Source organism: Arachis hypogaea, chromosome 7 (genome assembly GCF_003086295.3).
Source record: "Arachis hypogaea cultivar Tifrunner chromosome 7, arahy.Tifrunner.gnm2.J5K5, whole genome shotgun sequence".
Classification (NCBI taxonomy): domain Eukaryota; kingdom Viridiplantae; phylum Streptophyta; class Magnoliopsida; order Fabales; family Fabaceae; genus Arachis; species Arachis hypogaea.
Genome location: NC_092042.1, coordinates 65,567,734 through 65,639,822, shown reverse-complemented (window position 1 = coordinate 65,639,822; position 72,089 = coordinate 65,567,734). Strand labels below are relative to the sequence as shown.

Below are 72,089 nucleotides of genomic sequence, written 5' to 3'. Positions count from 1 at the left end.
ACAGCTTGCCATGGAAAGGAGTAAGAAGGATTGGATGAATGTAATAAAAAAAAGTAGAGATACGAGAGGAGCACAACATCTCCATACGCCTATCTGAAATTCCCACTATTGATTTACATAAGTATTTCTATCCCTTTTTATTTTCTATTTATTATTAATTTTCGAAACCCATAACCATTTAATCTGCCTAACTGAGATTTACAAGGTGACCATAGCTTGCTTCATACCAACAATCTCTGTGGGATCGACCCTTACTCACGTAAGGTATTACTTGGATGACCCAGTACACTTGCTGGTTAAGTTGAATGGAGTTGTGATCATAAATTCCAATAGAGCCAATTTTTAAATCTCATGCAAATACAAAGAGTATCACAATTTCGTCCACCACCCTGCTTCTTGCATCAGCCCAGAAAGCATGTTTAATGCAGTGATCGCCTTCAAGGTTGAGCTCAAAGAAGAAATTTTGGTTCTTTTCTTTCATTCTTACTAGGTACTTCCCAAATTCTTTAGCATCGTCTTCTTCAGAAATATTCTGTACTTCCCTTGTGATGTAATTTCTAACGTCTTTTTCTATAAAACCTAGTTCACGATGGCTGCCAGCTGCTGCCACAAATGATTGGTAAGTTTTGCTCGGTCTAATTCTGACTTCCTCGTGGGTTTCGATGGTGCGACGCATGAACATGCTAAGCTTCCTATGTTGTTTGAGCATCTCAGCCTTGTCTGGACAATAAGGATGTGAGTGATTCAAAACAACTTTAGAAATTGTCCAAAGTCCAACATCCTTCATGATGTATACGTAAATTCTGGTCAGACAATTTAACCCAGCTGAAGGGTTTGTCTTCAAAGTTGGAGATATCTTGGATTTCCACCTCCCCTCTCTGGTGCATACAATTAGTTGATTCTTAATCTTGTCTCTGTCATGAGTTGTGTTCCTTATTTTTGTAGAAAACTGGCAAGTTTTGAATAATGTTTATAGAATTTTCCAGCTTTTCTAGTGTCTTGAAAATCATTCCCACCTTTGGGACAAAGTTTTTATCCACAACACAGTTGGTCTGCACGGTAAACCAAAATATTAATTATGGTGAACTAAAATTTTAATTACGGTGAAACAATTATATAGTGCTTACTGAACCAAAAAGTTACTCACAGTTACTCACACTCACAGTTACTCATAGTTATATATTATCAATTCAATTCAATTCAGGTATGGATCACCTCAGTCCATTCAATTCACTTCAAATAAAATTAGCAATTTCGTTCCATTGAATTAGATTCAAAATTCAATAATCCAAGCCTTATCAAATTAATACGTTTTGGAAGAATTATCCAAATCACACTCATTCAACTGTTTTGAAATTGATTCATTCATTGTTTCAATTCAGAAGTGCATATCAAAAAAGAAAACGAAGAAGAAGATGAACGACGAAGCTAATTCCGTTGAAGTCAATCCAGAACCATATAATGCAGAGAAGAAAAACGCGAATAAAGGAGAACAACGAATTTAATTAGGTTGAAGAAGAAGAAGAAGAAGAAGAAGAAGAAGAAGAAGAAGAAGAAGAAGAAGAAGAAGAAGAAGAAGAAGAAGAAGAAGAACAACAACAACAACAACAACAACAACAAAAACGCAAAAAAGGTTTACATTATATGGAAAGGTTTACGTTGAGAAAGGTTGATCACGCAAAATAAGAATTACGTTATATACGTTTATGAGATTATAAGGCGCGTGTAAAACAAACGAGTGTGTGGGGCGTGGAGTGGAAGGTACTTGGATACCATCCATGTAATTTTTACATGGATGTAGAGCTTTTTCGTTATTATAGTGTTGTAGTGATGTCATCTTAGCTTTCTTATTATATATAAAAATAGAAAAGCTCTACATCCATGTAAAAAATACATAGATTTTATCCAAGTAACTTTCTCCACACGCATGTTCCCTCACCCCACAGTCGTTTGTTATACACGCGCCTCATATAACGTATATAACGTAAACCTTTTCTTCGTGATAAACTTTTCTGAACGTAAACCTTTCTCAACGTAAACCTTGTTCTTTTCTCGAATTTTTGTTCTTCTTCTCAACCTAATAAAATTCCTTGTTCTCTGCATTATAGATCTGGATTGACTTTGACGTAATTAATTTCGTCGTTCTTCTTCTTCTTCTTTGTTTTTTTTCTTCAATATGGAGTTTTAAATTGAAACAATAAATGAATCAACTTCAGATCAATTGAATGAGTGCGATTTGAATTATTCTTCAGAAACGCACCAATTTGATGAGGTTTGGATTATTGAATTTTGAATCGAATTCAATGGAATGCAATTTCTAGTTTTATTTGAATTGAATTGAATGGACGGAGGTGATCTGAATCTGAATTGAATTGAATTGATACTATCTAAATTGTAGACAGAGTTGTTTCAAATTCGGTTTTGTATAATGGATTATCTTTCGTTTACTGTTAGTAACCTTTCGGTTTGGTGAGTATTATAGAATTATTTTACCGTTAATGACATTTTTGGTTCACCGTGCAGACCAGCTGTGTTGTGGATGAAAGATTTGTCCCAAAGGCGGGGATGATTTTTGAGACGCTAGAAGAAGCTACAAAGTTCTATAAACATTATTCTAAACTTGCCAATTTTTCTACTAAAATAAGGAACACGACTCGGGATGGAGACAAAATTAAGAATCAACTAATTGTATGTACCATAGAGGGGAATTGGAAATCCAAAATATCTCCAACTCTGAAGACAAACCCCTCAGCTGGGTTAAATTGTCCAGCCAGGATTTATGTACACATAATGAAGGACGTTGGTGTTTGGACAATTTCCGAAGTTGTTCTGAATCACTCAAATCCTTACTGTCCAGAACGGGCAGAGATGCTCAAACAACACAGGGAGCTTAGCATGTTTGTGTGTCAAACCATTGAAATCCATGAGAAAGCTCGAATTAGACCCATCAAAACTTACCAATCATTTGTGGCAGCAGCTGGCAGCCATCGTGAACTAGGTTTTATAGAAAAAGACGTGAGGAATTACATCACAAGGGAAGTACAGAATATTTTCGAAGAAGACGATGTCAAAGAATTTGGGAAGTACCTACTAAGAATGAAAGAGAAGAACCAAAATTTCTTCTTCAAGCTCAACCTTGAAGGCGATCACTACATTAAACATGCATTCTGGGATGATGCAAGAAGCAGGGCTGCATTTGAGTATTTCGGAGACGCGGTTTCATTTGACACCACCTTTAATACAAACAGGTATTTTGTTCAATTACATATATTTTCATTTTCTTTAAATGTATATCTTTCGGTTCACTGCGGTCTAGGTGCACTTATTTATGCAGGTACAATTTGGTGTTAGGTTCTTTTGTTGGCGTGAATCACCACGGCCAGTCGACACTTCTTGGATGTGCGCTGATGAAAAATGAGGACATTCAATCATTCAAATGGCTATTTGATTGTTGGCTACGTTGCATGGGAGGGAAGGCACCAAAAGGCATTCTTATCGATCAATGCGAATCGATTCAAAGGGCAATTGAGCTATGCATGCCAACAATAATTCACCGCTGGTGTATCTGGCACATCATGAAGAAGATCCCAAACAAACTAAACGACTACAAGGGACACATTGATATTGAACAAGAGATGAGCCATGTTGTTTGGAACTCGTACACAAAAGACGCATTTGACAAAAACTGGAACGATTCCTCACAAAGTATGGCCTCGGCGGCAACAAGTGGCTTTCAGGTAATTGAGGTTTCAATTCAAATTATTTTCATGCACAAATCTTTTTTTTCCAAAGCATGCACTGTTTTCGGTTCACCACACCTTATGGGTTCGATTTGTTTTGCAGAGCTATACAAGGATCGACATATATTGATTCTAATTTACTTGGATCACCACTTCTGGACCGGGATGAGAAGCACACAAAGGAGCGAGAGCATCCATTCATTTTTCAACAAGTTCATCACACGGAATAGCTCCTTGAGACAATTCGTGAAGCAATACGACAATTGCCTAGCAAGCAGAGAGCAAGCATAGAGAGAATTTGATGCTGCAGATTTTCACACCGTAATATTGTGAGAAACAAAATCAGCAATAGAGGCACAGTTTTAGCATGTATATACCCATGAGAAGTTCAGGGAAATTCAAGCTCAATTCAGAGGTAAAGTAAACTGTATCACAAGATCAATGCATTCCACCCTAGATTTCACAACATATGAAGTCATAGAGCAGGTTTCCAACTCCACATTTAACAAGTTTGACGTCACCTACGATGCAGTATCACGAGATGTAAAGTGCCATTGCTTGCTGTTTAATTCTAGGGGCATATTGTGCCGCCATTCCCTAAGCGTCCTAAGATGTGGGAAGGCCAGTCTGTTGGGGGCGCTGGCACAGGTTGTGCGAGTAAACAGGCATTATGAATTTTAGCACCTGTGCGTACGCACAACCCTATGCGTACGCACACGTCTTAAAACTCTCTAGAGCGTGAACGCGCACATGGCTGTGCGTACGCACATGCCCTGTTTCTAAAATTTTACTTTGTTTTTCACTATTCTACCTTCCCAATAAAGTTGTAAGCTTCTATAATACTATTTTATGACTTTTATGCCTAGTTTTGGATATTTAAAACATGGGAAAGAATTTAAGGGTTTTAAATGATATTATTTGGAAAAATTAGAAAATGGAGGCCTAGGTTTCTGGTGTACTGAGGTTGGTTTGATGGTAAGTGATGAATGGTTGGTGTATGAGATGGAAATTGATGAACTGTTGAGTTCGGAATTAAAATGTAAATTGACAGTGGTTGAGATGAGTCGAGGACTCAAATGTGTGATGAGGAATCACTGATGTATTGAAACTATTGTCTGAAAAACCACTGTACTACTATTTTATGATTATGAGACGCTATGTGCCCGACAGGGTCAACGGTTGGATCCCGCCTGTCGAGGTAGCAGCAGCGGCGTAAGGGTGGTGGTTCGTCCCGCTTGTGTTGAGATGTGAGGTACGTGGCAAGAGTATCCCACTCACATCCCTTCGGATCAATAGAGCATGCAGGCGCAAAATCCTGGACAGTGATCCGAGCACTATATCTCCATGGAGGTGTGTCGGGTTGGCAGTTGAACCGACAATGTGATATCACAGCCAGTAGGACAGGCATTCATCATGTGCATTTTCTATCTGTTTGTATGCTTTGCCGACTTGATATTGTTTGCCTATTTGTATAACATGTCTAATTGCTACATGAGTTACTTGCTTTATATGCTTCTACTTGTGATTTACTTGCATTGTACATACTTGTGATTTCTACTGGGATTGAGGAGGTTTGGAAGGCGGTGGCGATGGGATTGCATAGGGGATAGGTTGGTGAAGGCTGTGGGACAGCGGTGTCTGGTTAGAATAGAAATCCCCTAAGATAGAGTACCTTGTTTATTTATGATAAAGTTTATTACATATATGGTTTATTGTTTTAGTATGCTTTAAGATGAGATCTTGTGATGGATATGGAGCTTAGGATTGCCTTTGGCGTCCCGAGGTCTTATATCCTACATCACTGGGTACTGTTACTATACTGAGAACCTCCGATTCTCATACCATATTTCTGTTGTGTTTTTCAGATGCAGGTTGCAACCCACCTCGGTGAGTTGTCTTGTTGGTGACAGGAGCGGAGCTTTCGGATACTTCTTTTTGAGTCTTTTGATTCATTTTGTATATGTCTCTCACTTTTGTATTTTTTTTGCCTAGCGGCTTGTATTTGAGAGAACAAAACTTGTATAAGGTATTTTTACTGTCAGGTTCCTGTTTGTCTGTATATATGACTAGCCGGCTTAAACTCCGTGAGCTGTGGCTAGTTTCTTATGATATTATATACTTATCTTTTGTTATACTATATCTACTTCTTGTGCCTTAAGTTAGTTGCTTCGTTGGTTTGTTTTGCGCTTTTTAAATCCTATGTTTTGAAACTATATTCTTCATCGGGCTTTTAGAGTATACTATTCTTTCTATATATATTATATGTATGAGCTTAGAACTGTTGTGCTGGTTAATCGTTACTTTATGACGCGGGATAAAGCTTAGGCTAATTAGGATGTTACATTTAGTGGTATCAGAGCAGTTTGTCCTCGTGAGCTTGAGGGATGGACCGATTGTGCTTCATTGCATACTCTGTGTGTCTTTTTCTTTTATGCTGTTAGGTTATCTGCTTGATATTGCATAACATGCTTGTTTGTGAGTGCTTGTTTGGGATAATTGAAGTACTAGGCTTTTGATATTGAGACTGATCACCTTGATATTCATTGTTTGGTGTAGACAGGAACCCTACATGGCCACTCGCGGACGAGGTCGAGCACGTTCAGAAGAAAGTAGGAATGAGCAACCAGCTGACAATCATGCCGAATTTATGGCGGCTATGGCTAATTTGGCAAACACTATGGAGGCTAATGCTGCTGCGACTCTGCAAGCTGTGCAGAGGGTAGGCCAATCGGCTGGGAATAGCAATGGAAACGGAAACGGAAATGGCAAAAAGAATGCTCACGATAATGCTGAGGGAAATGGCAATAATATGGGAGGTGTTCCGATGACCTTGGTGACTTTCCTCAAGGTTCATCCGCCAATTTTTTGAGGGTCAACTAACCCTACAGAAGCAGACAATTGGTTCCAGGCTATGGAACGTGCTTTACAGGCACAACATGTTCCAAATAATCAGTATGTTGAGTTTATCGCGTATCAGCTTGCGAGAGAGGCTCAGCATTAGTGGCAGGCAGAGTGCCGCTTGTTACAGCTTCAGAATGCCGACGTTCCGTGGGATGTCTTCTAGACGGCCTTTTACAAGAATTATTTTCCTGAGTCTGCAAGAGAAGCAAAGGAGATGGAACTGATGCAGCTAAAGCAAGGTTCCCTATCGGTGGCAGACTACACTAGCAAGTTTGAGGAGCTTTGTAGGTTTTCTAGGGTATGTCAGGGTGCCTCAGAAACCTATGAGAGCTGGAAGTGTATTAAGTACAAGAGCGGGTTAAAGGACAACATTATGACTGCTGTGGCTCCTATGGAGGTCCGTACTTTTTCTGATTTTGTGAACAAGGCGAGGGTGGTTGAGGAGTATGCCAAGACAGTGGCTGCGTCTAAGGACACTCATGGAGGAATAGTAGCAAAGGAGGTGGCAAGTATTTCCATCCGAGGTGTCAAAGCTTCAAAGGAAGATATGTGCCTCAAGGGCAAGGAGGCTTCAGGATGAACCTTCAGGATCAGTTTCAGCGTGGCAAAGGAAGAGGAAATCAGAGTAAGAATTCTCCAGATTTGACTTGTGTGTGTTGTGGACGTTTTCACCCATATGACTCTTACAAGATTGGTTTAGGTGGATGCTTCAACTGTGGCTTGCCTGGTTGGTACACAAAATCGTGATACACAACTTCGTGCAGCTGACCAGCAAGTGCACTGGGTCATCCAAGTAATACCTTACGTGAGTAAGGGTCGATCCCACGGAGATTGTCGGCTTGAAGCAAGCTATGGTCATCTTGTAAATCTCAGTCAGGCAGATTCAAATGGTTATGGGGTTTTGATAATTAAAAGAACGAAATAGAATATAAAATAGGATAGAAATACTTATGCAATTCATTGGTGGGAATTTCATATAAGCGTATGAAGATGCTTTGTTCTCTCTGAGCCTCTGCTTTCCTATTGCCTTCATCCAATCATTCATACTCCTTTCCATGGCAAGCTGTATGTAGGTGGATCACATTTGTCAGTGGCTATCATCCATCCTCTCAGTGAAAAAGGTCTTCTATGGTTTCTCGCATGGCTAATCAGCTGTCGGTTCTCGATCATGTCGGAGTAAGATCCATTGATCCTTTAGCGCACTGTCACTGTGCCCCACAGTCGCAACTTTGAAGCTCGTCACAGTCATCCCATTCCAGATCCTACTCGGAATACCACAGACAAGGTTTAGACTTTTCGGATCTCAAGAATGATACCCATTTGATTCTATCTTATACCACGAAAACTCTAATTGCACAGAATGGAAGCTCTGTTGTCAGGAGAGGCAACCATGCATCGTGAACCAGGAGGCCAAGAGATACACACTCAAGCTCTCACAGATAGAACAGAGGTAGTTATCAGGCACACGTTCATAGGGGAGGATGATGATGAGTGTCACGGATCATCACATCCATCAGGTTGAAGTACGAGTAAATATCTTAGAACAAGAATAAGCTTGAATTGAATAGAAGACAGTAGTAATTGCATTAATTCATGAGGAATAGCAGAGCTCCACACTTTAATCTGTGATGTGTAGAAACTCCACCGTTGAAAATATATAAGAACAAGGTCTAAGCATGGCCGAATGGCCATGCCTCCCAAATAGCATGAAACAAATGAAAAAGGGTTCAAAGACCTTATCCCAAGATCAAAGATGATCAAAAGATCACAGATGATCAAAAAGATGAAAATACAATAGTAAAAGTTCCTATTTATAGAAAACTAGTAACCTAGGGTTTACATAAATAAGTAAATGATGTAGAAATCCACTTTCGGGGTCCACTTGGTGTGTGCTTGGGCTGAGCATTAAAGCTTTCATGTGCATAGGCTTTTCTTGGAGTTAAACGCTAGCTTTGGTGCCAGTTTGGGCGTTTAACTCCAATTCTGGTGCCAGTTTAGGCGTTTTACGCCAGAATTTTTATGCTGACTTGGACTGTTAGTTTGGGCCATCAAATCTTGGACAAAGTATGGACTATTATACATTGCTAAAAAGCCCAAGATGTCTACTTTCCAACTCATTTGAGAGCGAGACAATTGAGTTTCTGTAGCTCCAGAAAATCCATTTCAAGTGCAGAGAGGTCAGAATCCAACAGCATCTATAGTCCCTTTTCAGCCTCAGAATCAGATTTTTGCTCAAGTCCCTCAATTTCAGCCAGAAAATACCTGAAATCACAGAAAAACACACAAACTCATAGTAAAGTCCAGAAATATGATTTTTGCATAAAAACTAATAATTATATACTAAAAGCTAATTAAATCATATTAAAAACTACCTAAAAACAATGCCAAAAAGCGTATAGATTATCCGCTCATCACAACACCAAACTTAAATTGTTGCTTGTCCCTATAAAAAGAAGAGAATGTACAATGAATCTCACAATATTAATGAAACTTAGTCCTAAGTAGATGAGCGGGGCTTGTAGCTTTTTGCTTCTAAACAGTTTTGGCATCTCACTTTATCTTTTGAAATTCAGAATGATTGGCATCTATAGGAACTCAGAATTTTAAATATTATTATTGATTCTCCTAGTTTAGTATGTTGATTCTTGAACACAGCTACTTTATGAGTCTTGGCCGTGACCCTAAGCACTTTATTTTCCAGTATTACCACCGGATACATAAATGCTACAGACACATAACTAGGTGAACCTATTCAGATTGTAACTCAGCTTTGCTAAAGTCCCCAGTCAGAGGTGTCCATAGTTCTTAAGCACACTCTTTCTGCTTTGGATCACGACTTTAACCACTCAGTCTCAAATTTTTCACTTGGACCTTCATGACACAAGCACATGGTTAGGGCAGCTTGATTTAGCCGCTTAGGCCAGGATTTTATTCCTTTGGGCCCTCCAATCCATTAATGCTCAAAGCCTTGGATCCTCTTTACCCTTGCCTTTTGGTTTAAAGGGCTATTGGCTTTTTCTGCTTGCTTTTTCTTTTTCTTTATTATTTTTTTTCGCAAGCCTTGTTATTCACTGCTTTTTCTTGCTTCAAGAATCAATTTCATGATTTTTCAGATTATCAATAACATTTCTCTTTGTTCATCATTCTTTCAAGAGCCAACAATTTTAACATTCATAAACTTCACTATAAAAAATATGCACTGTTCAAGCATTCATTCAGAAAACAAAAAGTATTGCTACCACATCAAAATAATTAGACTAATTTCAAGATAAAATTTGAAATCCATGTACTTCTTGTTCTTTTGTAATTAGGAACATTTTTCATTTAATAAAGGTGAAAGATTTATGGGACATTCATAGCTTCAAGGCATAAACACTAGACACTAATGATCATGTAATAAAGACACAAACATGGATAACACATAAAGCATATAAATCGAAAAACAGAAAGATAAGAACAAGGAAATCAAAGAACGGGTCCACCTTAGTGATGGCGGCTAGTTCTTCCTCTTGAAGATCTAATGGAACGCTTGAGCTCCTCTATGTCTCTTCCTTGCCTTTGTTGCTCTTACCTCATGGCTATTTGATCCTCTCTAATTTCATGGAGAATAATGGAGTGCTCTGGGTGCTCCATCCTTAGTTGCTCCATGTTGGAACTCAAATCTCCCAAAGAGGTGTTGAGTTGCTCCCAATAGTTGTGTAGAGGAAAATACATCCCTTGAGGCATCTCAGAGATTTCTTGATGAGGGACTTCCTCATGCTCTTGTTGAGGTCCATGAGTGGGCTCTCTTGTTTGCTCCATCCTCTTTCTAGTGATGGACTTTTGAGATGAATCTATCCATCTCCCATTACTCGGAGGTGGAAGCAATTGCATTTCCTTTCCTCTTTCTAGAGGTTTCTCCGGCCTTAGGTGCCATTAATGGTTATTAAAAACAAAAAGCAAAGCTTTTTCCAACACCAAACTTAAAAGGTTTGCTCGTCCTCGAGCAAAAGAAGAAAGAAAAGAGTAGGAGAAGAAGAAATGGAGGAGATGGAGGTGTGTGGTGAATTCGGCCAAGGGGGGTTAAGGTGTGTGTGATGTGTGAAGGTGGTAGGGATGGGTATTTATAGGGTAAGGGAGAGAGGGTGTCTGTGTGGAAGGGGGTGGGTTTGGGAGGGAATTGGTATGGATTTGAGTGGGTGGGGGTAGGTGGTTTGTATGATGGAAAATAGTGGATGGATGTGAATGGTAAAGAGGTTATGGGGAAGAGGGTAGGATGAGAAGGTGTGAAGAGGAGAAAGAGTGAGTTGGGGTAAGTGGGGATCCTGTGGGGTCCACAGATCCTGAGGTGTCAAGGATTTCTCATCCCTACACCATTCTAGCGTGTAAGCACCCTCTGAGTGCTGATCCTGGCGTTAAACACCAGGTTGCTGCCCATTTCTGGCATTTAACGCCAGCTTTTCTTCCCTTTTTGGCGTTGAACACCAACTTGGTGCCCTTTTCTGGCATTAAATGCCAGTCTGGTGCCCTTTTCTGGCATTAAACGCCCAGAATGGTGCCAAACTGGGCGTTTAACGCCCATTCTGCTACCCTTACTGGCGTTTAAACGCCAGTAAGCTCCTTCTCTAGGGTGTGCTGTTTTTAATGCTGTTTTTGAGTTTGCTTTGATTTTTGCAGTTGTTTTTGTGACTCCACATGATCATCAACCTAAAGAAAACATAAAATAACAATGGAAAATGAAAATAAAAATTGGGTTGCCTCCCAATAAGCGCTTCTTTGATGTCAATAGCTTCACGGTGAGCTCTCATAGAGCTTTGCAGATATTCAGAGCATGGTTGGGGCCTCCCAACACCAAACTTAGAGTTTGAATGTGGAGGCTCTGTTTGACTCTGTATTGAGAGAAGCTTTTCATACTTCTTCTCCATGTGTACAGAAAGAGATCCTTGAGCCTTAAACACAAGGTAGTCCTCATTCACTTGAAGGACCAACTCTCCTCTGTCAACATCAATCACAGCTTTTGCTGTGGCTAGGAAAGGTCTGCCAAGGATGATGGATTCATCATCATCCTTTCCAATGTCTAGGATTATGAAGTCAGTAGGGAGTAAGGGCCTTCAACCTTTACCAAGACATACTCTACAAGTCCATAAGCCTATTTCTTTGATTTGTCTGCCATCTCTAGTGTGATTCTTGCAGCTTGTATCTCAAAGAGTCCCAGTTTCTCCATTACAGAGAGTGGCATAAGGTTCATGCCAGACCCCAGGTCACACAGAGCCTTCTCAAAGGTCGTGGTGCCTATGGTGCAAGGTATTAAGAACCTTCTGGGATCCGATTTCTTTTGAGGTATCTTCACCTGAGCCAAGGCATTTAGTTCATCAATGAGCAATGGAAGTTCATTCTCTGAAGTCTCATTACCAAATAACTTGGCATTCAGCTTCATGATTGCTCCAAGGTACTTAGCAACTTGCTCTTCAGTAATATCTTCATCCTCTTCAGAGGAAGAATACTCATCAGAGCTCATGAATGGCAGAACTAGGTTCAATGGAATCTCTATGGCCTCTGTATGAGCCTCTGATTCCTTTGGTTCCTCATGAGGGAACTCCTTAGTGGTCAGTGGACGTCCCATGAGGTTTTCCTCACTGGGAATCACTGCCTTTCCCTCCTCTACATGTTCAGCCATGTTTGTCATGGTTATGGCATTGCACTCTCTCTTTGGATTTTCTTTTGTATTGCTTGGGAGAGTACTAGGAGGAGTTTCAGTGACTCTTTTACTCAGCTGCCCCACTTGTGCCTCCAAATTTCTTATGGAGGACCGTGCCTCAGTCATGAAACTAAGGGTGGTCTTAGATAAATCAGAGACTATGTTTGCTAAGCTGGAGAGGCTCTGCTCAGAATTCTCTGTCTGTTGCTGAGAAGATGATGAAAAAGGTTTGCTATTGCCAAACCTGTTTCTCACCATTATTGTTGTTGAAGCCTTATTGAGGCCTCTGTTGATTCTTCCATGAGAAATTTGGGTGATTCCTCCATGAAGAACTGTAGGTATTTCCATAGGGTTCTCCCATGTAATTCACCTCTTCCATTGCAGGATTCTTAGGGACATAAGCTTCTCCTTCAAAGGAGGCTTCTTTAGCACTGGCAGATGCAGCTTGTAATCCAGTCAGATTCTGAGAAATCATATTGACTTTTTGAGTCAATATTTTGTTCTGAACCAATATGGCATTCAGAATATCAATCACAAGAACTCCTTTCTTCTTAGTTGTCCCATTGTTTAGAGGATTTCTTTCAGAAGTGTACATGAACTGGATATTTGTAACCATTTCAATGAGTTTCTGGGCTTCTGCAGGCATTTTCTTTAGATGAATAGATTCGCCTACAGAGTGGTCCAATGACATCTTGGATAACTCAGACAAACCATCATAGAAGATACCTATGATGCTCAATTCTGAAAGCATGTCAGAATGACACCTTTTGATTAATTGCTTGTATCTTTCCCAAGCTTCATAGAGGGATTCACCTTCTTTCTATTTGAAGTTTTGAACTTACATTCTAAGCTTACTCATCTTTTGAGGTGGAAAGAATTTAGCTAAGAAGGCATTGACCAGCTTTTTCCAAGAGTTTAGGCTGTCTCTAGGTTGTGAATTCAACCATATACTAGCTCTGTCTCTTACAACAAAAGGGAAAAGCATAAGTTTGTAGACCTTGGGGTCAACTCTATTGGTCTTAACAGTGTCACAAATTTGTAAAAATTCAGCCAAGAACTGATGAGGATCTTCCAATGGAAGTCCATGAAACTTGCAATTCTATTGCATCAGAGAAACTAATTGAGGCTTAAGCTCAAAGTTGTTTGCTCCGATGGCAGGAATAGAGATGCTTTTCCCATAGAAGTCGGGAGTTGGTACAGTAAAGTCACCAAGCACCTTCCTTGCATTGTTGGAATTGTTGTTATTTTCGGCTGCCATGTCTTCTTCTTTTTCAAAGATTTTTGTCAGGTCCTCTCCAAAGAGTTGTGCTTTAGCTTCTCTTAGCTTTCTCTTTAGAGTCCTTTCAGGTTCAGGATCAGCTTCAACAAGAATGCCTTTATCTTTGTTCCTACTCATATGAAAGAGAAGAAAACAAAGAAAGTACGGAATCCTCTATGTCACAGTATAGAGATTCCTTGATGTGTCAGAGGAATAGGAGGATGAGGTAGATAAAGAAGAATTCAAACATATAAAGAGGGAAGAGGGTTCGAATTATTAAGAGAGGAGGAGTGTTAGTGATTAAATAGAAAGAGATGAGAGAGGGAATTTTCGAAAATTTTAAATAAAATTAGAGTTTAAAACAATTAGTTAATTAAAAAGATTTTTTGAAAAAGTGGTTAGTGATTTTTTAAAATTGGGAGAGAAAAAGTGATTAGGTGATTTTGAAAAAGATAAGAAATAGTGATTAGTTGAAAAAGATTTGAAAATTTTTTTTTAAAAGATAAAAAGTTAGAAAAAAAATTGAAATCAAATTAAAAGAGATATGATTGAAAAAGATTTGATTTTAAAAAAAGATGTGATGGAAAAGATATGGTTGAAAAAGATTTTTTTTTAAATTGATGACTTGACTAACAAGAAATTAAAAGATATGATTCTAAAATTCAAATATTGAACCTTTCTTAACAAGAAAGTAACAAACTTGAAATTTTTGAATCACAACATTAATTGTTAGCAAGGATTTTCGAAAATATTAAAAGAAAAAGGAAAAAGATTTGATTTTGAAAAAGATATGATAGATAAGAGAGGATATGAAAAAGATAAGATTTTGAAAAATTAGTTTTAAAACTTGAAAGATTGAAAAAGATTTGAATTGAAAACAAAACTACCTCCTTGGATGCCATTCTGGGCGTTTAACGCACACTTGTCTACCTAATTGGGCGTTAAACGCCCAGCCAGGTACCCTGACTGGCGTTTAAACGCCAGAATTCCTTCTTTAATGGGCGTTTTGAACGTCCAACTTTCTCTGTGATTCCTCTGCTATATGTTCTGAATCTTCAATTCTCTGTATTATTGACTTGAAAAGACATAATTTTGAAATTTTTTTTGAATTTTTAATGATGAGAGAAAAAAACAACAAAATGAAACTAATCATGAAAAACTAAGATCAAATAGACAATGCATGCAAGAACACCTTGAATGTCAAAATGAACATCAAGAACATATTTTTGAATATTTTGAAGAAAAGAAAGACATGCAAGATACCAAACTTAGAAATTTTCATACTACAGACACTAACAAATTGAGAATGCACATGAAAAATAACAAAAGACACAAAATAAAAGAATTTAAAGATCAGACAAAGAAAATCATCAAGAACAACTTGAAGATCATGAAGAACACCATGCATGAGTTTTCGAAAATTTGCAAGAAAAATAAAAACATGCAATTGACACCAAACTTAAAATCTAACACTAGACTCAAACAAGAAACACAAAATTTTTTTGATTTTATGATTTTAAAGTTTTTTTGTATTTTTTTCGAAAATTATTTTGAAAACAAAAAAATAAGAAACTCAAAATTTTTAATAAGAATTCCAGGAATCATGCAATGTTAGTCTAAAGCTTAAGTCTAAAAGGATTAGACATGGTCAACCAAGCTTCAGCAGGACATTACATACAACAGCCAACTTGATGGGAATCAACTAGCTCCTGTGATGATAAAAGCATAATCTGAAACTCTAGAATTCGTTCTTAAAAATTCTGAAGAACAAAAAAAATACCTAATCTAAGCAACAAGATGAACCATCAGTTGTCCAAATTCGAACAATCTCCGGCAACGGCGCCAAAAACTTGGTACACGAAATCGTGATACAAAACTTCGTGCAGCTAACCAGCAAGTGCACTGGGTCGTCCAAGTAATACCTTACGTGAGTAAGGGTTGATCCCACGGAGATTGTCGTCTTGATAATTAAAAGAACAAAATAGAACATAAAATAGGATAGAAATACTTATGCAATTCATTGGTAAGAATTTCAGATAAGCGTATGAAGATGCTTTGTTCCCTCTGAGCCTCTGCTTTCCTATTGCCTTCATCTAATCATTCATACTCCTTTCCATGGCAAGCTGTATGTAGGTGGATCACCGTTGTCAGTGGCTACCATCCATCCTCTCAGTGAAAATGGTCCTCTATGGTTTCCCGCATGGCTAATCAGCTGTCGGTTCTCAATCGTGTCGGAGTAAGATCCATTGATCCTTTTGTGCACTGTCACTGCGCCCCACAGTTGCGAGTTTGAAGCTCGTCATAGTCATCCCATCTTAGATCCTACTCGGAATACCGCAGACAAGGTTTAGACTTTCCAGATCTCAAGAATGCTGCCCATTTGATTCTAGCTTATACCACAAAGACTCTAATTGCACGGACTAGAAGCTCTGTTGTCAGGAGAGGCAACCATGCATCGTGAATCAGGAGGGCAAGAGATACACACTCAAGCTCTCGCATATAGAACGGAGGTAGTTGTCAGGCACACGTTCATAGGGGAGGATGATGATGAGTGTCACGGATTATCACATCCATCAGGTTGAAGTACAAGTGAATATCTTAGAACAAGAATAAGCTTGAATTTAATAGAAAATAGTAGTAATTGCATTAATTCATGAGGAACAGCAGAGCTCCACACCTTAATCTATGATGTGTAGAAACTCCACCGTTGAAAATACATAAGAACAAGGTCTAGGCATGGCCGAATGGCATGAAACAAACAAAAAAGGGTTCAAAGACCTGATCCCAAGATCAAAGATGATCAAAAGATCACAGCTGATCAAAAAGATGAAAATACAATAGTAAAAGGTCATATTTATAGAGAACTAGTAACCTAGGGTTTACAGAAATAAGTAAATGATTCAAAAATCCACTTCCGGGGCCCACTTGGTGTGTGCTTGGGCTGAGCATTGGAGCTTTCACGTGCATAGGCTTTTCTTGGAGTTAAACGCCAGCTTTGGTGCCAGTTTGGGCGTTTTACGCCAGAATTTTTATGCTGACTTTGAACGCCAATTTGGGCCATCAAATCTCGGACAAAGTATGAACTATTATACATTGTTGGAAAGCCCAAGATGTCTACTTTCCAACGCAATTGAGAGCGCGCCAATTGGGTTTTTGTAGCTCCAGAAAATCTATTTTGAGTGCAGGGAGGTCAGAATCCAACAGCATCTACAGTCCTTTTTCAGTCTCTGAATCAGATTTTTGCTCAGATACCTCAATTTCAGCCAGAAAATACCTGAAATCACATAAAAATACACAAGCTCATAGTAAAGTCCAGAAATGTAATTTTTGCATAAAAACTAATAACTATATAATAAAAACTAACTAAATCATACTAAAAACTACCTAAAAACAATGCTAAAAGCGTATAGATTATCCGCTCATCACTGGTCATTTTGCAAGGGATTGCACACGTGGGAAGAACCCAAGTTCGGGTCAGAGTCAGCACCAAGGGTGAGTTTTTACTGTGAATGCCAAGGATACTTCCAAGGCGGATCCGTTGATGAAAGGTATTTGTTTAATTGGTGATAAGACCTTAATTACATTGTACGATACTGGAGCTTTGCATTCGTTTGTTTCATTTGCTAAAGTTGAGGAATTAGGCTTGAAAGTGTCAAAATTACCATTTGATCTATATGTACATACTCCGCATCAGACGGTCATGACTAGGTCGGGTTGTAGACAAGTAGAATTCAAACATGAGGATAGAGACTTCATGCATGATGTGATCTGTTTACCGATGGTTGGGTTGGAGATGATTTTGGGATTTGATTGGTTGTCGAAGAATCGGGTTTTGTTGGATTGATTTGAACGGACAATTTGGTTTATGCCGGAAGGAGAAAGTGGGGTAGTGATAGCTGAAGGTTACTACCTAAACTCTGTAAGGGTGCACTGTAGTGGGGAAGAGTGTCAGGGTTACATCTTGTTAACTGCTAATGCTTTGGAAGATACCCAGGACTTAGATCAGATTCCGCTGGTTAGAGACTTTTCGAAGGTATTCCCGGAGGATATTCCTGAATTTCCACCTCAAAGGGAGATTGAATTTGCGATTGAATTGGTGCCGGGAGCCAGACCAGTGTCGATTGCACCGTATAGAATGGCTCTGATAGAGCTGGCTGAATTAAAGACTTAGTTGGAAGAGCTTCTGAACAAGAGGTTCATTTGACCGAGTGTATCACCGTGGGGAGCGCCAATTTTATTGGTGAAGAAGAAGGATGGAGGAATGCGACTGTGTGTGGATTACCGGCAGTTAAACAAAGTGACTGTGAAGAATAGGTACCTGCTGCCAAGGATAGATGACTTGATGGATCAGTTGCAAGGAGTTGGAGTGTTTTCCAAGATCGATTTGAGATCCAGTTATCATCAGATAATGGTGAAAGAGGATGATATCCCTAAGACCGCGTTTAGGATGTGCTATGGACACTACGAGTTTACGGTGATGTCCTTTGGGTTAACGAATGCACCTACTATTTTCATGGATTACATGAACAGATTGTTTTGTCCCTTTCTGGACAAATTCGTGGTGGTTTTCATCGACGACGTCTTTGTTTACTCTAAGACGGCAAAGGAGCATGAGGAACACTTGAGGATTGTATTGCAAATCCTAAAGGAGCGGAAGTTGTACGCTAAGTTGTCGAAGTGTGAGTTCTGGAAGGAGGAAGTGAAGTTTCTAGGTCACGTGGTGAGCAAGGGAGGCATGGCGGTGGATCCTTCAAAAGTAGAAGTGGTGATGGAATGAAAAAGACCAACGACTGTGATGGAAGTCAGAAGCTTCTTAGGCTTGGCCGGATATTACCGAAGATTCATTGATGGATTTTTCTGGATCATGCTACCGATGACTAAGTTGACAAGGAAGGATGTGCCTTTTGTGTGGACGTCAGAGTGTGAAAAGAGTTTTCAGATTTTGAAGCAAAAGTTAACTTCAGCACCTGTTTTGATCTTGCCGGAACCGCAAGAACCGTTTGAAGTGTACTGTGATGCTTGATGATTGGATTTTTGACGGTTTAGAATTTCACAAATGAATTCTCGTTGCAAGTATAGTTTCTAAACCAAACAATAATCTTCTCATACAAAAAGTTGTTTGTCACTAAAACAAACCCCTAAAATTATAAACCGAAGTATTCAAACCTCGAGTCGTTCTCCCTAGGAATTACAATAAAGTGTCTTGTTATTAGTTGTGAGTTATTTTGGGGTTTTTGGATAAGAAGCATGAAAAGTAAATGGCAATGAAAATAAACTAACAACTATAAAAGGCTCTTTGCAAGGTATGAAAATTAGAAGTCCTATCCTAGTTATCCTTCTCAATTGTGATGAGAATTGTTCATTGCTACCACTTAGTTAACCCTTACTAAATAAAGGAAAGTCAAGTGGATGAATTGACTTGAGCCACAAGTTCTAGCCAACTCCCAAGGAAAGACTAGCTTTAGTGCACTCCAAACCAATTAGCAATCTCTCCAATTACCAATCAACAAAGGAATTAGATAACTCAAGTGTCACTAATTACTCTACCTAAGCCAAGAGGAACAAAATCTATACTATATCTAGAAGAGACATTTTAACAAACACATAAAGTGCAATAGAAGTAAACATTATTAAATGCAAGAATTAAAGAGAGATCTAACTACAAAGGCAAGAGATCAACAATAGAAAAGCAAAGAAGAATAATTATTATGAATTACCTCTTATTGAATTGGAAGAATGTAGAAGGAACAATACTAGATCTACAACAAAATATAAGAACAACAATATAAAGGAAATTACAACAAAAGAATAGGAGAAGATGAATGTAGCAACAAAGAATTGAAAGGTAGAAGTAGAAGAAAGCAAAGATTAAAACCTAAATCTAAGAACTAATCCTAATCCTAATCCTAGAGAGAAGTGAGAGCTTCTCTCTCTAGAAACTACTTCTAAACTAATCCTAATGTGTGGAAATGAACTAATGTCTCTTTGCTCTTCAATCCTTGGCTTTAAATAGCATCTTTGGCGCCAAAGTTGGTTGGGATTGGGCCCCACAACCCTTGAGAATTTGTTGGTCACGTTTTCATTAAAAAATCATAAACTAGCACCGACGCGTACGCGCACAGCACGCGTACGCGTCCATGGGGTAATTCGCAGATGCGCGCAAGCGCCAGGTGCGCGCACGTCCATGGGCGAGTTCAACTTCTTTGACTTTTCATGATTTCTCCACTTTGCATGCTTTCCCTCTTCACTCCTTTGATCCATTCCTAGCCTTTTCAATATGAAGTCACTAACAAACACATCAAGGCATCTAGTGGAATCAAAGGTGAATCAAAATCATCAAGTTAAAGGCCTAAAAAGCATGTTTTCACATCTAAGCACAAATAAGGAGACAATCACAAAACTATGCTAATTCAATGGATAAATGTGGGTAAAAGGTGATAAAATCTCTTAAAATCAATACAAGATAAACCGTCAAAACGGGGTTTATCAATGCTTCCTTGAAGGGTTTGGGTTGTGTGTTAATGCAAACAGTATTGTGGTGGCTTATGCATCGCGTCAGCTGAAACTGCATGAGGTAAATTACCCAACTCATGACTTGGAATTGGTGGCGATTGTGTTTGCATTGAAGATTCGGAGACATCACTTATACGGAGTAAGGTTTAGCATCTTTTCTGATCATAAGAGTCTCAAGTACATCTTTGATCCGAAAGAGCTTAATATGCGTCAGAGGAGATGGATGGAGTTGCTTAAGGATTATGATTTTGAACTGAGTTATCACCCTGGAAAGACAAATGTAATGGCAGACGCATTGAGTCGAAAATCCTTACAATAGCTTGGATGAGAATCAAGGAAGAGGAGCTAGTGGAGAAGTTTGTGGATCTTAAGTTGGACATTGATAAAGTTGCCGGAAGAGCTTGCCTGAATCAGTTACTAATCTCAAGTGACTTTAAATCCAAACTCCTAAAAACTCATCAAAACGATGACGTGTTACCTAAGGTGTTGCCAGCTATCGAGCAAGGGAAGCAGTGGAAAGTGTCATGGGATCAAGATGGATTGTGGATATTCAAGGGTTGGATCATTGTGCTGGATGTTGGGACGTTGCGGTAAGATATATTGAAAGAAGCGCACAAGAGCGGATTTTCTATCCACCCTGGGAGTACTAAGATGTACCACGATCTGAAGGCTATGTTCTGGTGGTATGGTATGAAGAAGGATGTGGCAGAACATGTCTCAAGGTGCTTGACATGTCAGAAGGTGAAGATAGAGCAATAGAAACCATCGGGAATGCTACAACCACTTGAAATTCCTCAGTGGAAGTGGGAAGGAATCGCGATGGATTTTGTGACCGGTTTACTGAGGATAGGTCGGGATTTGATGCGATTTGGGTGATCGTGGATCGCTTAACCAAATCTGCTCATTTTCTGCCTATTCGAGTAAACTATTCTTTGGAGGAGTTAGCAAGGTTGTATATAAATAAGATAGTAAGGTTGCATGGTGCGCCGTTGAGCATAGTGTCAGACCGTGATCCCCGATTCACTTCAAGGTTTTGGGGAGCTTTCCAAAGAGCTTTCGGTACGAAGCTATGTCTCAATACTGCATATCACCACAAACGGATAGACAATCAGAGAGGACTATTCAGACGTTGGAAGATATGCTGAGAGCATGTGTATTGGATCAACCCGGAAGTTGGGACCACTACATGCCATTGGTGGAGTTTGCGTACAACAATAGCTTTCATGCGAGCATACGAATGGCTCCGTATGAGGCCTTGTATGGCCGGAAGTGCCAATCTCTACTTTGTTGGTATGAGTCTAGTGAAGTAAGTGTTTTGGGTCCTGATTTGATAGCAGAGACTATTGAGAACATTAAGAAGATTCGTGCAAGGATGTTAACTGCTCAGAGTCGATAGAAGAGTTATGCGGACCAGAGAAGGAAACCGTTGGAGTTTGAAGTGGGAGAACATGTATTTTTATGGGTTACACCGACCAATGGGATTGGAAGAGCGATTAAGACCAAGAAATTGAATCCGAGGTATATAGGACCGTTTGAGATTCTAAGGCGATTCGCGCCGGTGGCGTAGCAAGTTGCTTTGACACCTCATCTGTCTAACCTGCATGACGTATTCCACGTGTCACAGCTCTGTAAGTACACGTCAGATGCGGCTCATGTGATGGAGCCTGAGTCGGTCGAGTTGAGGGAGAACTTGACTTTCCAACTGACACCAGTGAGAATTGACGACACTAGTGTGAAGAAGCTGCTAGAAAAGGAAGTTCAGTTGGTTAAAGTTGCTCGGGAGCGAGCAGGAGTTGAGGAGCATACTTGGGAATTGGAGTCCGAAATGCGAAAGGATTATCCCGAGCTATTCTCAGGTAATTCAAATTTTGAGGGCAAAATTTCTTATTTGGTGGGGAGAATGTAAGAATTGCAACTAATCAACCGGTTAATTAAGTGATTATATTGCCCAAATTAGATTCCGAAAAGTTAGAGAGAGAATTTGAGGATTTAAATGTGGTTTTTGGACTCAGTAGGTTTTTCTAAGTTAGAAATTGTGTTTTCTGTGAAAAACCGTGAACTGGCAGTTGAACCAGTTAAATCGGTTCAAGTCTGCTCGATACTACACGAGAAAAAGTGAAAACAGTCAAAAACCATAGACAAACATTAGAAATGGAAAATCGGGCGTTAATTTTAAAGGTTTGGCCGGGTTAAAAACGCTAACGAGTTAGACCGAGCCCAAGTTGGCCCAAGCCCAACATATATAAAGGGTCATTAATGAACCCTTCACCTCATAAACACATACACACACCAGAAAAGAAGAAGAGGGAGAGGAGAAGAGAGAAACACTATTCACACATATCTTCTTTTCGCAATATCTCTAGCTACAGTGCTCCGATTCGCGTGTCGTCAGCAGCTGCGCAAAGTTCTCGCCGAGCCCGTCATTTTTATCTAAGAATTGTGCTAAGTTTCTTGAGTTTCTCTGCCCATTTTTCGTGTTCTTGAGAAATTCGAGTTTTAGGGTTTGGTTTTGAGTGAAATCTTGTGTTTTGGGTGTTTAGGTACACTCTAGCACTTGATTGCTTATGGTTTTGGCTTCCAAAACTATTGGGTAAGGTGAGTTATTCTTGAACCCTTGTGAAATTTCAATTTTTATGAGCTCTAGGTTGATTTGTGATGGTTTATGCATATATAGCTTGAATAATTGTGAGTTTGGGAGCTATTGGAACTTGTTGGTGCTTGTTGAAGTGGGATTGAAAGCATGGATTGTGGTTGAGGCTTGCTTGCGCTATTTTTTAGGTTTTGGTGCATATAGGGAATCGGCCAAGGTATGGTTTTGGTTTTCTTTATGTAGTATATAATATTCATGGACACTTAAGCTAGTGACCCATAGGATAGGTTTGAATTAAAATGGTTAATGAGTGGTTGAATGTTGTTGTATGATGATTTATGATGAATTGATGATTGTTGAGTTTGATTATGATGATTGATAATGATATGATGAGGATGAATGATTGGTGAAGTTGAGAAGTGAATTGTGTTGATATATGTGATGTTAATGTTGATGATTTGGTAATGTAGTTGGGAAAATGTTAATGAGGATTGATTATAATGTGATATATTGATGTTGAGGTTGGGGATGATGAAAGGTGAAGGAAAATGTGGTAAGCTTGGTGTAATATGACACAAAGGGTTAATTTTGATGAGAAATGGAGTTTGGAAAGGTTTGGTATGGTTTTGGTTAAGTTTTAAAAGAAATTGTGGATTTGGGTAAAAGTTGGTTTTGATGAACTTTGTCAGATCATAACTTTGGCTTTAGTTTTCAAAAATTGGTTGAAATTTGTTTAGAATTAAACTTCATTGAAAACCCTTTAAATCGATATAAAGTTTGCAAAATTTGGAATTTTGTAGAGCAAATTATGATCATTCAAAGTAGGTGTTAAAAATATGAAATTATGCAAAGTTGTAGAATTTTGTGATTTCTGATATGTGCGTACGTACAGCCGTGTGCGCACGCACACCTCTGCGAAAATTTCAACCTGTGCGCACTCACAGACCTGTGCGTACGCGCACATCAATGAGAAATTGTAACATGTGCGTACGCACAGCCCTGTGCGCACGCACACGTTGGGAAGGCCAGTCTGTTAGGGGCGCTGGCATAGGTTGTGCGAGTGAACAGGCATTATGGATTTTAGCACTTGTGCGTATGCACAACCCTATGTGTACACACACGTCTTAAAACTCTCCAGAGCGTGCACGCGCACACGCCCTGTTTCTCAAATTTTACTTTATTTTTCAGTATTCTACCTTCCCAATAAGGTTGTAAGCTTATATAACACCATTTTAGGACTCTTGGGCCTAGTTTTGGATATTTAAAACATGGGAAATAATTTAAGGGTTTTAAATGATATTATTTGGAAAAATTAGAAAATAGAGGCCTAGGTTTCTGCTGGCTATTGAGGATGGTTTGATGGTAAGTGATGAATGGTTGGTGTATGAGATGGAAATTGATGAACTGTTGAGTTCGGAATTAAAATATAAATTGACAGTGGTTGAGATGAGTCGAGAACTCAAATGTGTTATGAGGAATCACTGATGTATTGAAACTGTTTTCTGAAAAACCACTGTACTACTATTTTATGATTATGAGACGATATGCGCCCGGCAGGGTCAATGGTTGGATCCCACCTGTCGAGGTAGCAGCGGCGGCGTAAGGGCGGTGGTTCGTCCTGCTTAAGTTAAGATGTGACGTCCGTGGCAAGAGTATCCCACTTGCATCTCTTCGGATAAATAGAGCGTGTAAGCGCAAAATCTTAGACAGTGATCTGAGCACTATATGTCGGGGGTTCCCATATGATGATTCTAAAGGGCGACATCTCCGTGGAGGTGTGTCGGGTTGGCAGTGAACTGACAATGTGATATCGCAGCCAGTAGGATATGCATTCATCATGTGCATTTTCTATCTGTTTGTATGCTTTGCCGACTTGATATTGTTTGCCTATTTGTATAACATGTCTAATTGCTACTTGAGTTACTTGCTTTATATGCTTTTACTTGTGATTTAATTGCATTGTACATACTTGTGATTTCTACTGAGATTGAGGAGGTTTGGAAGGCGGTGGCGATGGGATCGCATGGGGAATAGGTTGGTGAAGGCTGTGGGACAGTGATGTTTGGTTAGAATAGAAATCCCCTAAGATAGAGTACCCTGTTTATTTATGATAAGGTTTATATACATATATGGTTTATTGTTTTAATATGCTTTAAGATGAGATCTTGTGATGGATATGGATCTTAGGATTGCCTTTGGCATCCCGGGGTCTTATATCCTACATCACTGGGCACTGTTACCATATTGAGAACCTCCAGTTCTCATACCATATTTCTGTTGTGCTTTTCAGATGCAGGTCGCAACCCACCTCGGTGAGTTGTCTGGTTGGTGACAGGAGCGGAGGATCCGGATACTTCTTTTTGAGTCTTTTGATTCATTTTGTATATGTCTCTCACTTTTGTTTCTTGTTTTGCCTAGCGGCTTGTATTTGAGAGAATAAAACTTGTATAACCTGTTTTTACTGTCAGCTTCCTGTTTGTCTGTATATATGACTAGCTGGCTTAAACTCCGCGAGCCGTGGCTAGTTTCTTATAATATTATATACTTATCTTTTGTTATACTGTATCTATTTCTTGTGCCTTAAGTTAGTAGCTTCGTTGGTACGTTTTGTGTTTTTTAAATCCTGTGTTTTGAAACTATATCCTTCATCGGGCTTCTAGATTATACTATTCTTTCTATATATATATATATATATATATATATATATATATATATATATATATATATATATATATATATATATTATATGTATGAGTTTAGAACTATTGTAATCTCTGGTTAATCTTTTCTTTACGATGCGGGGTAAAGCTTAGGCTAATTAGGATGTTACAAAATGGTGTTTCGGTCGCACAATATATGTGAATTTGCATCCGAGTCTGAAGAGTTGACTGGAATTCTGCACTGAGCATTTGACAAGGTCATGGCGGAATACGCATTGAAACATTTTTTAGGGTTTTAGGGGTTTAGAGTTTAGGGTTTAGGGTTTAGGGTTCAGGTGTTTTTGAAACTGAATACTCATAGAAACATTTTTTTGTAATTAGCTCTCAGAATTTCTCTACAGTGTGTTTGTAACTTTCGATTCGGCTAGTGTATTAGTTTCGGTTCACTGTATTTTTTAGTGTTACTAATGTATTGGTAAATACACTGATTGCAATCGCTGAGAACCTGGAATAAAACAACAGCCAGACAGTTCCAAGAGATTTATAAATTAACATCTCAAATGAGTACATTGAATACATTGAAAAAAGTATTGATATTAAGATTAGATACATAGATTAGCATTTACATTAATATTCACATATATACATTGAAATAACCATTGTTTGCTTTTCTAAACAAGTTAAACAAAATATTGTCAAATACAACCAGTGAATCATAGTATATCCTATTTACTATCTAAATCCCCAAATGTGAATTTACAATACGGGCTGGAGAGGACAACAGATGGCTTTGGCAGTCTTATTGCTTCAGATTCCCAAATCACTTGCTCTCTGATTTTATTCATTTCATGCAACAGAAGATTTGGACTATATTGGTACCTGAAGTCATCAATCTCTTCCTACATTTCAATTGAAAGGAATTAGTTACATAACAAATAAACCCAACTGAAATGAGAAAAGAAAGAAGTTTATTAATTTAGAAAGTACTTGTGTCCAAACTCTATATTTATATCTCTTTTCATTTTGATCTTTCGTGGATCAATTGTTTCGAGCCATTTTATAACGTATATTCCACAATCATAGCTAAGCAAGAATTGAGTATAATATGATTAATATTATACAAAATAAAATACATTAATTATAGCACTATAGAAGAGAAAGATTCTTACTTTGTACGTTGACTATTCAGTTGGATATACTCTACTTCTTTTTTCAACCCATCTTCCATTAAGGGTTTTGCCCCAACATAAACCCTCATATGAGAAATTATTAATCCTTGAAAGGGACACAAAAATTAAAAAAAAAGCATCAACAATGAATCGAACTCATTTCATGTACTAAATTATTTGAATAATTTACAAGAAAAATAACTTACAACAAATTTGTTCAGCATCACTCTTGATTCAGGTATATATTTTTTTGGCTTATTAATTGGGTCAAGTACATAGAATTTCTTTTTCTTGACATCAGCAATCCACAACCACCAATGAGCTCCATTGTAAATTGGCACAAATAGCTGAATTGTGGGTAAATGATAGAATATTTCAGTGGAAACAAAAAACAAATGAGAGCATTATTGAAGAATTTTAGAAATTACAACTTACAAATGGATGCGAAGCAAGTTTTTTTTGTCAAGAAACTGGCGGTGGTGGGCATACTGCTCAATATCAAACCGGTATGTCTTGTTTGTCGTTTTATCAATGTACTCCATGCCATGTCTTCCCAACATAAAATTCTGCAAGACGAATATCAGTTAAATCAAATTTTCACCGAACCGAACACAATTCATATACTGAATATGACGTGAAAAATATTCATTCATGAAGAAAAAAGTTTTCTTCATGCAAAAGAACTCAACAGAACACATAAGAATCAGGTGAACCAATATTAACATTCTGACTGAACCAAACAGGAATCAGCAGTGAATAAGAAATTTAGCTTACCACAATATCCAGCGGCACAATGTATATTTGTTCCTGATACCGCCAAACTTTGATTTGGTTGAGAATCATGCTATGTATACTGATAACCAACACGAAGAAAAGTTATGAGATATACTGTATAAGAGTGTTTAGAAAAATTATTATTGTTAAAGCAATTGGAAAAGAATTTACTGAGGCATGCACTTGTTCTTCGGGCATTATAGACATGAAATATTCTCTTAACTCCTCATAAAGCGCCTCATGTTGCATCATATTCGTTGCTACTATCTTTTGTCTTTTTTACATGTGTCATCCAATGATAACACTTTTCGATCAACTCCTTTGAGATTTTTATTTTTTTCTGGAGTTTTTAAAACTATAGTAGCTGGCAAGGGTGGCTCGGAAGTTGTTGCTTCAACAAACTTTAGTGCTGTCGTCACTCCAGCATCTACCATTGCCTCTGACAGGACTTCAAGCTGTGAAACAGGTGGCTCAAAGGGATCAGTTGGATGAGATGTTGGTGGACTTATCCCAAGATTAAAGGAAGGCATATCATCTTTCCTTTGTCTAGGTTGCTGTTCTTCTTCGACAGGGCTGCTGCATTAAACAGATAACAGTTCAAAAACAACCCATTAAAATTAATAAAAGGAACTTTTATGTGCAACTTATGCATCATCATAAATTTCATAGAAATAGTCATCTTTCAATAATTCTTCAATAACAGAACTCGTAAGAGACAATGCAGGTTTTGGCTCTATTTTCCTCGGTGAAGATATCTCGACAGCCTGCTTTTTAGGTTTCGGAGGGCAGCTGTAAGAAACAGAAAAGATAAAACTTACAATTAAAACATGTAGTGAAGTGAAATTATTGGGATTTGTATAAGTAGTAAAACTTACACATTAACATCTACTTTTTCTTCTGATTACTTCACTGTTGCTTCTTTGCTGGGCTGATGTTGTGGTTCCAGAGGGCTGCTGCATTAATAGATGTTGAAGTGATTTAAAATAACCCTAAATCATGAACACACTATCTATCAAGTTATTTAAAATAACCAAATCCATTGAACCTAAATTAACCAATGTGGTGAATAATGGTAAAACTTACAATTCAGGTTGTTGTTGTTGTTGTTGTTGTAGGGATGCTACATTAAACAGCAAATATTTCAGTAATGATTTAAAATTACCAAGCCTACAGAACCGAACAAGATTCATGTGGTGAATAAATATTTATAAACTTACTCTTTATCAGAGGTTTGTTGTGTTTGACTTTTGGGAGGGACATAGATAAATTCATCATTGATTAACTCTTCCTGAAGAGAACTTGGAAGAGACAATGCAAGAGGATTTCTAATGAATGTAAACAAAGAAGAAGTTAATGTTGAATAATTAGAATCCGCACATTGAAAAGCTCACATTTTCAAAGGTTCAAAATGAGTTTCTTGTTGAACCGGAATGATTTGTAGCTCAGAATTAGGTGTAGCGCTAGTGACATTTAAACACATTTTCCGTGAAATTAATTAAACAAAATTTAATTATCTAAATCTGATAGAGTAACATAAATATTTTTAACTTTCACTGGTGGACTTTTTAAAGTCTTTCCTTCTTTTTTCTAAAATATTTTACCGTAGATTCTGAGGTATTTTTCCTAAAAAAAGATACAAATTAAAATTAGAAATCAAGATTAAAAGTAGAGGTCTAGAAACACATCAAATTCATTTTTGAAAACCACCGAACCGAAAGTAAAGAGTGCAACGAACCTGGTATTGTCTTGGGCATTTACAAACAGTGCGCAGCTTCCCTGAGTCTGCAAGAGTGGTTCACTTCCTAGATTTACAGTTGACAGTCTAACCAAGATAAATAAATATTATTAATTGAATCTAGAGGAATTACAAAAGGTTCTAGCGAAAGTAAGCAAAGAAAGGAAAAGAACTTGGTATAAGAAATTAAATCTTACGTCTGAGAGGATTCATTTCGTACTTCTGTTGAGGCAAACTGATCCGGAGCAATGTGTCTTGACTGAGCTCCATCATTTCTTCTTTTTTTTTTTTATCTCTTTTCTCTTATCGTCTCCAACGCTTGCCTTCTTCTTTCTGCAGTGTTGTCTTTTGCTTGTTTAATTCTGAAAGTTCATAAAAATAAGTATCAATACACCTAAAATGAAAGTATCAGTAAAAGAAAATATGATTCGAGAAACTTACTCCTTGTCAAATTTGGTTTGTTATTTTGCCACCCTTTGTGGTTGTTTTCTTTTTATTATGGGTGTTTTCTCAATTTCTTTTTCTCTGCAAGACAGACAAACACATCGAATTTATAACCGAGAAAAATATAAGCAAGAACAAGAAAATAACAATCAATTTAACCAAATTGACAGACACCACCAAACCAAAAACAGTTAAAAGGCAAAACCGAAAATTAGAAGACCACCGAACCGAAAGAAAGTCATTTGCTGAACAATACTTACTAGCTTTCAGATTTGCTTGTGCTCTCTGAATCTGTTGGCACAAGCTTCCTTTTTTGGTTTATTTTTTAAGGTGGTTGTTTTCTTTTCTTTGTTCCGATTTTTTCGATTTTTTCTTCTCTGCAATACATAAGAACAAGTGTATAAGAAAAAATTTATGCAAATACAAGTTAAATGAAATCAATATGAACATTAAACTTATTGGTTTTCGGATTCACTTTTGCTTTTTGAATCCATGGAAATGCTTTCAGTTTCACTTGTTGATTGTGAATCCTTCTCAACAAGCACCTTCTTTTGTCTTGCTCTCTTTGCCGGTGGTGTTTTGTCAAATTCAGATTGAGATTCAGATTCGGAAAATTTTTCTTCTTCCAAAGAAATATCCAGATCGACAATTTTCTTTTTTATTTTCTTTCCTTTTTCTTTTTTATCCAACTTCTTTGTTTCTGTTTTTTCATTCTTTTTTTTTCTTTTTTGTACGGAAGTCCCTAAACTAAAAACAAGGACTCAATCATTTAATGAGAAATACAATAAAAACCATTTAATCAATGTGAGCAACCCACTTTACCGAATGATACTAATGTGCTGAATAAAAAGCCATAAAACATGATAATTATTTAATGATCAAAGAAACATTTTTGCATGCACAAGAACTCAATTGAACACAGTAATAATCAGGTGAAGCAAAGGGAGCGAGCCCATCGAACCAAAAAAGGTTCATATGGTGAACAGTTGCCAGTAGTACAAATAAATTAACTATAACCTAAAACAGAAGTTTATTTAGTTAGTAGAGTATTTTAAAAGCGTTTGAAACCAAATTTAAGGGAGAATTTTAGTAGAGTATTTACCAATGGTTCTATTGCTTCTCTAGAAATCCGTTCAAGCATCATTTGCTTTGTCCAATAGGCCACCCAAGGTGCTGGGGGAGCATCAGGTGCGAACGGATGAGGAAACTTGGTTTCGTGAAAGTATATCCACATCAACACAAAAACACAGCCATCAACAAACTGTTTCCTCCCCTTTCTCTTGTTTTCAACTCCTTTCATCAAGAAGTTGAGCATATGTTTTGCCCAATCCCACTCCCGAATGTTGTCCACATAAAAGATCGGTGGCTTATGGATTGGAGAGGCCACACTTACCGTTATGGACAGCAAGAAGCACTTTTGTATGAAGACAACAAAAGTCCTCTTGAATTTTTTCCAGTTCTCCTCCCCTTCTACGCTCATATCTAGCACATTCCTTGTCTTCTGGATTCAGGTTGTTGTAATTAACCTTATCATCAAAACGATTCCCTACAATATTTTAGTAGCAAAAATCAGTTAAAAAGGCTCAGTTTAATTTTCTGTAAACCAATGAACTGAAAATAAGCAGTAAGTAGAAAGTGTATTACCTCCATTGGTTATGCTGAGGGCAGCTGCTACTTTTCTAGGAGTTATTTATATTCTGCCCTGGAGAGTTTTCAAGCATCCTTTCTCTTCATCAAAGTGATCAATCAATTCTCTTAACAGAGCATGAGAGACATTCATTTCTGGGACATGTACTAGGACACCAAATCCCATTTCTTCCACTATATCTTTCTTTTCTTGAGTCATATCTCTGTACACTATTGTCATTGCCTTTGTTTGGCATCTGCAATAATGAATTCTCTGCAAGTTTTGAAACAGAATGTGAGGATATATTTATAATATAAAATAGATATTATTCGAATAAAAGTGGATAAATATATTTAATGTGCTTACGTTATAGTGCGGCTTCTCCTTCATTGTTGCCATTGTCTTGTTCTGTTTTGCTGTAAGAAAAAAGTTTGGTCAATACTTCACTCAATACACCAATAAGCACAAGCATGTATATCTTAATCAAGTCAATTAAAATGCCACAGGCCACCGAAGCAAAACTCATTCATGCACAAAATCAAACATGATAAATAATGAAACAACTAGGAAATTGTTGCTGCATGCTATCACGATAATCTCAAACAATGAACAAAGCAAAATGAAGCCAACGAACCGAATAAAATTCATTTGGCCAAATTTAAAAATATTCACAAATTTTATTCCAAAACCCTAGTTATACTACTGTAAAAATTCAATCACAGTATTTTAAGAATGTCATCGAACCGAACAATGTTCATGTCAAGAATAAATCGTTTTTAACTTTTAATCATCAAGAATAGTATTTCTCTATGAGAAAGAAGTACTGAACATAGTAACAACCAATTTCAAAGCGCTAGTTACACTGTCTACTGAACTGAATGAAAATAACAATAAATTTCATTTCAAACCCTAGTTATATTGTAGAAATGCATTCACAATAGTTCGATCTACTAAACAAAGAAAAATAATCCAGTAAACCTAAAATGCAACTAAGAGAAATGCGACATTGCAAGATTTCAGATGAACAATAATTTTTCTCATACCTTTGGTAGTCTGTGATGCTGTTTTCGTTCTTTCTTGGTTGTTTCTTGCCAAATCTTCTCGCGATTCTGCTGCAATAGTGGTTTTTGCAGAGAATATGACTGAAGTTTGAGTGATTTTGAGAGAGATTTGAAGAGACGGAGCGGTTTCGTGTGTGTTGAAGAAGAAGGAACATTTTTTCATAATGAAGCGCCAATGAAGTAGTTGTTTCGTTTGTATGGGGCGCGTGGAAGTCACTTTTTTTTAATGAGATTGGAAGCGCGTTAGTTATTTTGGGTTTAGGCAGGGGCGAAGCTAGGTTGAAGTTGAGGGATGGGCCAAAAATTAATCTTGTAATAAAAAAAGAGTAAAATAAAATTTTTAAGGGGGGCTAAAATAAAATTTGTACACAATTTATAAGGAAAAATTAAAATTTGGGAGGGGCCATTGCCCCCCTTTTGTTATATGTGGCTCTGCCCCTGGATTTAGGCCTACTTGATTACATAATTACATGGATGTGTAGCAGGCTCGTAAATATACTTCTAATAATCGTATTGCATTTATGTGTACATTTTTTTAATCATTTTTTTATGGTTATATAAAATTAATTATTTAATATCTTTATTAGATATATTTTAATAAAATTAAAAATAATAACTACAAGTACAATGACTTTATATTTAAATGTATTGTCATGAATTTAATAAATACATTTTTAGTATCATTTATTAGGTATGTTATTAAAACTAAATGACTATAAATATATTTTCATATTATACATTTTATATATATATATATATATATATATATATATTTTGAGAAGATGAAAAAGCAAAAAAAGAAAGGGGATGATGAAGAAAAAGGGGAGAAAATAATGATGATAATGAAAACCACAACTACCATAATGTAAAAAAAAAAACAAAAGATTTAGTTTTCTAACATTTTTATTAAATTAAATACACCGATAATAATTTTTTTTCACAATCATTTATAAATTATTTTTGGATAATTATTTATGCATTAAATTTTAAAATAACTACTTTAGAAATACGACAATATATAATTTGATCAAAATCAAACTTACTAAAATATTAATTTTTTTAATTTCTAAAATTTAAACACAAGATTATTGATTTAGGAGACCAAATTATTATCTTGAAAAGAAAAAAAAAAGAAAAATGAAACACCCACACAATGTACGGCGTACACGTGTCGCACATCATCTTAATTTACATTTTGTTTCTCATGCACTACCAAAAGACAAGTATGATAGCAGCATGAATATGCATATGCTTCTTTTTCATGTCCTCTGATCATCAACCACCTAATGGATCGGATCTTAACCATAACACTGCAACGCTCTCCTAACGCCACGCTTTTCAAGACTCAATCCCCTTTCCTCATACGCAATCCCTTCTTTTCAAACAAATTCTAAGCACTTCAATTTTAAGTGTTTCTTCTTCTCCTTTCATCAATAGACACATGATTTTTCCCTTTCGGCAAAAATGGAAGTTACTCCTGCTAATTTCGTGATTGCGTTCTTCTCATTTTGTTTTACAGCGTTTTTCACGTTTTTGTAAGTACTCCCAAACAATGTTTTAATTTATATTTTGAATATTAATTTTTTTTAGTTATTGTTACTTTTTTATGCCTTTGTGCTATGAATGCAAGGTTTACAAATTTTTAATGGATTGAATTAAATTCAAATTCTTGTTGCACGTTTTAAAATTGGGGAATCAATTGAACTGATAAATTGGTTGCTAGTAAGTGTGCATGTGTGTAAGCAATGATTGTTCCTCATGGGCATGAAATGGATTATGGGAAGGAAAACCCATGTGATTTTTAGGCTTAATGGTGGTCCTTTTTTCTTGTTGAAGAGACTTCCTACAATTGAAGGGAAAGATTGTGGTTAGTTGTTGGGAATCAAAGTTTGGATTGATGGAAAGTGAAGATATTGCATATGGAAAAATGAAAATGGATGTGTAAATTTACATGCATAAGACTCTTTACTAAACTCATTGCAGTAGATATCTGGGTTACTTTGGTCTTCCCATGGCTTAACAAGATTTACATTGAGTGACAAAGTGTTCTTTTCTCTACAAAGTAATTTTTTTTCTCTTGATAGTTGGAACAAAATTCTGAAGATTTGAAAGACTGGTTTTGTTGGAAAAAGAAGAATTTGACAAGGAGGTTGAGCAGCCATGTGTTTAATTAATAGGGATCATTGCTTGTTTTATTAAGTTGTCTGAACATTGTCCTTCATAAAGTCTTCCATTTTCATGTATCAAATTTCTTGTACAAGAGTCTTTAAAGTTCATAGAGATTCATGAATCATGACTAATCGATCATGTAGGCCTGGGAATTTCTTTATTTTCTTAAATAGTTATGCATCAATTTACATACTAGGCTTCAAGGTTTAATATTAAACGTTCGAATGTCATTATTTTGTTTATATTATAATTAGTGTTTCATGAAAGAATCATGTTGTTACCTGATTATGACGATGCATCCACTGCAGATTTGTTTGTGCATTCTCGGTTTGGATTGTGAGTAAGATTTTGGGTGCAAGGGTTGGATTTCGAGTTGGTGGATGTAATCGTATAAGAGACATTGTCGTGAGGTTTAATAAGGTTATTCTTCTTCGCCTTAACTCACTAGCTTATTATCATAGTAACAAATTTTGATGCCAAGGGTAATTGATGTATATTGACTGAAGAAATTAAATAACATTTTCCTCTAATCTCTCCAAGTTTCATCTGAAATGTAATATTCCTAGGCTATCAAATCTTTGGTGAAAAAGCTATGATGAGCTTAGTTCCTGTTTGGCCAAGATTCTTCCTTCTATTAACTAATTTTTTATAAAAGAGTGTGCAATAAAAGTTGGTTTTGCTGCATTTTGTATAGAATTAATTTCTAATTATCATATCATCTAAGTAATTAAAAATCATATCGTAAAACAAAGCACTTTCTTGTGGAACTGTTAATTTTTTTTTTTTTTTTTTTTATTCATAACTCATTCATGTCTCAACACTCCATGAGTGGAGAATTATTACAATAATTGGACTCATTAGTCGATACTAAGAGAAGACACATAAATTCACATTTTCAAAAGTTTAAAACTAAAATAAAACAAAGAAATGTAGTATTTGACTCAAAAAAATACCAAACTCTTAAATAATTCTGACTTTAGTTCTTGACATTCCTTCTAACTAATGTTTTTATTGTGTGACATAGATTGAGAATACTACCACTGAAAGTGGTTCTAAACTTCTAATTATCCCTTCCCAAATTTATTCATACATGGAGTATTGTGCAATGTTCATCCTTATTATGAGACGCTTGGCTCAATTGATTTGTTTTGATTATTCTCCAAATCCTAAATTATGCTTCTTTTATTCTAATGATTTATCATGTTTATTTTATTTTACCTTTTTTTTGAACAAGAATTGTGTCTACAAAATCTGATGCATTATTATGTTTATTTATGACATGAACAGGGTGCTGTGGAATCTGTATATGTTAGTGAAATTAAAATCATCTTGCGTCATTCCTTGGTCGAACATGTTGCGGGTGTTAGTTCTTTGGATCCAAAATTGCAACTATCAATATGCAAGTTAGAAGTTGTTACAAGACCTTCTATTAAAAGCCCTGCAAAGAAGAAAACTCAGAAGTCCCGTGCTCGTAGTTCAAGCAAGGGAAAGGGAAAGGGAAAGGGGAATAAAAAGTGGATAATGATAAGCAACATTGCCAAATATTTGTCTGTTTGTGTGACAGATATAGTTCTAAAGGTATGCATTTATATCATTACAATTTTCTTTTAGTTTGCCCAAATTCATGTTGGCTGTAGTATTTTTAATACTGCTGTGTGTATATATTAACATTTATTAGTAGAATTATTTTCTTTGCCAGGTAAAACAAAATTTTAAAATATCATGTCTACTTTTATATTTAAACTTGCTTGTATCTTTTTTATTTAGACCTTTTTAGACACTTGTCTTTGGGTCACTCAGAGTCTCTTTTAAATGACACAGACACCTAAATTTGCACTTGAGATAAGGGAGTTGAATGTGGATATATCTAAAGATCAAGGGTCTGAAACAAAATTGTTTGTTAGGGTAAACATTTTGCCCATTGGTGTTCGTATTCATGGGCCTCAAATGGGTGATCAATTGTCCAATCCTACAAGAAAAGGGTACATTGCTCCTAACCAAGCATCTGCTACAGCTGCAGAAAAGTCTTCTGGTTCTTTTATGTGTGAAAAATTCAACGTTTCATGTGAATTTGATCATAATAGGTACTATTCTTTCCGATATACTTTTTAATAGAAAATATTAATCTTTCACTTCTTGGATATGTGGATGAAAAAGAGGAAGTGGACTTGTGTGTAAGACAAGAACAAGTTGATATGAAAGGAGATCTAAGGGAAAAAGTAATAGTTTTTATTTTCAAATAAATGTTCTACAAGGGTCTACAACATATAACATAGAGAAACTATTACCTAATAAACATTAATTTACTTGATGATTGTTTGCCTGAACTTTGGTTTAAATATTGTTATCATATATTTTCTGAGATATATTATTCTTAGTTTGCAAGTCTTTAAACTATTTTTGTGAGAAGACATTAAGTCAAGTCATTTGTCAATTCTAATATGAAAATGTTTTACTTGATAAAGTATCAATCAATCTCAATATCCTTGGTTTTGTTATATTGCAATGGATTCTGACTATGAACAATGCTAGTTGTTGATTTTGTTGTCAAGATAAATATTGATGGGAGCTTCATATTTTAGTCTTGGGGTCATCTAATATGGTTTCTAAGTACTTCATATTCTTGGGAGTTTCAATTTGTTAGCAAATGAATTTTGAGTGCTTTTTCAAGAGGATGAGCATGTTTTGAAACGCCTCATATTGGCTAGAATTGCATACACCAATGAGTACCAGTTTGAGTGCTACTGATTAAAAAAACAAAGTCTACCTTTTTCAGATGTTGCCATTGTAGTGAGCTTATTTGATTTTATATTTAAATTCTTTAATTTTTCTTTTTTCTTAATATTTCATTTTATCCATCCATTGCTCCTTAACTATTCTCTTTCTTTTATCCTTTGGAGACAGTGAAGTAGGTACAATTATTAAGAATGTGGATATTTCTATTGGAGAGATCATGGTGAATTTGAATGAGGGGATTCTGGTTAAGAAAAAGAGTTCTTTGGAATCTCACTCTACCCCTGATATAAGTACAACACCAGGTGAAGATTCTATAAGCACACCAGAGCCATTAAGTAAGCAGCAAAAACTTGCGGCCAACATTTCTAAATTTCCTGAGAAGGTTTGGTTTTGATTTTTTTTTTTTTTTATAGTTATTTGGTTACCTTTTTGCATTTTTTTTTAAATCACGATGTGCATTTCTAAGCCTTATATACTAGAAGAAAATATATATAAGTTTGATAAACAACTCTGTTTATGTGGGGTAGAATTCTTGCAACTATCCTCAGATAATAAAAACATATTAAAATCCTAGAGAATACATCAATATATAATATATGAGGTGCATTTTACTGCAACTATCCTTACTTTAACAATTTCTTTAATTATCATTCATGTTTAAATATTTCATTATTATATACCTTGCCAAAATATCTAGAGATTAGAGAGCTGGAAAATGTATTATCCTCCCTGTGGACAATGATTAATTCATATTTTTTATTTAAATCTATGATAATTTTTTGTACTCTTCTTTTTCCATTTATTAAAAGTAAAATTTAGTTGGTATCTTGAAGTGAGTGTTGGGTTTGCCTTATAACCATAGATTATTCTATCATTACAAGTTATAGGAAAAGAAAAGAAGCTAATTGTTTGTGGAAGTCTGCTATATAGCTTTGGTTGTAGTATAATTCTCACACCCAAATGATTTGTTATACATAAAAGTTTAACATGTTTAACATAGGGAAATAGTAAAAAGTCTTTTAGAGGAACCTTACTTTTAAATATGTTGATATTAGAGGCTTTGATTCATTAATAGTTCTTTTTAGTTTGTTCTTGCATTTAAAAAATGTAGATATCATGTTTTGGATATCTTTTCTTAGCTTGAGACAAGTCTTCGGTCTTTTCACCATAAACATCTTTTTGATATAGTCCCTCTTTCAAAATATGCTAGATGTTTTATAGGTTATTTAGTTTCACCATATTATTATATCTAGTAGTAGCTCATCATGTTTTTCAGAAAGGGTAAATAACACATAGACTATTTGGTTAGAAATCTCAACTAGTTACGAAGTTGTACTTTTTGAAAATATGAGTTGTCATTGTCCCTTCTTCTAACTAAACATTTTTTTCCTAGTTGTATTGTGTTGGCTCTGTATTTTTGAAAATGCTGAACATTGTCTCTCTTAGGTTCTTTGGCTTGACTCTTAGTATGGTTTTTTTTTTTTCTATTCTATCTACTCACATATAAGCCTGAATGCGGGTGTAACTATTTTATGGAATTTGCGCCTTTTCTTTGGTTCTTCCCTTCTTGTTTTTGTCGTTCCAAATAGTAGAATAAATGAACTATTAAACTCCTAACCGTTTTTTCTCATTAAAAAGTTTTCTTGTTTATGACAAACAATTCCATAGACTTCGATTTTCTTTTCTGTTTTTTGCCCTTCTTTTATGTTGAATTGCATGGGTAATTTTTTTTTGGCCTTTTGACAACTTGCTCAAACATTATACTTCTTCTATCCATCTATAAGTGTCTTCTTTAGGCAAATTAAGTCAAATTTTTCTATGTTTGAGGCCATTTCGTGATCAATCTTGATTCAAAAACTTTAAAAGACATTATACATAGACAATGTGAATACATTCTTTATTAGTTGCCATGCTGTGGATAACTCTAATTTTTATGGTTGTCTAATTTCCCCCAAACCAAGAGACATTTCCTTTTTAAACACTGATTTTGCTTAGGGAAAAATGTGAATTCTTGCAAGCTACTCAAAATAAATCTTGGCCAAGATATTAGAGCCTTTATGATTAAGTTGTCCTGAGTTGGGTTCTTGTTCCCCTAGTTCTTCTAAATAAAAGTTAAATATCTAAACTAGGGAAGATAGTTCTTGGCCTTTGGTACTTCATGCCTAATAAGCTTGTGCAATTGGGATGTGTTTAAATATAAAGGCATGTGCATACCTTTACCTAATAACTCATGCCTTGGTATCTTGCTTTTGTTTATTTCGTTAATTTAATTTGGCAATTTTAGACCCCCTTGAAAGTAAAAGCACTTGTTTGCTTTACCATCTATCATTTTTTGTTTTAAAAAATTATATATAGCGGTTCTTAAAATAATTTTAATGTCAATTATTGAATTATAATGTCATTGATAGGTCAGCTTCAACCTGCCAAAAGTGGATGTAAAATTTACCCATCGGGAACATGGTATTTTAGTTGAAAATAGTATCACGAGTATCCAACTGAACATCAACAAATTTCGATCCATTGAGGATGTTGGCGAGATCACACAAGTTGATGTCCAACTGGTGTTTAGTGAAATTCATGTATGGAGTATGTTTATTAATTATTAAAGTTCTTGTGATATGATTTTTCTCTTTTCATCTTGTTTCTGGCTAACAGTTTTCTTTTGTACGATTGATACTACAGCTACTTAGAGAAGCTGGTTCTTCAATGTTGGAGATATCCAAGTTGGATCTAATATTTTTTGTGTATGTTCCAGTACAGGCAAGTAATTTGCACTCCACATAAGCATCTTCTGTGCTTGCAAAAATGGTACTTTTTTGTGTTTAATCAATCTATTAAGTAGAAGCACATGAAATTCCTACCAAGGTGAGAGTATGCTTCTAGGCTCTTTGAACATCTACAAAAGTACTTATAGGTCATCGACTAAAATGGCTCTCCCATTAACGGTAGGATTCAATATAGTCCTTTTGGTATGAAATATACTTCATAACAAAACCATAGTTTAGTCCCTAATAAAATTTTGTTCACCATATTAGTCTTCCAACAATGTTAGTCATAAAATTGGCCCTAAATTAATTGAAAACAATTATCACATTATTCATGTAAATAATATTTTTACCATATTAGTTATGGTTATGGATTAATGTGATAGAAATCTAATATTTGAATGTTACAAGATTAGAAAAGTTGATCTATTCACATGGATTGCCTTCAGTAAGTATCTATTAGTCTCTCTAAATTGAATGAAAAACATTATAATTTCCATAAGCATATTTTACCAAGGGTCAGGATTAGCTTACAATTACATTAAGTGCAAGTCTTGTTAACTTGTACCATTAAATAACTTTTGTTCTGTTTTTTTCCAAGAATTGTGAGTTTTATCAATCTAATATTTAAGTTAAGATATTTCACCACATAGATCAATTTAAAATTTTATAAAATTTGGAAGCTATTTAATTTTCATCTTACCACTTTATTGATGTATAATCCAACACTAAAAGTTATTTTACTGTATAACTAAACAAAATTTACAGTGAGAGTAAACAGATCCTTACCTTTTAAAATTTATATATGTACATAATTAATTACAAATCAAAATGAATAAACTAATTATCACGAAAGTACTACTACTTAATTTCCATTATGTTTATTCAAGTTTTGATCGATCTACTATGTTTATTTTATAACCATCCACTAACTGCTTTGAAATTAGCATATTTTAGTCTTTTATGAATTATAACTTATGTTTAATAGTAACAGACAAGAGCTTATTTAAACTTTATAACACACAAAAAAAAAGATTGTGAGGTTTATAAATCCTCTCACCTCATTTTTACTTAGAGGATTCTAACTTTATCAAAAGATTTCATATTTTGCATTTAACTACTCTATTGCCATAAAGTACAGACTAGTTCTTGCTGACTAGCCTCATTGGTTTTCTTAGAAGGAAGAAAGACAAAAAATGGGGGTATTTGACTGGAGCATAACTCTCTTGGTTTTAATGAAAAGCATTCTAATAAGGAAACTATAAAATATGTGATTCCAAATCATGGAGCATGATCACTTTAGGGGGATATTTATTTTTCTGGTTGTTTTTTGTGTGTCTTTCTTTCTATAGGTTCTTGTTTTGCTAATTTTTTTAACTAGGATCATTCATCCTTCATATCTTTGAATACCCTTTCCTTTTTAATAATACATATTATTGTTCTATTTGTAAACAAAAGTACATGTGTAATCTAATTCTTGCAACTTTTCCCTTTTGGGTTCTATGTGTTGTGGTGTTGTTCAATGTATATTATATATTGTAGATTTACGATTCTTTGTAGTTTTTGGGTACACTGATCCTTCAATTTGGTTCTTTTGTTTTTTTTTTTTTCAGTCATTGTCACCTATTAGAGCTGAAATTGAAATTAGTCTCGAAGGTTTTCAATGCAATATCCTAACTAACAGGTTAAGGCATTGGTTGCTTCTCCATTTGTCCACGAAGAAAAGAATGGTTCTTCAAGAAGATTCTTCTGTTGTAAAACCAAAACCAAAACCAAAACCAAAATCTACTGATAAAATGGCTATCAAGTGGAAATGTACGGTGTCAGTTCCTGAGGTGACAATAATGCTTTCTGATATGGCCGGATCTCCGGCGTACAATGTGAGTGCTTATGAACATGGTTATCACTATTTCATAAAATAGAAACTTTTTAAATGTTGAAACATTATCTTGAAAATTATTAGATTGCTCACATTTTGTAATTAACAACCAATTTCATTTCAAATATGACTTTTTGGATGTCTTGGGTGCGTTGGTCAGTCCTGAATTTAATGACTTGTTTAAGAAATAAAAAAGATTCGGATCAAGTATTATTGAGAACAATTCATGCATCGGGTACACAGATATAATTTGAGTTTTGTTGAGAACAATTCATGAATCTAAGTTTATTGAGCATGTGTTTAATGTGTGGCATTAGAAACATGAAGTCTTAGATAGACAAGTATACTTAATCATGAAAGTATGCGTGCATATGTATATATTTTCTAATAATAACTATATAAATAGTGTTTCTAGTTTATTTACTCCAACAAGCAAGGGCTTATTCAACATAACACGATATAGCCAAAGGATCATTTTCTATTATTGTGAGCTTATTGCAGTTGTTGTTTTCCTTTTCATGTATTTCTCTACATTTTCAAGCTCCAAAGGATCATTTTCTGTTGCTGGATTTTAGTGTTCTTTAAAGGGCATTAGTTGATAATTTTTATTGTAGGAAATTAAGTTACTCGGTGGTTTGTGTTTGATTTTTTTTTTACATTTATTTAGCTCCTTAAATCTCCACTAATGTTTATTCAAGATATGCTGTTTTGGATGAAGTTATCTTTTAATATGTTTTAGCCATATTTGTTAGCTTAAAGATTTTGTCAAAACATTCATTGGCAAGCATCCATTTACTATTTTCAAAATCTAGGGTTGCTTACAATCATCACATCTAGTTGCAAACAACATTTCACATATGGGGACTACTGTACACTTTGAACTTGGTGAAATAAATCTTAGCTTGGATGATGAATATAAAAAGTGCCTGGAAGAAAGCTTTCTTGGCATGGAAACAAACTCTGGCTCCATTATGCAAATTACAAAGGTTAGTTTGGACTGGGACAAAATGGACACAAAATCCTCCGAAGAAGACAGTTCTAAGGGTATGCAAAGTTTATCAGTTACTATAAATAATGTGCGAGTTGTTGTATCTGTAAAGCGTGTAGAACCATTAATAGCAGTAGCAATGCCCTTGCAAGCATTATTAAAAAGCTTATCTGCTTCAAAGAAGAAATCAACTCAGATCACAAAGCCTCCTCCACCAAAACCTCCGTCTGGAAAGGGAGCTAAATTGGTGAAATGCAATCTGGAACAATGTTCACTGTATATATTTGGGGAGACCGAATTGGAAAATGCAGTTATTCCAGATCCCAAGCGAGTCAATTATGGTTCACAAGGTGGTAGGATTGTAATAACCGAATCAGCTGATGGTACCCTGCGCACTGCAAGCGTAATGTCCAATAGTGAATACCCAAAGCTTAAGTACTCTATCTCTCTTGAAATTGTTCATACAAAGTTGTGTTTAAATAAGGAAAAGCAATCCACTCAAATAGAACTTGAAAGGACTCGATCCAATTATGAGGAATACATAGAGGAAAATGATAGGCCAGTGACAAAGGTGGCTTTATTTGATATGCAGAATGCCAAGTTTCTACAACGCTCAGGTGGCGTTAAAGAGAATAGTACCAGGTCACTTTTTAGTGTTACTGACATTACTGTGAGGTGGGAGCCTGATTTACAAATATCACTGATGGATTTTGTTCTTCGATTGAAATCTGTAATGCATAATAGCAAGCTTCAGGAGCAAGGTAATGAGAATGTTGAAGATTTGTCTAAAGCTAAAGATGCTCCAATACCAGAACCAAGACATGTTGAGAAGAAGAAGAAGAAAGAACAAATTTTTGCAGTTGATGTAGAAATGCTAAATATATCTGCTGGGTTGGGAGATGGAGTTGAAGCAACAGTTAAGGTGCAATCAATTTTCTCTGAGAATGCTCGCATAGGAGTGCTCCTCGAAGGACTTATGTTTGGTTTTAATGGGGCTAGAATCATCAAGAGTAGTCGAATGCAAATTTCACGAATTCCTAGTAAATCTATTAGTTCATCTATTGGCCCAACCTTGGATTGGGTAATTCAAGGACTTGATATCCAAATTTGTATGCCATATAGACTGCAACTTCGAGCTATTGATGACGCTCTTGAGGATATGTTGAGAGCTTTGAAGCTGATAATTGCTGCTAAGACTAGTATAATTTTCCCTGTGAAGAAAGAGAGTTCTAAAGTCAAGAAACCTAGTTCAGGGGTAAAGTTTGGATGCCTAAAGCTTTTCATACGCAAGCTAACTTTTGATATTGAGGAAGAACCTATCCAAGGATGGCTCGATGAACATTATCATCTGCTAAAAAGGGAAGTGGGTGAGCTAGCTGTTCGGATGAACTTCCTAGATGAATTTGTATCAAAGGCCAATCAAGGGTCGAAATCTAATAATGATGATACTACTACTGTTAATTCTTCTCAAGGAAAGAATGTTGATGGTAATGATATTGAAGTTAATGCAAGTGACTCTTCAACTATTAATTCTATGAGGGAAGAAATTTATAAACAATCATTCCAACAATATTATCAGGCATGTCAGAGCCTAGTGTTATCAGAAGGTTCAGGTGCTTATAAAGATGCTGGCTTTCAAGTTGGTTTCAAACCAAGTGCTTCAAGGATTTCTCTTTTGACGTTATCTGCATCAGACTTAGATGTAACCTTGACAAAAATTGATGGTGGAGAAGATGGGATGATTGAACTTCTAAAGAAGCTTGATCCTATCATTCTTAAACATAATATACCATTTTCGCGAATGTTTGGAGCAAACATTGTCTTACGCACTGCTTCTCTTGTCGCCCAGATTCGTGATTACACATATCCTCTTTTCTCTGGAAGTTCTGGCAGATGTGAAGGCAGCGTTGTCTTAGCTCAGCAGGTAATATTGACAATCCTGATTTGTTTCATCATTCTTTATATCTTTTTCATTAAGTTGATTTCATATTTTTACCATCAAGTTAAGGTTTAATAGGTTCTTTTAATGCTATTTCAACTACTAGCTTATGGTGTTTTACAAATTGGAACTTCTATAATAAATGGTCCAAAATTCAGTTCATAACATTCTCATCCTTCAAAATAAAATGTGATTGGGGGATCTGTATATCTCACAAGTAGATATAAAAATAATTTCAAAAATATAGTTAGAATACTTAGAAGTAAATGACTACATAACTAAATTAAAAATACTATTTATTTATGATAAATAAAAGAAGCAACAATAGGAAAAACAAAGATAAATAATTTATATTCAAACTTTATCAAAACCATATAAACTTGTAATAATATTTGAAAATTGTTCCATTTTAGTATATCGTTTTTATGTTTACTCTTTTTCATTATAGTGTTCACTATATTCATTAGCTACTTTCCTTTTCCTTCGCAAATAATCTCTTTATCTAGCATTCCTTTTTTTGTGATATTATTATGGTTGCGATTAAATAGACACTCAAAATTACAAACAACATACTCTTAATTGACAAAAAGTTTGAGTATTTATTTACCTTTAGCTTATTAACTTGGAATTCTATCTAGATATGAACTTTAAATATCATGCTATTGCTATTGTAGAATGCACTTCCTTAATTACATTAGGGATCACTAATGAGGCCAATTGACAGTTATGGAAAAATAGTAGTAGTCTCTATTTTTTGGAGCCTCAGACAAAATAATGTAGAGCAAGAGAACACCAACTTGAAATATAAAAGTGTCAATATTTAATGGCACATTTTTAATCTTAGAAATTGTATAATTGATAATTGATAAATGAATTATATAGGGATAAATATTGGAGCTTGATATTTAGTTATAAAGAAATTATGTCTTGTTGGAATAATAATGGTTATGAAATATGAAAAAATAATTAATTAACTAAAAAAACAAGATACTAGCTAGTTTAACCATTGTCTTTTTGTCCACATAACCATTAGTGCTCAATTGAACCCTCACAAAAATTAGTACAAATTTGCTAATAAATTGATATGTTTAGCTGCCAATATTTTATAGTGTAACTTTTTATTTGAAACTTTTAAATAAAATTTAAAATACTACAGAATATACGACATATTTGTGCATGATTTGCACTTCAAACTTATAGGACTTAAATGAGTGGGCATGTTAGATATAAAACCTGTTCTTGTTCTTTCGTAAACTTTTGGAAGAAGGATCCATGATAAAGGATCCTAATTATGTAATAAATATGAAAATAAAATATTGTTTCATATTACTTGCAACTGAAAAGAAATAAGTATACTACCACTTTAACTCAATATGATTTTCAGTTGGGAGATTGTCTACTTGATATTCAATCTGATCATGTTTCTATTGTTTCAACTAGGCAACCTTCTTTCAACCTCAAATGCTTCAGGATGTTTATGTTGGAAAATGGAGAAAGGTTTCCATGCTTCGATCACTTACTGGTACTACTCCACCAATGAAGTCATATTTAAATTTGCCAATACATTTTCAAAAGGGTGAAGTGTCATTTGGTGTGGGTTATGAACCCGTTTTCGCTGATATTAGTTATGCTTTCACAGTAGTAATGCGAAGGGCTAATCTAAGTGTCATAAAACCTGGTCCACTTATTTTGCCACCAAAAAAAGAGAAGAGTTTACCGTGGTGGGATGACATGAGAAACTATATCCACGGAAAAGTCTCTTTAACATTATCTGAAACAAAATTTCATCTTTTGGCAACTTCAAATCCTTATGAAAAGCTTGATAAACTTGAAATTGTAACAAGCTCTATGGAAATTCATCAGTCAGATGGTAAAATTTGTGCTTCTGCCAAAGATTTCAAGGTTCTAGTGAGCAGTTTGGAAAACTTGGCAAGTAAGCAAGGTTCTGAAATTCCAGCAGGTGTGTCTGGTGCATTTTTGGAAGCTCCATTCTTTATTCTTGATGTTAGAATGGATTGGGATTGTGACTCTGGGGACCCCATGAATCATTTCTTATTTGCACTTCCAGCTGAGGGAAAGACTCGGGAGAAAGTATTTGACCCATTTAGATCCACCAATTGGTCCCTTTGGATGGACATATATTTCAGCTCCTTTCTTCCTTCGTTTGAGAAACAATCCTCATCCTCAATGGCTGGAACAGATACTCGTCCTTCTCATAATGTTTCACCTGCTTACACAATTATCAAACTTGGTGCTCATGATCTTGCATGGCTTGTCAAATTTGGTAATGTGATGTACTTCCCTCCACATAAGTTACGTTTGTTCTCTCGTTTCCCTCGTTTTGGAGTTCCAAGGATTCTTAGATCTGGTAATCTTGCAATGGATAAAGTGATGACTGAATTTATGATCCGTATAGATTCCACACCAACTTGCATAAAGAACATCCCTTTCCACGACGATGATCTGGCTAAAGGACTAACCCTCACGATGAATAAGATGAAGTTTGAAGTATGTTTTAGTAGGGGTAGGCAGAAGTATAATTTTGAAAGCTTTCGTGACCTTCTGTCAATTGTTTATGAAGGTGTCGACTTACACATGCCCAAAGCTTTTATAGATAAAGAAAACTCTACTAGCATTGCTAAATTACTAAACATAATACCAAAAACTTCTCAACCTTCAGCTGCATCTAAGGACAAAGCTAACTCTAAAGAAGGTGACATTGTCGTACAAAAGAATAATGATGACGGGTTCATATTATCTTGTGATTACTTCATTATAAGGAGGCAGTCTCCAAAGATTGATCCTGCTAGATTACTAGCCTGGCAAGAAGCAGGAAAAAAATATGTTCAGCCAACCAATGTTCGGGGTCAACCTGAAAAAAGAATTGAAAGTGATGAGCATGAGCAGTCTGACCCAAGCGATGACGATGGTTACAGTGTGATAATAGATGACAATTGTCGTCGTGTGTTTGTGTATTGCCTTAAGATTTTATGGAACATTGAAAACAGAGATGCTGTTTGCTCCTGGATTGCTTGTCTAGCTAAAGCTGCTGCACCTTCCAAACCTTCTCCATCTCGACAGTATGCGCAGAGAAAGCTTCTTGAGAAAACCAAACAACATGATGTGAGTACTAATGCAAACCAACAAGATCAGGGGGCTGAAAACCAACAAAATAATGGAGCAAAAACCCAGCAAGATGCAGTTGGAGTAGTTGAAAGCAGTAAAGAATCAGAAGCTGAAACCCATCATGATGCTTCGATTGGAAATAAAACTAATAGGGATGATAGAGTTCAAGAAAACCGTCAAGATGAGATTTCTAAATGCCCTCCCGCTAGTAATATATCAGACTCTTCCTCTTTTCAAACAACTGAGACTTCTGGATCACTTCCAAATCCACCAGATTTTACTAAGGTGGACAACTTGACATCTGGTAAGTATATATATATATTGCTGATCACCATTTGCTTGAGTAATTATGTTATTTCACTAATTCATTTATTTCCAGCAAAAAAGGAAAATACAGAAGATTCAACAGAAGGGACTCGACATTTCATGGTGAATGTTATTGAGCCACAATTTAATCTGCACTCAGAGGATGCAAATGTAAGTCTCAATTATTTATGCATTTTGAATTGAGTTAAATGGCAAAAATAGGTTTGCCTGAGGAAAATTCATTCCCATGACTAGAAACCTTAACTGATATTAAAACGATATATATTTTCTCTTTTTTTTTTATTATTTCGAAAGATCTTTTAGAAGTAGCAGCCAACGCTGCTTTTTTGTTATTTTAAGATCTATTTGGATTTGGTTCGTGTAATATATTCAATTTTTCATTAAAAAGAATCCAAGCTTTTAGCCCACAGGTTGTTTTCTTTTTTTCAAGGGATGTGTTAAAGTATGAAATCATTAATGTGCTTATACCTAGTAAAAGCTTTTGGAAGAAATCATTCTTTCCATTGCAATATGAGTGATAAGAAAGATATATTCAAGATAAGTATCAAAGAATACCAATGGAGGAACAATAAAAGATTTCTAAATTATAAGAAACTTTACTATAGAATAGTGGATATATAAGTCATTGAGGATGACCAATAGACCATGTTAAGATTATAAATTGTAGGTAGCAAATGAAGAAAAAAAAAGAGTAAAGATGATTAATATCAAAGTTGATTAGTATATTTTGTAGACAGTACATTATATTGTATATTACATCCCATAAGCCTTTTTTATAATATCTATTATCCTATTCCTAAACTACTGAAGAAATGAATAAACAAATCCTGAAATATAGAAGAAAATATAGAAGAATAGGGAAATCAATCCTAGAAGACTAATTCGTATCATAACTTTTCAGGGTAGATTTTTACTTGCTGCTGTTAGTGGTCGTGTCTTGGCCCAATCATTTCAATCGGTCCTTCAAGTTGGTCAGGAAATGATTGAGCAACAACTTAGCACTAAAGAACTGCCTACTGTTGTACCTGAAATTGCTTGGAAAAGAACGGAGATGTCTGTTATGTTGGAGCATGTGCAGGCCCATGTTGCGCCAACAGATGTTGATCTTGGTGCTGGAGTACAATGGCTTCCAAAAATTCTTAGAGGTTCTCCAAAAGTAATGCGTACAGGTGCTCTTCTTGAGAGAGTTTTTATGCCTTGCGATATGTACTTTCAATACACCAGGCACAAAGGATGTACAAACGAACTCAAGGTACCTTTTTCCCCACCTAGATATTAAATACCTGAAATTTCAAGGGTTATAGTTCCTTAGGTTACATTTCATAAGTTAATTTATTATAAACGGGTAATCATTAGGTAACCATTACAATTTTTTTGACTTGTCGTATTAATTGACACATTAGTGTGCCATGTGGCATGCACACCACATGGCATAAATGAATTTTTTTTTTTTTGAAATTTTATGGACCGAAACGAAACAGGCTTGCAACTTAATTGACCAAATTAGGCCTTTACTCTGGTAACGTGTACATATATCTTAGAATTGATCGTATGTATATCATGCATCTTTTAATAATTCTTGCAAGATAAAATGGGATTTTGATCCTCTAAATTTTGAATTTCACTTTAGAGAGTAAAGTGTGATCTCTCACCATTTATTTTATAAGTGGAACCAAGAGAAAATATGAAAAAGAAATCATTCAAGGTGAGAGATCACACTTTATCGTCTAAAGTAAAAATTCAAAATTTAGAGGATCTAAATTCGTATAAATATATACATATGTAACACTATAATTTAAATTGAACTGGACTGGAATTCATATGCAATATACTCGTACCTTGCTTGTTCACTTCAAGGAACCCTTAAATCTTCCTCGATGACATTCTTGTCAATCAAATGTTGTCTTCCATAATCAAGTGTCTCATTTCGTGTTGTTTCCCAAATAAGATATCCAATTGAATTGAGTGAGCCTAGCACAATAAGAGACTTATAATACTCCCCTTCCATGCATAAAGACATATATGCTTGTGACCCAACTAACAAACTTGTAATAAGCTTTCATGTAGGAATTGTGTAAGAACTTAACTAGAAAAATTAACCTCGATGGATAATAGTTGTCAAATAGTATTTATTCAAGTAAAAAAATTATGTCCATAATTTGTTGACAAGTTTTGCATCCTTGCTGCAGGTGAAGCCCTTGAAAGAGGTTAAATTCAATTCTCACAATATAACAGCAATAATGACATCTCGCCAATTTCAAGTCATGATGGATGTACTAAGCAATCTTCTTTTTGCACGCATTCCAAAGTATGATCCATTTCTATGTCAAAAAATTTCTTATCTGGACACATGTTTAGCAATCATCATTGGGCTACTCACATAAAAGTTTTGGGGGAGTGTTTAAAACCTTGAATAACGTTAATAGAATCCACTTTCATTGTGAGTATGTCTAAGGATGTTTTTGTGTGCAAGAATCTCTCTCTACCTTTATACTCTTTGATCCTTTCTATGTTTAATAAATATTGTATACTCTTATAGCATGTTTAGTTTGTGCTTTAGGTACTCATTCTTATTGTATTTAATTCATAGGAACTCATTCTTATTTTTTATATAACTTTTGATACTATAAATAAAATGGTTTGAATATCCCTAGAGCATGCATTAAATATGCTCTAGTTTCATATAAGAATTTTTTTTGCTTGCCACAGTAAAAAAAACTATGCACCAAATTATTGGTAATTCACTTTTGAATTAATGTATTTAAATACAAATTATTGATCAAAAGATGTATCAAATTTTCAAAGTATTCTATGTGATGTTTCTCTATCTGTTTACCTACTTTACATACTGATGTATGTTTATATCTTTTATTACTGTGTCAAACTTAACGGTACCATAAAATTTGGTTGTTGAAACTTATATGTGCTGTGTAGCTAGGATCACTATTATTTTTTGGGGTTACTTTACGTCACCTGTTACATATTTGTGTCATGTTTTCTTTTTGCAGTCCTCGATGTTTGAGGACACTACAAAATTCCTCTTTGAATTTACTTTTATATTGATTTCCTCTATTGTTCATTTACTATGTTATTTTTTGTGAAATATGCTTCTTATTGATGGGTTTGATATTTAATAATACATAACCTGGGTAGATTAGTTATGTAATTATATATATTTTGATGCTCTTTTTCCTTTAAATAAAATTCAAGATATTTTCTATTTATATGAAAAGTTTCTTAAAAAAATTGAGTATATTATTGTACACAATTTAGGCCTCAAAAGAGTAGCCTGTCACTTTCTGTTGAAGATGATGATATTGTGGAAGAGGAAGCAGCAGATGAGGTGGTTCCTGATGGGATTGAAGAGGTTGAACTTGAAAAAATCAATCTTGAAGTGGTAGAGAGAAAACAGAGGTTGCTTATTGATGATATAGGGAAATTATCTCTTTGGTGCGACAATATTGGTGACCAGAGTCTAGAAAAGGAAGATGAGTGCTGGATGATAGATGGTGGGATACCTTTGTTGGTAAGTAAATCTTATCAATAATCCATAGAATTCCGTGACCTGGTAGCTCGACTCTAATTATAAATGTTTGTTTATTAAATTTAGGCTTTTTCTATTCACTAAATTTGTTTTACAGATCTTATTATTCCATATGGTATATACGTATAGTAATTATCACTTTAAAGAATTTTTCTTTGTTAAATATATTTGATAATCTAATGTTTTAATTTAATATTTATTAAGTATTTTTTACCTTTAGTCTCCACAAAATGTTGAAGACAACAAATAATAAAATATCATAAATAAATAAATTTTTAAATAAAGTTATTTTGATATATAATTTTGTAATCAATTCTTGATTTTGAATTTCTTTATTAGTATACATATGATTAAAGTGACAAATATTGTCAATCATAGGGAATAATAATTTGAATCTTGACAACATATGTACTTGTGCATATTTTTGTGAAGAACAAATTTTCATTTGTAATCGAATTAGTCCTATACTGCTGGCAGATCCAAGAATTGAGAAAAGAACTTGTAGTTGCAAAGAAAGCAAGGAAGGAAGCATATGCATCTCTAAGAGTTGCTCTGCAAAAAGCTGCCCAATTGCAACTAATGGAAAAGGAAAAAAAGAGCAAAAGTCCCTCCCATGCCATGCACTTATCTTTGCAAATTAATAAAGTTGTTTGGAGCATGCTTATTCATGGTAAATCCTTTGCTGAAGTTGAGATCAATGACCTGGTAAGTTCTTTTCTGCAAGCTTTAATGTGTCTCATTCTATAATTTAGTTTGTTCACTGAAAAATATTTTTGAAATATGAACTTCTATCATAATATCAAATGGAAATAGGTTAATGATTGAATGACTCTTCTTTAGTGTGCTCATTTGCACTCATCACTTTATTATAATAAGATTGGGTGAAAATAAAGGAAGAGACACTCTTCATCCTATGGTGATAAGTCAACTAGAATATTGATAGAACAACTTATTTTGTGTGTACTCATTTGGAGACTCATCACCTCACCATATATAGAATGTGGTCAAAGTGGAAACCGCATTCTATCAAATAACGAGGAATTAATGAGTTTCAAGATAAGTTTACACAATAGAAGAGTTGCAATGGGATAAGTGGTATAACTGGCTAGATTTAAATGAACTATGATTACAAGACACTTTAGTGAATGTGGTGGGATGGCCAAGAAGGGACAATGTGTCCCTCTCCATTCAACGGTTTCATTTTTCTAAGCCTTCAAATTGGGAACTCAATGGAGGGGAAGGGAGGGTTGAACAAGAGGATGTAACTGTTGAAAGAAGTCATCCATTTTTTTATTGCATAATCAAATAAGGAAATCCATTCCTTTTTCTTTGTTTTTCTACCATCCTGTTAATGTCTTCTCCTTCCCATTATATCAAAATCTTCTAAACATATCCTTAAAGTCTTGCTTTATATGTACATGTACTAAAGAAATTTTAAATGCAAAAAGATTTGAATTTTCTCATTCAACTTCCTTAAGTGGACTACAAAACCTAAGCTACTGTAATTTCTTATTCTTGATTGTTATGAGGGAAAGGGACAGTAGTATACTTACACAGATCTTCCCTTATTTTCATGTCCTTGTTTTCTAACTTCCAAAATTCTTTTTTTTTTTTTTGTCTGAATTTTCAAGAATATGCTAATTCGATTTCTTTTTTCTGCTAACCACTTAGATTTACGACTTTGACCGGGATTTCAAGGATGTGGGCATTTCTCATTTCACAACAAAATACTTTGTTTTCAGAAATTGTCTGGCTAATGCCAAGTCTGATACAGTTTTGGCAGCTTGGAATCCTCCGTCTGAATGGGGAAAGTATGTACTCTTCTCTGGAATTTTCTTGTCCCTATTGGTGCTTACAAGACAACTTTCTAGGGTATACTATTTTACTGGGGCAAAATTTAGTTGTTGCAGTATTACTTTTGTCATTCCAGTAATTATCTTAGTCATTTGATATAACTTAATTTTTAATAATTGAAAAGTATTGTCTTGGAATAAAGAGCCATAATTAGAGAAAGTAAGGAATATAAGGCATACTTCTAATGCAAAAATCATAACAAAAAATAAAGAATTCAAAATCAATGTAATAGAGCTTTTCCAACATGTTTATTTGATAATTTTTCTAATGTTTCTATTTTCTTTACCATCTCTTAAGCCTGGATAAAACTATTTTCACAAATCCAAGATCTCTAGAGAATGAATACTTCTTTTGTTATCTTTTATATGTTACTTTCACTTTTGGGGACATTCTTGGTAATTATATCCAGCTACATATGTATAAAAAGGTGAATATGATGATAGAAAAATGATTTGCCATTAAAGTTTGCTTGACCTTCACAATTGGTACTTGTGTAAACATTTCCTCAACATTTTAAACAATTGAAACATTTGAATTCTATGTTATAGAATTAGATTAAGAGTTTGAAACATAAATAGATATTAATAAAATGTGCTCATTAACCTATAAGTTCATGTGCACAGATAATTGTAATATATTTGTAGTAAACATTACAGTATTACTACAATCATTTTCTAGTTGTACATAAAGGCTTAATGAACTTCCAAATTAACACAAGCAATTCAAGGAATATCTTTATATATTTTCTTAGAATCCACTTAGGTATAAACAATAACAAATAAAATTCCAATGCCTTACTTTTCATGTTTTCCTTATTTTCGAATGTTGATATTGTATGTTTGCTTCCACCAGAAAAGTGATGCTTAGGCTTGATGCAAGACAAGGACAACCAAAGGATGGAAAAGCTCCCTTTGAACTTTTTCAGGTAAGTGATTCCTTCAGGTTCTTTTGTTTTAGAATACTAGAGATAGATTAAATGAACAGATTTAACATAATTATTTTTGAGTCATAAATTCTGTTAGTTATCAATATATCTAACACAATAAATGGTTCCACATCATCAACAAATCACAACATTATAAATTAACCACATATAAGCATTCAGTTTTGAAGCATCCAAAACATCTATCATCCACAATCAAGTCCTAGTAATATAGATGAACACTTCATATATGAATATACACATAACTTAATACACCTTAGAACATCATAAATCCTTTACCTGAACCCATAGGAGCCTGTTAATATGGTTTATGGCTAGTTATAAACTACACGGTCATGTTCTTTCTAACAAGTCTTCATAAGATAAGCCTTACGAGTTATTCTTACACATACCATATGGAGCTGGAGGGAATAAATACACCACTATCTATCCTAAGTTGATTTATCGCAAACTTCACAAACATTGTTGGTTGACTTTATAATGAGTTCATTAGATGCTCACTTGAGCATTATCATCATATGATTGAGAGTCTAGAAGATTCCTACTAAGATAATGTACTTTACATGTGTTAAGAATCAGGATAAAATTAAATCATAGCAAAGAGTTTTAAATATGACCTTGCTGTCCTCTTTCCAAACCTAGTCTTATTTTCTCCATCCAACCACTTTTCATCTCTTGCATTTTCTACATTTTTGTTCTTTTCCCTAAGTTTGCTACACTATTCATCCACAGTCGTTTCCACTACACATCCACTGCCTCCTCTAGCATCTGCTGCCTCAATGATCACCTTGTCGTGCTTCTGTCTTCGATCCATCTATCACTGCTATGTTGTTTTAATCATTTTGTTCAAGTCTATTACTTAAAGATGAGAGAATGAGAGTATCCCTAAGAGTTAAATCCTAATAATAAACTCTAATGCTGCATTCTGCAAAACTGTCCGCTGCTAACCCCACTTGGGTAAGTTTTAGGAATCCTGGCATGGAGAGAATTGTTGAAATAGAGAATTCACAAGCTTGCAAATGGAGAGAATTGTTGGATAAGTGGTTCTGGAACTACTGTTTTGCACCCTTTTTTTTTTGGCAAAATTATAATTTTTATTAGCTTTCAAAAGACATTGCAACCACCTCAAATGGACTCTGCTAACTGTTATGGTCCCATTAGTGGAAAGATATCATGATTTGTAACATTATTGCTACCAGTTTTCTTCGGCAAATTTTGCCTAGAATCCTCGAGAACTAGCTAAGATGACCAACATGAAAGTTATGCTGCCTGATTTCTCCTTTTCAATGAATCCAAGTTTGTTCCAGTTTAATTATTGTAACTCCTTGTGATGGATCCTACCTTAATCAATGTCTTGTATTTGAAGATAAAGCTCAAACAAAACGAAACAAAATACATTATGGGCACCGGTTGAAAAAGTACTTTGGCAACCCTGAACCTAAATGATTTATTTTCTACGGTAAATTGACCAGTATTCATTCACCTCCCTTGTTTTACACAAATTGCACAACCAAATAATACACTTACATCCCTTGATGTTAATTTAACTAACAGATCCTTATACACATGCTTGTCACATGTGTATAAATATTCTTTTTATTTTATTTTGTTTTATTCAATTAGAATGACAAAAATGCCCTTCATAATAATGTTAAAAGAAACAAAGTTTTTGTGATTCTTCTGCTTTCTCGATGAGTTTTATATGCATAGAGAGATTGTCGGGTTAAAAGTGACTTTTTTTCAACCTATTTTTAATGCAATTTCAATTTGATGATGCAATAAAGGGGAGGTGAATGTATACTAGTCAAATAGAGGGTGGTGTGTAATTTTGATAAGCTTTAAGTAGTGTGAGTGTAACTTACCATTTATTTTATTGTTTGGTTTCGTACATTGTATCAGTTATAACCAACTAATATCATTCTTCACTTTCCTTAACTTATCATTATCTCTTGCTTTAAACTACTCACTTATGTGTAGCAAATAGATTTAGTAACTTATTAGGAACTAATCCTAATAGATTTAGTAACTTATTAGCAAATCAACTACAATTTTAAAATTTTCATTGATCTTTCCTAATAGAGGCTTAAGATGGTTTTCCTTTGAAGGAAACATAGAAAAAGGTACACCCATATCTCTCCTTGTCATTTGCTATTGCATGGAAAAGCTTTTTCTCATGCAGATGTAATTTCCATCACTTTGGCGTTTTTGTTGAGGAGGGTGGGATGGGATGGGATGAGAAGCGTACAATAATTGTTGCAATATGAATTGCTCTAATAGCTATTGGTAAAGAAATGACTAATTGATAACTTTTGCATTCCCTAGAATATTCCATTCATTTGTTGTGTCTAGAATTGAGAATCTATTGAGTACAAAAGCATTTCAATCAAAATTGTTATTTATGAGACATTTTGTTGAACTTGACTCTTGCAGTTTGTTTACTAACTCTAGTTTACTTTTACATTATAGGTAGATATCTACCCCCTTAAGATCCATTTAACAGAGACAATGTACACAATGATGTGGGGGTATTTCTTTCCAGAAGAAGAACAACGTGATTCTCAACGTCGAAAGGTTAGTTAAGGATCTTGCAAACTTTATCTCACCAACATTAATAAAATTCATGGTTTGTCATCAGTTAATAATGATTATCCGTACAGGAGGTTTGGAAGGTTTCAGCGACAGCTGGTGCAAGGCGTGCAAAGAAAGGTGATACCTCATCCTCAGCCCAAGCCGATTCAACTCAGGTGACTATTTAATAAAATGTCCGGTTCGTGTCTCTCAAGTAATAATGTTAATATAATTAGGGTCTGAAATATGGGTATCTTAAAGGCCATTGATACTAGTATCTACCTAATATGGATACTTGCATACTTGTTGATCAAATATTATATTGAAAAAAATATATCTAAATATAAATTAATCTTCATGAAACATTAAATGTTGCAAACTATACTTGATTTATGATTTAATTATCTTTTTTGTTAGAGTTATGCTCGCATACTTATACCTATTTTTCTGCAAAATTTTCATTCTCATACACCTAGTACAAGTACCACGCCCATATCTATGCAACATTGTAGGTAATGCTAATTTAATCTACATCGTTGGGGTAACTAAGGAAGGTTTTAGCTTCTTTTCTCATGTTTTTTCCTATTATCCAAGTTTATATGTTTTTGCATGGTAGATTTGTCATAAGGACTTTGGTAACGTGCTTGTAGGCATCCAAAGCTAAAAATACAAAGGAAGAAATAATGGCCGACTCTAGTGAGGATGAGGCACCTAAAAGCAAAACTAAAGGTTCTAAGCCTAGTGACGAGAAGAAGCCAAAAAAGATGATGGTGTTTCATGAAATCAAGATTAGCCAGGTTGGTGGTTGTTGGACGCGGTTTGAAAAGAAGTTGTCACTTGCCATCTTCCATCTGATCACTTGTTATCTTGCATTCTTTCTTGTAGGTTGAGTTATCGGTTACATATGAAGGGTCAAGATTCGCCGTAAGTGATCTGAGATTACTAATGGATCAATTTCATCGGGTAGAGTTTGTTGGGAGTTGGCAAAGACTCTTCTCACGAGTTAAGAAGCATGTCATCTGGGGAGTCCTGAAATCTGTGACTGGAATGCAGGTGATTTTTTCCTTCTTTTAGTCTATCTTGATAACATGTTTGGTAGAAAAATTGGTTTTGATCTTCGGAACGTGATTTTCGGTCATGTGCTTTTTAAAGCGTTTGATATAACACCTTATCACACAAGGCCTCACGCTGCAATCGTAAGTCAAAGGTGGCGACACCTAAAAACAAAGAAACATATGTAGTATTTGAAGGAATATAGTTTAACTAGGAGCCTATGAAAGAAAGATAAACCAAAGCGACAACCATTATCACCCTCGAAACGTTAAAGCGAGAAAACTTCGCGTTCAAAAACAACAAAATATATATATATATATATATATATATATATATATATATATATATATATATATATATATATATATATATATAATCTAGAGTTAGATACATGAATAGTAAGTCTCGATTTACAAAGAAAAGGCCGGCTAGAACATAATAGAAATCGAAAGAGTGCAAATTACATCATATTTCTCCAAAATAAAACCTCTAAGAGAAAAATATACAAATACATGTTTAACAGTGGAGAAATATGCTAAGTACAGGATAAACTTTAAAATTAAAGTCTTCTTCACTTCAGCAACGAGTCCCGCGCTCTTAGCAGGATGCGTCACGTCCTGTTATCTGAAAAATCGACAATTTCGACAATGGTTGAGAACCCGAAGGTTCTTAGTAGAGTAATAATTCTAAATAGAGACTATGTAAAACTACATGAACCCGCTAGTTAATCCTAGTCTCGAAACCCACAAGGTTCAAGCCTAGAGTTCTTTCTAATCCAAACATGGTTAAGTTACTAAATCTCAGTTCCATATCCACCTTTATTTTCAACCATTTCTTATATATTACTATCCAAATCCCAATACCACAATTGTTTGGTCCAGCATTCATTTCAATAATTTTAATCACAAACATTAATTAATACGGGATTAATTCGCTATGCTTAAAATTTTCTAAACTATCATTGATCTCATTCATTTCCATAGTCATAATCATCATTAATCCCAAGTCTCATGTCTCAACAGCGAAATCATACAAAAACAGTATGTAGTACAAAGCAAACACAAGTAGAGAACAAATACGGCAAGTATTTCAATTAGTAATTAACAGAAATATACAGTTAGGCAAACCAAACAAATATGCACACTCAAATAATAGCAAAAAATGCACATTATACATGCCTGTTCCATGGGCTATGAGCTTACATGTTGGTTAAACTGTCAGAACCTGACACACTCATTAGCTAATCTGGATATTGTCTCTCAGTTGTACATTCCCAGGAGGAACATAAATAAAGGAGAGTGCTTTTTTACATTCTCCTGGAGAAATTATGAAGGAGTGTGCCTTTTCACCTTGCAATCAGAGAGAGATGTGGGAGAATTAATACAAAGGAGAGTGCCTTTCCAATTTTCTACATCTACAAAACACATTCTTCCAGTCTCAAGTGAGCGTTACGTATCGCCCTCCTTGCTGAGCCGTACTCATTGATTCAACTGGGCATTACGTATCGTCATCTCCACTTCGAGATTTGTCCCCTCCATGAGTGTTACATATCGCCCTCCTCATGGAAAACCCACTTTTAGGTCTCAAGTGGGGATTACGTATTGCCGTCCTCACTGAGCCTCACGCACATTATCTCAAGTGAGAGTTACGTATCGCCGTCCTCACGAGATCGTGCTCAACATCAAATCTCATCACAGTCATGATACAAGAGAGGGAATCATTTATCCTCAACTTTTCTATCACATCAAAAGAGGGAATCTTTCATCCTCAAATTGTCTAATTTGTGAGCGAGACAACGCCACCATCCTTACCGTGGGTGGGACAAAATCACCATCCTCATAACGACACAGCAAACACGAACAAGCGAGATACAACCACCGTCCTTGCCTGATGCCGGTGCCGGTGCCAAACCAATACGCAAGCGGGATAAAACTACCATCCTTGCCAATCAAAAATGATTTTCAATTCTCAAACACACAAGCGGGATAGCACTCAAACTTTGCCACGCAAGCGGGATAACACCCAGACTTTGCCACGCAAGTGGGACAAACCACTGTTCTGGCCAATCCAGCTCTTTAGGCCACAATCAATCGATATCAATGTCTTTTAGCAATTTCACAAGTTATTAAGTTCATTAACCCCAACTCTTTATCAAATATTCAATTTCGTTCTTTTATGAGCGGGATAACACCATCGTCTTCATTGTGGGGGGGGGGGGGACAAGGCCACCATCCCTACTTAACCCAAAGCAAGTAGGACAAACAATAACCCTTGCATCTTACTCAGGCAATTAATCAATAATCATTAACTTTAATCAATTTCACAACTTATTAGATTTATTAACCCCATTTTTTATCAATTACCAATTTCATTATCACGTGAGTGGATAACACCACCATTTTCACCGCAGGCAGGATACAACCACCATCCCCGCACAGTAGTTTACGCACTTAGCAAGCGGGATGATACCACCGTCCTTGTCCGGCAAGAAATCAATATCATGTCTTAAGCCAGTTGACAATTCCATCCGGTCTTGGAAGATTCAACCTAACATAACCCCACTCATTTATTAGCTACTTTAATCTCATTATTCCATGAGCAGAATGTGATCACCGTCCTCACCGCAGTCAGGACAACGCTTTTTCTTTTTTGTGAGAGAGAAGAGTGTATCTCAGGATGATGTGAGAAGAGAAGTGTTTGACATTGCTATGGGAGCTACAAATCGGTGCCTCCGATTTGTTTTATTTTTTAAACAAACAATCACAAATCAGACGGTCCGATTTGTGATTTCGAAAATAAAAAAAATTTAATGCTGAAATCAGACTGTCCGATCTTTATTTTAAAAAATAAAAAAATATCAAATACAAATCGGACCCTCCGATTTGTAGTTTATTTTTTTTTCAAACAGATCGGACCCTCCGATTTGTATAGTCTTTTTTTTAAACAAATCGGACCGTCCGATTTGAATAAAACACCATATAAAAAAAACACCTAATCTTCCAACAACAATGTATTACACATATATTTAATCAATATAAAAGAAATTAGCCTCAGGACAAACCACCATTCCCGCAATATTTCATTTAGTTAACTAAGTGTTTATCCAGGAATAGTTCAATTTAATCTATCATATCACTCCCTAGTATATTCAAGGCTTATCAGTTAGTTATTCGACTCCATATGGAGGTTAAAGGGGGTTATAAACATATTGGGAAGATTAAATAGTTCAAAAATAGCATTTTGTCCAAAACTGGGTAGTTGTGCATACGCATGCCTAATGCGTACGCACGGAACCTGAGTCTGGTTTCGCAAAAATTCACATTTGTGCATACACAAAAATCTAGGGTCATGTGTACGAACCATGCATGCGTACGCGCGGAACTTGCTACTATCCCAAGTTCTGCAAACTCTGCACAATTCAGTTTTTAACCCCAATTTTCAAGTGTTCATAATTTTTGCTACAAAAATCGTTTTTCTTCCGTTCATGGACGGTTTTAAAGCTCTAAGATATGTTTCACTCAATTCCAAACTCCGAACACCAAGTTATGGTCTGTCAAAGTTGGTCAAAATTCTGTTTTACCAAATTCTACATAATGCTCATTTTGGTTATTTCTCAATTTATTTTATTTCAAAACCAACATAATCCAACCTTCAAACACCCTCTATACTAAATCATCAATTCTCAAGTCTCGTCCTAACTATTCAAGGCCTAAAGCCATCAAATTCCCATCAATTAACCATTTTCGATCTTTCATCAATTTTCACTCAAAATTATAACCAAACCAATTCACAATCACAATCCACAATACAATTTTACCTTTCCAACACTTTAAATGAGGCTCATAACTTACCATAAGGGTGCACTTCACCCAATCACGGCCTTCGGCCTAATTTTTCATATCATTAGCCATGTTATGCAATCCAAGCACAACTAACATCCAAATTCAATCACACACATATACATGGCTAATCAAACCTCAATTTCTCAATTTCATACCACAACATATTATCATTCAATCATCAATCAATATTAATCATTCACACAATATCCATCAATATTCAACAATATCGTAGGGGCATTTAACTTAGATTTTCACATAACCTTACATAATGTCTACCCAAAACTAAAACCAGTACCTTCTTTGACGGCAGTCTCAACCTTGGAAAATCTTTTCTCCGGCAATTCCAACTCCAACTTGTCCAAGCCCTACTAAAATCCTCACCAATGATGATCCTCAACTCAATCCCATACCGGTCCCACGCCAAGCAAATTTTCTCCGTGCCAAATTCAAGCCAAACAATTCATAATTCATCTAATCACATAAATTCCTCATAGTTCAAGTCTAGGTTTTCGCATATAGTGGAAAATTTTGGGAGATTGAAATTCCTTACCTCATCTCACGTAACCTTGGATTGAAACTCCATTAGAACTCAAGATTGAACCTCCCCTAAATATCAAAAATCAAAATTTTCTCAACACCTCAACCCAAAACGCGAAATTGAAGAGAAATGAAAAATGGAGCAAGGATTTCGAAGTTCCTTACCACAATATTTAAATAGAATCGAAGAGGGAGTTGAGACGAACGCGTAGCCGTAAATGGGTCATCAATCAGAGCTACAATTTGAAAGTTATGTGGATTTTAGTGAAGTGCTGAATAATAATATTTAGGGCACCACTATCTTCTTCTCTTCCTTCTTTGTGCTGAATGTATTTGAGTTAATGAAGGGGGAGTGTGCTGAAATGGGTTAAGTGAAGGGTTTATATATTATAGGTTTGAGCCCAACATGAGTCCGTTTGCAATTTTAAACTGTTGGCTCCACCTTAAACCAAAATCTTTAAAATAAGAGTCCGAGTTTTTATTCTAAACCATTTTTACTTATAATTAACTTATTAATTAATTATTCAATATTTATCTGAGTTTTACATTTGATAGGTGGATGAAGTTTCCAGTAATGTTTCAAGTATATTTAGAAGAATACTTGACAATTGGTAGTAGACATGGTGGGTTAGGTGACCTGCACAGTAATGGTGGATGGAGATGAGGGTAGTTTTTGTATTTTCATAAGCGATATCATTCTCGTACCAAACACCCTTCAGTAGCCATATACTCTTGATATTTATGTTATTCACACCAACCATTGCAACATCAGAAAACATTCTATTGCCAAAACTCTTTCTTGTGATCCCATTTAAAATGGTGTATTCCTATTAAGAAAAGTCTAGATTTATTTTATGGTAATTGTTAGAAAATGGTAAATGGTGTACTAAATACATTTTTATGCCTTTTGGTAAATGGGTCATGCAGGTTAAGAAATTTAAAGACAAAGGTCAAATTCAGCCCAGTGCAGCTAGTGGTCCAGAGATAAGGGACAAAGACAATTCAGCAGTAAAATCTGACCAGTCAGGTTTTCCGCGTCCAGCTGATGGAGCAGGTGATGGATTTGTAACATCCATTAAAGGTCTATTCCACACTCAAAAGAAAAAAGCAAAGGCATTTGTGAACAAGACAAAGAAAGGTGAAGGAGAACAAGAGGCACAGGGTTCGGATGTCAGTGAAAATGAAGCTGAAGCTTCTACATTTGCTAGGCAGCTTACGATTGTGAAAGCTAAAAAGCTTATTAAGCGACACACTCAAAAGCTCCAAGCTAAAGGACACAAAGGTTTTATTCTCATGTCTTTTTCCTACTATTTAATATTTTTTTTCTTTCTTTTTACTACTTGGACTTTCCGGTATGCTCGATCAGGGCATGAAAATGGGATAGAAGTTTTCATAGATGATTTTCATGTTAAAATTCTACTTTGTTGATAAGTTTAATGATTGAAATATTGCCAATCTTTTACAGCTTCATTCTCGAAAGAATCATTTCCACCAGCATCAGCATTGCAAACATCAACATCTCCTCAACAAGTGATTGACTCATCATTAGCATATGACAGTGATTCCTCAAGTGCATCTGAAGCCTATGAAGCATTAAGTGAATTGAACAAGCTCTAAGTTACCTAAATGGAAAGTCTTAATTTTCATCTAAGCAAGAAGCACAATGCGTTTGATCATTCACAATCAGCATGCATATTCAGAGGATGAACTTGTTGAAAGAATACTATGGACTCAAATTTTGGATTATTCTTCATTGAACTACTTGTATTCATAGTTCATACCATTTCTTAACATCTACCATTACTTGCTGTTCATCAACAACTTTGTGATCATCTCTTCTGGTTGCATATTCACGTAGCTTCTCAATATATATGCAATTTTGGCAGCTTAATATTTTAGAAGATAGGAGTTGTTTTGGCATGATTGTGTAGACACAATAATTTGAACAATATAGACTGCTTACAAGCTAATGCAATTTAAATAAAAATAGGGGAAAAGAAAGGAAAATTCACTGTTAACAAAGAATTTAACTCCTAAAATTTACACAAGTTGGTATATGAGAAAGTGAATTCCGATCCCATCCGTATGAACATCTATATTTATAATATATAAAAGAAAAAACCAAAACAATCTATTTATCAATTTATGTATTTATAATAAATAAAAAGAGAAACCAAGATACTGAGATAGTCTGAGAATCAATCTCAAACACCTATGATTTTTCTATTGTGCCACATTATATTTTTCTCTAAGGTGGCCTAGCCTACTTTTTTTCTTTGTATTATGACTTAGAATTTTTTTTTTCCATCTTACTATCTTGACAATTATTTCCTTTAGTTACTCTATGTTTTTTATGTTTATACTTTTATCTTTAATAGATGTAATTGAATTATAAAAATTATTTTATGATCTCATTTTACTCACTTTAGATGTAATTGAATTATAAAAATTATTTTATGATCTCATTTTACTCACTTTTAATATCTATTATAAATTATAATATATTAAAGGAGAGCCCAAAAGTAGTATTATAGTGAATGAATGACATATAAGATTTAAGTTTTACATAAAATTACCATGTCATCCATTTCAACAATATAGAAAAAACATCTATTTTAGAACTACATTTATAATATCATAGAGAATAGTATATAATCAATTTAACATTAATCTCATAGTTTCATATACTAAACTATCTAATTCTACAAAAAAAATATAAAAATTTTAATTCATATCAATTATCTAAATTCTAATGTGGCATATTTTATTTGAAAAATAAATTTTATTTGTAAGAATCTATTTGCGTATTTATCTATCTATCTATCTGTTAATTTATTATAATATATAAAAAGAAAAATTAAGTAATAACACAATAAACTCTTGGCATATTAAATAACTTTTAATATTACTATATAAATATTTTAGTGAAATTGTCATTTTATAATTTTTCTTCACATCACTTTTTATTCTTCCTATGTAATATTTAACCTTACTTTTAAATATTCTCTTTTTACTCTTAATTTCTATGTAGGTTACTCTATGCCTTTAGTAGTAATATTATTTCATTAAAGATATAAATTATTTAATAAAATTTAATTTATTCTCTCTTTTTATTCTCACTTCTATTCATATTTATTATATAAATCAACATTCATTTCAGATATTTTTTTTATTTCCTCTCACATATCTTATGTCTCTCACTCCTTTTCCTTTATCTTTGCTAATGTTTTGTACAATTATTTGAAAATTTTGATTGATGACTAAGTTTTTTATTTTAGTTAGTTTACAAAATAATTTTCTCATTATATATTAGATGATGAACTCCTAAAACACTAAAATATATAATATTCTTACAATATCTTTAAGTTTTAACTTTTTATTTAATTGTGTTTATCAATTATATATTATTTTTGTCATTTATATATCACCTATTTTTTCAACAATTTTTATTTTTTAATATTATTTAGTTGTAATAATAATATTAAAAATATATAATATCATGATTCATGAAAAGGTGGACATTATTTTTAATTATTGAAACATTACATTTATTCTTGCACTATAGTATTTAAGTTTAATTTGCAATATATATTAGGTGATGAATTTCTCCAAACACTAAAATATATAATATGCTTACAATTGTATTCAAATTTAATATTAGTTTTTAAAAAAATTTTACATATAAAAGTTAAATAATTTTGAATTTAAATCTAATTGCTGTTAACGGAATGCCATGGTGAACGATTGTATAATGAATGGACCTTTTGGGGGAGAGTAATAGGAGAAGAAACAAACCACACTTGTTTACATTTGAAAAATGTTGGCTCCAAAAAGAAGAGTGTGGGGATGTGATTAGAAGAGCCTAGGAAGAAAGTGAAGGGCATATAAGAAATATCCAAAACATGCTTTCTACTCTAGATGCTCGTCCACATACTCATGAGGTGATTAAAAGGAAGAGAGTCGGGGAAAAGGAACTGGATGAGCTATTAAAAGCGTAAGAAACCTGGTGGGCCCAACGCTCTAGAATGAACTGGTTGAGAAGCAGGGATAAAAGCTACATTGATAGCATTGTTGATGAAGCGGGCATAGTGAATGAAGAAGATGGGAAGAGAGAAAAGGTAATCTTTTCCTTTCAGAGGATGTTGAGAAAGCTGAAAATGTTGTAAAGGTAGTAAGGGGAAGAGTAAAGTAGGAAAATGTGGACTTTACAAAAGAAGAAATAGCATAAGCCTTTAACCAAATTCATCCAACGAAAGCCCCTGGAAAGTAGTGGGTGAACAAGTGTCTTAAGTGGCCTACAAATCCTAAACCACAATGCTAATCCAACCCCAATTAACTCAACCTTCATTTGTCTTATCCCTAAAATACACAAGCTGAAACATACCAAAGACTTTAGCCTAATATCCCTTTGCAACGTTTTGTTCGAATTGATGACTAAAACCATTGCAAATAGGCTGAAGCAGGTGTTGTCGGAGATGGTGGGCGAGTTTCAAAGTGCCTTCGAAATTTTCCACTACATGCAGAAGAAGACTCAAGGGCAGAAGGATTTTCTTAGAATGAAATTGGACATGATTAAGGAGTTCTTAAAGCTCATGCTTATCTCAACGGGGTTCCCGGACAAATGGGTAACGCTGATTTGGAGATGTGTAAGCATTGTCTCTTTCTCTATTTAGCTAAATAGCATCCCTAGTAGATCCTTCTAGCCAACTAGAGGTGTTCTCGAGCTTACTGACGAAAGCACAAAACAACCACTACATTAGGGGACAGTGCAGAAAATATCACATCTCTTCTTTGTAGATGACAGCATCCTATTTTTTAAATGTTTTAGATATTCTCATTTCCTATTAAAAAGCATTTGGACAACATCTCATTTTGTCGAAATGTGCCACCTACCAGACAGATGATCATTGAAGATTGGCTTGGTTTAAAGGAAGTGAAGAGTCACTCCAACTATTTTGGACTACCTACTTTTGTGGGAAGGTCTAAGAAAGAGGTCTTTAACTATGTTCAGGAGAAAGTGAGAAAGAAACTTATTGGCTGAAAGGAGAAATGTTTATCAAGAACGGGGAAAGAGGTGTTAGTAAAGTCGGTTATCCAAGCTATCCCAAGTTATATTATGGGTTGTTTCATGCTATCAAAAGGTTTCTACAATCATTTGGATTCTATGATAAATCAGTTCTGTTGGGGATATAAAGAAAGGGAAAGAAATGTTCAGATTATGCAGTCCAAAGAAGGAGGGAGGTCTTGGCTTCAGAAACTTCGAAGCTTTCAACCAAGCACTGCTGGCGAAGCAAGCATGAAGGATCATCAAGAACCTTGAGTCACTGGCTACTCTTGGAGAAGTATTTGAAACTCGAAGTGGGTGATACAAATGGGGGGAGGGGTTATGGAGAACAGAGAATGGAAGAATAGTGAAAATTTGGGAGGATCTGTAAATTCGAATCCAAAATGGCTTCAAAGTCTGAAGTCAAAGACATGATTGGCAGATGGATGTGGTGGTTAGGGAGCTAATGAATTCTGAGGGCAGTGGCTGGAACGAGAACTTGATCAAGGAAACTTTCCTTAACTTTGATCACAGCAAGAAGACTCTTTCTCTTGGAAGTTCTCAAGGCAAGGTGAATACCAAGTCTAAGGCGCATATCACAAGATAAGGAAAATGATTAAGGGCAAGAACACTAGTGAGAGAGGAGTCCAAACTAAGGGCTTGTTTGGGTGAACTTTTAAAAAAAGATTTTTTTTAGTTATCTTTTTTTTAAAAGATCTTATAGAGAAGTAAAAGTAATTTTATGTTTGAATATCTCATATAAAAAAGTCTTTTTATCTATCAATTATATTTGGATATAACAATATAAAAGTACTTTTTTTTATTTATTACATGAAAAACATCTTTTTTTAAGGAAAAAAGATTTTTTAAAAAAAGATGTAAACTACAGTTTCTCAAAAAAAATCTTTTTTTATTTTACTAGTGCTTTTACTTTTATTACTAGAAATTTGTCAAACACGTTTAAAAAATAAAAAAAATCTTTTTTTATTGAAAAAAAATCTTTTTTTTACAAAATAATAGCGCCCAAACATACCCTAAAAAACTAAATTGGAGTGCACTATGGAAGCTCAATATTCACCCAAGAATTTTGAATTTTGTGTGGAGGTTGATGAGAAATTCTATACCAACAAAGCTTAATTTGTAAAGAAAAGAAGAGGAACAAAGTGCCTAACTCTTTGCTAGAGATGTTTCTAAAAAGAAGAATTTGATATGAATTTGTTTAGAGATTGTGGATTTTCACAAAGAATTTGGTTTTTAATACATTTCACGTTAAGTCCAAAGACGGAAAATCAGGTAAGTCTACAATCCTGGACTAAGAACATGCTAAAAATCCTAAAAGAACAAAGAGATTTTTTTTTTTTTTTTTTACACTTGTTTGTATTCTATCTGAAAAACTAGAAATATTTTGGTTTTTTAAGAGAAAAGATATGATGTGCTGGAAGGGATGAAAGTGCAAAGAAGTTCTTTGATGACTTTTGTAACATCCTACCCTTAAATCTTTATGTTTAAGTCATAAAATAGGGTTTGTTGCTACGTTAAAATATAATTATTTATGTATAAAAGATGATATTAAGTTAGAAACTTGTAAAAGGATTTTAAACCTTGGATAAAAGAGAAATCGCCACTCAATAATATGCGTAAGCGCATCGAAAAAATAAATAATTAAAAGTTTAAAGGAAAAATAAGATTAAAGACACATACATATATATATATATATATATATATATATATATATATATATATATATATTTACTAGTCTCAGCTGCGAAGATTAATCCGACTAGAGTTACAACAGTAAAACAGTTGATATACATAACCTAATATATCTTTTCAAGAATACATCATAAGCCTTTATAAATAAGTCTTTAAAATAAATAAATACATCACGTAAGTTTTTTCAAAAGAATGAGAGATTCTAAAATATAAACAAAAGTCTTCTTCGTCATCTTTCAAATAAGACTCCCGCTCACTGAGAAGTGTTGGGACCTGCATCTGAAAAATAAAAATAATATGTGGGTGAGAACCCAACCCAAGGGGGTTCTCAGTAGGGTAAAAGTGTCGAATCAATACAATATAAAGTAACAGAAACTCTCTAAGAAATCTTAATCTTCCACATTAATCCAAGCATAAAGTTTTCACTAAACCAAAAAATAGTAACTTACCTAAGGGATTCTAAACTATCCATTTATTCTCAGTTTTCTACAAACCTCCAATCACCACATCAGAAATAAATCTTCAGCGTCACCACCACTAACATAAGGAATCTCTCAGTTATTCAAACACATACAAAGCAATATAAAGAATACACAAATAGAGAGAATACAACAGATAGAGCAATTAGATCAAATAGCAAATAGATACAGTTATTCAACAAGGCAAACCAAATACAAGATGCATACCCAATCAATACACACAAATGCAAATGATACTTGTCTGCCCTACAGCCAATGAGCTCATCTGTCGGTTATACAGTCAAACCCAATATGACGGTAACGAACCCGGATAATCCTTCAGTGTGTACATCCCCAAGAGGTATTCACTTCTTTTGGAGGAATCATTTGAAAAGGTATAAATATCCGACCACATCTTATAATGGAAGGTCAACAAAATTTCAAATTTTAACTCGGAACAAGTGGAGCGAACCACTGCATCTACCCATAAAATTTAAATCTCAATTATAGAAAAAAATCTTATAAAAAAATTGAATTATACACTTTTAATGGAATAAAATGTTTATGTGTTTCAAAATTTATTGTTCTATTTTTAACTACAATTCCTAATCATATATATATATATATATATATATATATATATATATATATATATATATATATATATATAATTTTATGTTGATTATTAATTTTACATTATTTTTCTATAATTTATTTGATATATAAAAAGGATTGGTAAACAAATTTAGATGAACTATTTACAAAGTTAAATGTTAAATAATAATTTATTTAAGCGATTGAATAAAACATTAATGATTAAATTAAAATGGATATATATCACTTATAAATATCTAAATATATTCATATGTCATGTTTATATACATAGATGGTATCCGTGCATTGCATGAGTAAGCTTGTAAAAGTTTAAAAGTAGGGAATGGGAAAGCATGTTATTTGCTTCGCTCCACCAAGGTACTTCTAAAAATAGGACAGATTAGCCTCACAGGTCAAAATAAAATGGTTGTTTTTTTAAGAATCTACAATATCATTTTGATATATTTTTTTTTTGATAAGTTTTAGTTTGCTGCACTAGTGACAAAAACTTTTTCTTTTTGGCTTGTACTTTTCATTAGCTTAAAATACTAATCCGTTATGTTTTATAACGAATTGGCAAGTCGACAGGATAATCTTCATAACTTTTTTTTTAAATAAATAGTAAAATTAATTAAAATTTATTTGATAAAAAATGACAAGTAAATTGTCAAATAATAATACAAATATATATAAATAAAAATAATTAATTATAATATAATCTCTTTTTTTATAATCTATTCTATTTATTCTATTATATAAAAATTAGATTTTTACACTTAATGATAAAGTTGACGTGGCATGCTTCTGAGAGTATTTCTTAATTTATTTTTTTTAACTCATTAAATATAATTTATTACGATGACTTAATTATATTAGCTAATTGATTTAATTAGATATTTAAGTATCACACAATTTAATATTATGTATATCAATTAATTGAATATAATTATTAGAGTATAATTAGGATCAATTAGATTAATTAGCATTATTCAACATATCTGAATATTTATTATAGGATATTACATTTTTATTATTTCGATTCTCTTATCACCTATAAATACCATTCTATATTCTATCATTCTACACAACTTGAATACTCACAAACATTTCTCCTATTGCTCCTTCTCCCCTTTCTAACATGGTATCAGAACTATGGTATCCTCTTTGAAGAGGATAAGTTAATTTTCTTCTGATGAAATCACCATACTTTTCATACTTTTCTTCCGTGCCATTTTTTTCCTTCTCTTTTGTCAATGCTTTGATGCTTTTCTGACCTTACCGATTAGCTCATCCACTACTTACTTATTCTCATGGAGAAACCATATGTTTTTCGTCACCTTTCGATAGTTTGTCATCTCTTTGCACTTTGTCACTTTTCAATAGTTTTGCGGCAGTTCGCCATCTTCTCAGCAATTGGCCACTCTTGCGACAATTCCGTCTGCGTTCCCTTCCGGCAGTTTCGTCTATACTTCGTTCCAGCAATTCCGTCTGCGTTTCCTTATGGTAGTTCCGTCTGAGCTTCCTTCCGACAGTTCCGTCTGTGCTTCCTTCTGACAGTTCTATCTGCACCCGTTCTATCAGTTTATGCTTTTTTTAGTTGTTTCAAATAAGTTTCAAATTCAAATTGTCACTTGAGTTTGAAGAGGTATGTTAGAGTATAATTAGGATCAATTAGATCAATAAGCATTATTTAACATATCTAAATATTTATTATAGGACATTACGTCTTTATTATTTCGATTCTCTTAACACTTGTAATAAATTTTCTTTTATATTGTATCATTTTACACAACTTGAATACACAAAAACTTTTTCTCTACTGCTCTCTCTCTTACCCTTTCTAATAATAATAAAATTATAT

At 34.6% G+C, this 72,089-nt stretch overlaps 1 protein-coding gene, 1 long non-coding RNA gene and 1 other non-coding gene across 9 annotated transcripts; 2 read left to right on the top strand and 1 right to left on the bottom strand.

Annotated features, from left to right (window-relative positions):
• Nucleotides 1–13,067: 13,067 nt before the first annotated feature.
• On the top strand, nt 13,068–13,171 carry LOC112704665 (small nucleolar RNA R71). The gene has a single exon (XR_003155279.1). It is a non-coding gene; the product is annotated as a small nucleolar RNA R71 (small nucleolar RNA).
• A 20,207-nt stretch (nt 13,172–33,378) lies between these two features.
• On the top strand, nt 33,379–64,320 carry LOC112703277 (protein SABRE). Of its 7 annotated transcripts, XM_025754660.3 has the most exons (23): nt 33,379–33,684; nt 34,627–34,738; nt 35,606–35,896; nt 36,140–36,402; nt 37,223–37,436; nt 39,463–39,633; nt 39,737–39,814; nt 41,433–41,699; nt 42,511–44,610; nt 46,066–48,055; nt 48,131–48,228; nt 48,980–49,330; nt 50,268–50,386; nt 51,352–51,604; nt 52,100–52,327; nt 53,294–53,433; nt 54,329–54,401; nt 56,886–56,990; nt 57,077–57,163; nt 57,638–57,784; nt 57,873–58,040; nt 63,347–63,701; nt 63,885–64,320. In XM_025754660.3, exons 1-23 carry the CDS (start codon nt 33,614–33,616, stop codon nt 64,034–64,036), a joined length of 7,833 nt encoding a protein of 2,610 aa, XP_025610445.1. In that variant the 5' UTR covers nt 33,379–33,613; the 3' UTR covers nt 64,037–64,320. The 7 variants fall into 7 exon arrangements, 5 of the variants coding, with proteins under 5 accessions (XP_025610445.1, XP_025610449.1, XP_029143837.1 ...); XR_003154538.3 differs by lacking the exon at nt 63,885–64,320 and having other exon boundaries at nt 53,294–53,494; nt 63,347–63,556; XM_029288004.2 differs by lacking the exons at nt 33,379–33,684; nt 34,627–34,738 and having other exon boundaries at nt 35,760–35,896; nt 37,219–37,436.
• LOC112703278 (uncharacterized) lies at nt 58,450–62,775 on the bottom strand. The gene is made up of 4 exons (XR_003154539.3): nt 62,585–62,775; nt 62,433–62,488; nt 62,178–62,353; nt 58,450–58,664 (listed from the first exon to the last, which is right to left on the bottom strand). It is a non-coding gene; the product is annotated as an uncharacterized lncRNA (long non-coding RNA).
• Nucleotides 64,321–72,089: the final 7,769 nt, after the last annotated feature.

Bases quoted from the DNA above. Each gene is read 5' to 3' on its own strand.
- LOC112703277 (XM_025754660.3), top strand. From the start codon at position 33,614: ATGGAAGTTACTCCTGCTAATTTCGTGATTGCGTTCTTCTCATTTTGT. The intron at 37,437-39,462 runs GTTTGGTTTTGA...TGTCATTGATAG, and splicing joins TTTCTAAATTTCCTGAGAAG to GTCAGCTTCAACCTGCCAAA. The intron at 51,605-52,099 runs GTAAGTAAATCT...TACTGCTGGCAG, and splicing joins ATGGTGGGATACCTTTGTTG to ATCCAAGAATTGAGAAAAGA.